This window comes from Metopolophium dirhodum, chromosome 9, assembly GCF_019925205.1.
Source record: "Metopolophium dirhodum isolate CAU chromosome 9, ASM1992520v1, whole genome shotgun sequence".
Classification (NCBI taxonomy): Eukaryota; Metazoa; Arthropoda; class Insecta; order Hemiptera; family Aphididae; genus Metopolophium; species Metopolophium dirhodum.
In genome coordinates, this window is record NC_083568.1 from 24,857,647 (window position 1) to 24,929,735 (window position 72,089).

Below are 72,089 nucleotides of genomic sequence, written 5' to 3' on the forward strand. Positions count from 1 at the left end.
ATATTTTTCAGCACTATAAAATATAGAATATACAAATATGAAATAATAAATCAACAAAAATTATATGTTTTTCTTTAATTCTAAGTGTGTTCTCAATTTATTGTTTCTAATCATCTATAACCGAACACGTTTAAAAGAAGAAAAAATATTTTTCATAATTTCATTGAAATATTTCAAGAACAGTAAAATTTTCAATTTTGAAATATTTCAATTGAAAAATTTCAAGTGAAATATTTCAAATTTAGAACCCTACCTATTACAATACAGTAATTTTTCATCAAAATATACGAAAAAAACCGTATTTTGGGTCGTGTTTCAAATTTAAGCTCTCGTCTCTCCAGAACCTAGTGTCTTAAAACAATTCAGCCAACCTAAGTCAGCGCGGAAACGTGTCCACTAATGGATAAACCAGTTCACTTAATCAAGTGTCATTTGATATCATGTCGTTAAACCATATAATGTGGAAAAAGTACCTCTAATACCACCTCCAACCCTAGTGTAATAATCGCTCACCGCCATTTAATACAAAGCACATAAATACATAATACAATATAATGTAAATAAATTGAGAAATTTATTATTCAACTTCTAAAGCATTTAAATAAATTACTGCTAAAAATCCCCTACTGTTATTTGTAATAATAGTTTTTTTATCCACCCGATAGTCTTCAATCCAAAATAACGTACTTATTATAATAATATCTGAAAAAATATAATTTTTAATTAAAATATAGGTATGTATTGAATATTTGTCATGAAAACGATAGTATAGAATTTACAGATTTCACAAGAAAATAATTGCATATAGAATGCAAAACTACAGAACCAGAGACTTGAGATAATATATTTGTTTTATACAATGTATAAATTATTACTTATATAATTTATTCTAATTGAGTTATTATTCAGCTGTCTAGTTGTACGCCGAACAATTAAAATAAACGTATATTATAATTATACAGTGCTCGACTTAATAAATAGTATGGTGTATTCCAATGGCATATGAAACATTTTTGTTCCTTAGCACATTACTAGAATAACCTAACTGTGTGTATACTGTATACACGCATACAAATGATGTTTTAAAATTCTATTACTACAGTAAACAATTATAGCAGTTACCTAATTAAAATATATAATATTACGTGCAATTGCATATAGTAATGCGTAACATGACTACTGGCAGACTATCGTGAATATTGTTGGTAAAAAAAATGTTATTGAACGAGACGCGAAAACACTCTGTATACGCGATATGATATTATCACAGGTGTGCCTAAATGTATTTGTGAACACGTAATCTTATACAAATTATTTTATAGTACCTATGGGTAATAAATAATAATTATTGTGGTTATGAACTTTCGCAGCGAGGGCTGTCGGGGGTACTCGGGTGGTACGTACGTCGGAAAAGTGTCGTCGGCCTCCCGTCGGGTGCATTGACTGTAATACCGTATTATGCACGGAATAACTGTTGTGACAACAATGACATAACGTACCCATATAACTTACGCTCGTATTGTAATAGGTATCATAACCGCGGTAACGGTCGCGGCGGCCGTACAAGCCCGTGCCCAGCGTCGGCTAATAGCGTTAAAAGGTTTTTAATAATTTTTCGCCGTGTGAAATAAGAAATGACAACAACAACAATAATAACAATATAATATGGGTAATGTAAACGACGTGACGTGACACTTGCACCACTTGTACAGGACCGACCGTGCTTTTACCTTGACACGCGCACAGCACGCGCCGCTTCTCTTTCTCGCATTTATAATATTATACCTAATACGCCATCGCGATCGTGTCATGTAGCTCGGCTAATGGACGGTACCGGCGCCTATAACCTATATTAATATAGGTACCGCACCTCCCGAAACTATTACGATACACACGGTTTTCCACGCACTAGACCAGAATATAATAAGTAAGCTATGCCATTAAGTCTCTTATATAAGCAATATTATATTAATAATTAATGTATAGGTACTATACACGCGTAATGTTTTTTTTTTCATTGACTTTTTATGGAACCCAAAAACGTCACCGCTGCAAGCCTATCATGTACGACGTGTGCGACTGAATATAGCTGCAATAGCAATTGCAAAGTATTTGAAGGGGAATCGGTTTTGTTGGTGTGCTCGACGATTACCCCTTAAACGAATGCCCGTCGCCGCTCGGAGGTCTCTTGCGACACAAGTGACGAGAAATATACGCACAATGAATGAATAAATCGCTGATGATGATAAAAAGTTACAATACGATATTATATTAATCGAGTCAATTATCGGTAACGAGATATAAAGATTTTGTATTCTAAGTACCATATAATATAATAGTATGATGTTGATCTGGATAGTAATATTATAATACGCCATCGCGATCGTGTCATGCAGCTCGGCTAATGGATGGTGCCGGCGCCTATAACCTATATTAATATAGGTACCGCACCTCCCGAAACTATTACGATACACACGGTTTTCCACGCACTAGACCAGAATATAATAAGTAAGCTATGCCATTAAGTCTCTTATATAAGCAATATTATATTAATAATTAATGTATAGGTACTATACACGCGTAATGTTTTTTTTTTCATTGACTTTTTATGGAACCCAAAAACGTCACCGCTGCAAGCCTATCATGTACGACGTGTGCGACTGAATATAGCTGCAATAGCAATTGCAAAGTATTTGAAGGGGAATCGGTTTTGTTGGTGTGCTCGACGATTACCCCTTAAACGAATGCCCGTCGCCGCTCGGAGGTCTCTTGCGACACAAGTGACGAGAAATATACGCACAATGAATGAATAAATCGCTGATGATGATAAAAAGTTACAATACGATATTATATTAATCGAGTCAATTATCGGTAACGAGATATAAAGATTTTGTATTCTAAGTACCATATAATATAATAGTATGATGTTGATCTGGATAGTAATATTATAATACGCCATCGCGATCGTGTCATGCAGCTCGGCTAATGGATGGTGCCGGCGCCTATAACCTATATTAATATAGGTACCGCACCTCCCGAAACTATTACGATACACACGGTTTTCCACGCACTAGACCAGAATATAATAAGTAAGCTATGCCATTAAGTCTCTTATATAAGCAATATTATATTAATAATTAATGTATAGGTACTATACACGCGTAATGTTTTTTTTTTCATTGACTTTTTATGGAACCCAAAAACGTCACCGCTGCAAGCCTATCATGTACGACGTGTGCGACTGAATATAGCTGCAATAGCAATTGCAAAGTATTTGAAGGGGAATCGGTTTTGTTGGTGTGCTCGACGATTACCCCTTAAACGAATGCCCGTCGCCGCTCGGAGGTCTCTTGCGACACAAGTGACGAGAAATATACGCACAATGAATGAATAAATCGCTGATGATGATAAAAAGTTACAATACGATATTATATTAATCGAGTCATTTATCGGCAACGAGATATAAAGATTTTGTATTCTAAGTACCATATAATATTATAGTATGATGTTGATCTGGAGCATTTTTTAATAGGTTTTTTCAAATGATCGATTTTTTCAAATCATTTAGATATACGTCCAATAATAATACACCTATAAAGTTTTGATTTATTTCGTGTTAATACTGCAGTTCGAAGCGGAAGTCGCAGCACCATGTTATAGTAGTTATATTGGTGTGGATGAACAATTATTAGTTGAAGCTATAAGAATTACTATAGAAAAAAAATCATAAATTATTATATAATCAACACGAAACGCGCGATTATTTATCAACGATTATTTATCGGCGCAGAGGTCACTTATTCCTGCAGCTCCCTCGCGTTTATAGTCTCCCGTATTATATACTTATATTCTTTCTAATTGATTCGAGCTGTCACGGAGGACGGTAATCAGATATATATATATATACACACACACACCTATATATTATACAATGCGTGTATATAATACTTTAGCGGTGGCAAGGAGTTGGCTAGGCTGGAGGGTGCGGGGTGTCGGAAGAGCACTCACCGCGAGGCTCCTGTTAATGCATCGCACTTGACTTCCAAACAAAACGAACGTATATATAATATATATATATATTATCTTTGATGGTCTGGTTCGTATATATAATAATAGTAATAATAATAATAATACGTGATCCGTTTGTTTGTTCGTCTTGTGGACGGGCTCTGCCGCAGCCGCCACCGTTTGTTTACCTATACGGGACATAAAATAATAATATATTATATTATCAATCGACCCCGCGCCCCGCCGTCACCACCACCACCACCACCACCACCACCACCACCAACGTATTATACAGCCTCCGCGGGACCCACTGCGACCGTGTTATCCTTCGAGGGGTGCACAGCTCGCGCGCGTTCAAGTGGATAATCACGGGCGCGAGCTATCGCGGTGCAGACGGACAGATTCGATCGGAAGAGTTTCCACGGACCGGGACGAACGAGAAGGAAATATGACGACGCGGGAGAGAGCACGAGATTTTTGACCGTGGGAGAGAGTGTGGACGAGAGAGAGAGAGAAAACTATTATTATCATTGCCTACCTATCCATTATATAATGCGTATATACACTGCACGCACCCCGCGCGACACACAGTCATCCGGTCGGAAGTATATTGTACTGCAGCAGACCGCGGTGTATACGCATATATTTTATTACAAATAGTATCATGCTATTTATTTATTTATTTATTTTTGTTCTTAATCGACACCGGTGACAATATCATGGCCATTATAAGTTACAATTTAAAATTTAAAATTTTTTTTTTTTTAATTTTATTGTAAAGTTTATAGTTTCGTTTAAGAGTTTAAGCATTTTTGTGATGTTGTCTGCGTCTGGTCCGAGTGCTGCGTCCGAGGTGTTGGGTACGTTGAAGTTTCCGTGTTCATCTGCAAACTGCATTGGAGACGTTCAGTGATTAAGTGGTTGACTGAGAGTTCATTCCACAAGAAATGCACCGTGGTTTTTCTCCTTTTTCCATGAGGTATCCACGTGTAAGGCGGGGGTGGCCGATGCGGAGTCTGTTTATCATACTATTATTACGTGTTTTAAATAGTCATAGTAAGTGGCGCTCCAACCCCCCGCTGAGCGGAAACAGCGATAGTGATTCCCCCGTGGGTATTCTCACGATTAATTATAATTTTCGTTTCTTGAATGTTCAATAGGTATAATATAATATTAATAATATGTCCGTGTACAACAGTAAAACATTGTTATACCGTCCGCTGTTGCTGCTACTGCTATATTAGAGCGTTTCTGTATTATATTTTATGTTGCCATCATTTTGAAATGTGTATACTTCAAAACCCTTCTAGTCCATTATGATAGTTTTTTACCGTCCCGCGTAACGTAGGAAAATGCTTAAAAGCAATAATGTGATTAAAATAAAACGATATACATATATCTTGAGTAAACAAACATATTGTATATTATATTATATTGAATTAGATACATTATCATTTTCAAAAAATTTTTTAAAAATTTGAATAAATTCATAGGTTATTAAATAAAAAAAAAACGGGAGTGAGCATGCTTGGTAAATCGCCCTGTATTTATTATAATTCATGAGTGCTGCATAATATAGGTAAGTAGCTTTTTATGTTGGCAAATGGCAATATAGCATACTCATTTTCGGTAATTTTACCTACCCATATTACACGAGTAATAATGTTATACAACTATAAGAATTTAAAAGATAACTGTACAATTCTACATTCACGTTGATAATGTAAAAGTCTTCTAAGTAAGTACAAATATCTTTGTAAAAATTGTTCTTAACATTTTGAAGTGTCTTATGTTAAGTGTGGCCAAAAGAACTTTCGTTTTAAAGTGTTGATTTATTATGAAAATAAACTATTTATATACTTATGTCTTATACCAAACGCATTATTAGTGGTGCACGTTTATCTATATGTTTATGAATACCATTAAATGAACAAACGTTTTAATTCTGTTTATTTATTCTTACATTAAGAATTATGTTTACATTAAAACACGAACGTTTTAATTTTCAATCTTCTTCAGTAAAACGTTAAACTTCTACAGTCAGAATGCACAATAATCTGATAAATAAATTAGTTATATTATACATTGTCTAACATATACATTAAATAAAATGAATCAATCAACAATGATATGGGTTACTATTGGTTAAATGGCGAATGAGTATATTAAAATCAAATCATGTGGTAAACATTAAATGAGGCCGGGGAGAATAACAACAAGCAAATTTTTAATTAATGGTTTTCTGTAAATTGGAGTGACCCATTAACCGTTACATGCTAAACCTTTCCCCCCTACGTAATTTTTTGTAACGAGGGATGGATTTCTAATTGTAAAACGGTATGCTAATCACCAGCATATAATAATAATATATTATAATTTACGCATTTTAAATAAACAGTCAATTTCTAAAGTTATAAAATAATAGTCCAACTAATAACATGTTTGTGAATTGCATCGTTCTAAGCACAATATTTCCTGAAAAAAGCTTTTCCGGTTTTCAAAAATTTAAAAATAAAATTGACCAAAGTCTAGAAAAAATCGTATCCTGAGAGTATTTTTGTCATAGTTGTTGACTTTCCTGATTTGTATAGCCATCCTCGTTCACGTCGACGATACGACAATCTCGACGAAACTGACAAGTATTCGATATCGTAATCAATAGAACAAACACAATTGATATCTTATAATAACGCTGCAGCTTATTATGACATTTTACGAAGAAAGCAAAAATAATTTGTATTCACCATTATAGTAAGTATATTATTGGCGATTATATTGAAATATAAACGACACCATACTACATTTTTTAACAATGAAGAAATAATTATTTGAATGCAATTCGTGTAGGCATTGGACCAGACACCCAACTTTATAAATAAATTAAACTTGATAGCTATATATATATTTAAAATATATCAGTATAAACAGTTAATACTAAGTATACAATGATGAGCCACAGTAATTATACTGTATTTAAACTTTAATTTATGGAAAACGGTAACCCGTCTTCTAAAGAGTGAATCATCAGCTTGCCTCCATTATTCCTTCAATAAATACAATTATTCAAATTATGATTTTTCGAATTTTGAAGTAGGTACTTATACTTAAATGAAATATTTTCAATAGAGAACCACCCTTTTTGCTGTAAATATTTTATCAGATTTTGAATCTAGATAGTATAAGTACATCTAAATTTAAATTTTCTGAGTAATTAAACTTTATTACTTTACTGCTATAGGTATACTAATAGTCTTACGTTGAATATAAAAATACGTATTTAATATTTAGTATAGAACCAACTTTGTAGCATAGGTACAAAAATAGTATTCTTTATAATTTTTTTAATGCGTGATTTTTTTTTAGATTACTTAAAAACATAAACAAAAATTATTTTTCGTGAATGTGTCTTGTCTATGTTTGCGTGGCCTCGTGGGTAAGAGAGAGAAAACAAATGGTTTACTAATATCTTCTCATTATTAATAAGTATAATGTTTTTAATTCATTGTTGACCCCCTCCCCCCTCACATATTAAACGTATTTTCATGGACTATGAAGTTTAATAATTCAATTCTACGTACTCGTTCAAATTGCATTATAAATTTATCAACATTTTAAAAAAATGAATCTGCAGCTTTACAATTTACAGAAAAAAGGGTGTTATACTCAATTGAAAAAAAGCAATGTTTATATCGATATAGGATACTCAGTAAATCGTATGAAAATTATTAGGATTGAAAATATTGTCTTAAATATTATTAAAAAATTAGAATTTGAAAAAATTCTTTGTTAATGGAAAAAATGGGAGTAAGCTTGTGAATTTATGAATCACTCTGAATGATAGTTAGCGTAAGTTAAGTATATTTTATATAAATGATTTGCAAACATTTACCCAGCTCAGCAGACACCAACTAGCCGATATGTACACGCATAATAAACATATAATGTAGGTGGATTTAGATGAACATAAAAAATCAATAATTTTAAACTGTGATTGTCCTGAAAAATTTAAACATATATTGTTCAATGTTTGAGTACCGAAATAGTTTAATAGGCATAAATTTATATACATATAAATATAGATAGTAGTAGATAATTATTAATTAAAATATAATATTGTAAAATGTTATGATTGTGGAAAACGTAGCACAACAGGTATGGATTGACACCATCAATGAATATAATATTGAAAATTATTTATACATAATTATCACATATAAATATATAAAAAAAACTTCTAATAAAAATTAATCATATCATATTATTTTGTTTTCAAATGTTCTTTAGGTGTGGATTTTAAGTTAAAAATCGTAATAATATGAAATAATCCAGAGCATGTTATTATAGTATTACACCTACTGTTTTATGTCCATGATAGACAGCGCGAGATAAGTTAAACATTTTAGACGCACTTCCTGCGTAATTAAAAAAAATAAGTTAATTTGATTTGATTGTAAAAATATTATTATACTAAAATATATAATATAGGTATCTTTACTTTTTCATAAAATCTCAACTATAATAATTAAAAAGATACATATAATATATAATATATATCACATCACAACTTTTTCAGTTGGGCCCATTATTTTTTTGAAGAATAAGTGATAACTGATCAAACAAATAATTACATACATATAATAATACGAATAAAATAGTATATAAAAAGAGTCGGGAGTGATATACATATTATATTTTGTTAACAGATAACTCCTCGCGTGTCTCGTAAACTCTGATCACAACGAGCTTATAATATTTGCAACCATATAAAACAACAGCTTATAATATTACAAGCTGTCGTTAATTATTATAATATGTAAGCCTTTTATTATAGTTTATAGTACCTATTCTTGATTGCATTTCTTTCCACGTACCTCAATATAACACTAGCTCATGTCCTTAATGTCACGTAAGAACCCATCGCAAAAACTATGGACAAAATAGTCCACTTGACAGACTCCCAGCACCAGGAAATCTATCTAACTTTGATTTATTCTTTGATTTTCCACCATACCTAAAAAGACATTTTATCCTGTTCTGTAGTCTTCTCTCATATTGTATTAATATTTTCCTATATTATCTTACATTATTATACTCTTGAGCTTATTATTAATATTGTAATATTATGTTAATCGTAAATGTACTATAAGGCGTCAACTCAATAAATAAATATTAAATAGAGGTAGCTCTAACCGACAGTTTAAAACGATAGTCATATACTGTGCGGACTTGCCTTTTTTGTCGGCGCATTTGTTGTTGGTCATGTCCAGCGCTCCGTCGGCGCAGTTCTTGGCGCGACGTGCAGCAGGTGCCGCCGCGGCGACTCCATCGCGGGCCACTCGGTCGTCGCTTTTGAGTATGTCCGCTATGGAGAACGGGGTGAGATTCTTGTCCTCGGTCATCCGTGCGGCGTGGACGCGTGTCGCGGGTGCGGTGCAGACTGTGTGCAATAGTCCACCGATTTCGTCAATACTATAATAATATAGGTACCGCGGCACGGGGCGATGTTATGACCGTGCGCCTACACTGTCCGTCGTCAAAGTTTCTCGGTTTCGACGTGTGACGCAAATTATGTCATAACGATATTATCATGTAGGCGCCTGTCGTATATACAGCCCGAAAAGTCGCGCCGTAGCCCGCGGGTCCAACGGATTGCGAGGAGTGTTGCGCGTAACAACGGTTCGAGGTTACGTCGTACGCGCGACAACAACTATGTTATAATGGCGGCGGTCGTCTCCGGGTCGTGCTCGTGCAGAGGGAAGACTCTTCGCTGTTCACGTGCACCGTGCGATGGATATTCGCCCTGAACACTGCGGTTCGCGTATGTGCAATGCCTACTTACTGGGTAGTTGTGGTTGTGCGGACGACCGCGCTCGATCGTTGTGCCGTGCGGACGGAGTGTTGCGGACGGACGACTACGATCCGGCACGATATCGCGCCGTACAATAATATAATGTCATGATATATTATGTGCGCGCGGGTATACTTAGGCGCGCGACGCGAGTGTGCCGGCGAAGGGTCTGTCGCGGCGGGGTCGACAAAGGGACCGGCCGCCCGGCGACGGACCAATGGCGTGCGCGCTCTGGACGCCCTCCGACCGCGGGACCGCCCGCCCAAAGTTTCGACTTACGCGGTACGTAATATTGCAATGATATGCTTAATAGTTTTGGAGACGCCGATCGGCATCGGTATCGAAATCGCGTGAGCCGATAATGTACGAGAGTCGCGATACAATAATGTGTATATATAGGTAGGTATATATCGGCGCATACTAGTTGGGTCCCTGATTGCAATTGTGTACCGATCAGAGGTCCCTGTAAAAAAGCCCGCTGTCGTACTAGTTAGGTCCCGCGCTCAAAAGCCTACTGCACCGGTTGGCTCTAGGAGTATTTTTTTTCCCTAATGCTTACTATTTTATTTTCGTGATTTGCAATCGTCGTCTGTATATTTCGTTAATGGTTAATTGGGCTGAAATTCATAAGGCACGCAGAGTTCAACGCATTTTATTGCTACCACAAGATATCACTATTATTATACCTAACCGGTGTATTTCGATTTTCAACGCAAAGCACGTGATCCATATTGTATAATTATATTCGTTCATTACATTATTACTAAGATTCGATAAATAATTATAAACGGACCCATTTCGAACTCATAACATTGTACATGCCCGGACCCGATTCGTACAAAATTTAAAACTCATATTATTTTCGGACTGGGATATAGGTATTATATATTATATAAAGTCGCTTTGTACGAAATATAGCGAGCACTAATCGTACCCACATAGACAAAACAATATATTTTATGTAGCCTTTTCAACTCTAAAAATATATATATACCCACAGCCTAATATCGTATTGTTTTCATGTACCTATATGTGAACTGATAGCTGCGGGGTCTTTAACGTTGTGAAATGACGCTAATAAAGCCACGACTGTGTTGTAATAACACGTAGAACAATTTATTTATTAATTATCCATCGATCCGTTGAAAGTACCTATATTATAATTAGTAGGTACCTGCTATATGTTATTTATAATATTATACGTGTAATAAATGATTATAGAAATTAAAAAAAACTGTAAACACGATTTTAGATTTAACGGCACGTGATGACGACGAGATCTTGCGACACATCTTAATCTTATTACTCTCTACTAGGTGTTTTTATTGAAAAAATATTAATTTGTTTTGTATAAAAAAATTATGCACATTAGATTATATTAAATATTTTGATCTAAAGTGGAAATATCTTTGATAACTTTTATATAAAAAAAAGTAATTATAATATAATATGTAATTATAGGTACTTATATTATATTATATTGTTGTAAGTGGTGGTGCATGTAGTGATTTGAAACTTCAATTATTACAATTGAATTAATATATAGGTGCAGGGAAATTATTTAAAATTTTAATAAACGAACTTATCGGATTGTAGGTAAAATTTACTTTTGAACGGAAGTCCCCGGGAAATTACGAGATTTAGAATAATTATAACAAAGATTATTTAGATTAAAGGCATTACTGCGGTTTAATTATTCTGTTGTTATATGGTTATTTTTATAAGACAGAAAATTGCTAGATATAGAGTATTGGTGCATTTTGAATTCGTCCAAACTCGTGCACCGTTCAGTTTCAGTATATATATTATCGTCGGTTATTATCCAATGTTCGGTCACATTTTTGGTTTATCAATTTTTCTTAAATATCATAAAATATGCTCATCTGCAACTGGTGCGTGACAAACAAAACGATAATATAATTTGAAATGAGACGGACGTTTCTGTACATTATCTACACTCGGGTGAGAAATCCCATATACACACAAGGAGTACAACACAACCCTAAATAAACAAATTCGTATATATATATAATATGCCGTTTATGTTCCGAGTGAAGTATGTACTATGTGTATTATATATATATATAATAATATGATCGTTTATATTATAATGTATAATATATTTTTACGGAAGAGTGCTACGTGTGGGTTTCATTCATAATTTTATTAAAAATCGTACGAACCGTCACGGTGCCACAATAATAATATAATATTATAATATGCAGCAACTATAACAATATATTATGATATCGTCAGCTTTATATTATAATGTTATTTCGAAATAGTCGAATTATTATAAGATTGAGTGTCCACGGTTTTTTCCACATACATATCTATTATCTATATAATATACTGATAATATTATATAATTAGTTACACACTTAAGTATACAAAATATATTAATATTGTTGTATTGTATCAATGAAACAAAACTAGTAAGGAAATCATTACAATGTTATCAAGACTCGAAAACTAAGCCGGTTTTTAAATATTCATTAATTATTATTGTTATTAGTTTATTAATATATACAATAATATAATATGAAGGATATACAAGGGAAAAACGGAAGTGGTCCATTATTATCGATTTTGATTTAATGATTTGATCTGGTAGCACATTATGAGTAATGTTTAGTGTTGAAATCGATTCAGTGAAAAAATCTTTCTGTCCGCTATTATTGAAGGGAAAAGTCGGAAATAGTGGTGAAGAATGATTGCAGCCCATGCAATTGTGAGGAAAACAGGTTGGAGTCCAATTCCGAAATATCTATTTATTTTTTTAAAAAAGAGAAAAAAGATTGAATATGTCATAAGTTTTGTTTTGATGTATTTTTTTTCCCATAGTAATCATTACAATTTTTAATTTATGTCCATTAGTTTTCAAAGTTATTTTACTAAAATAATAGCTCATAAAGTTTCTTTTTTTGTTTAATTTATTATTAGATGGGTAGAAGTCTAAAGATATTAGTTTTTGATTTCCTGAAAAATTAACAGATATGGACTACTATCTTTTTTTCCTGTACCCTTCATATATTATACATTTTCGTATTTTCGTATTTTCGTATTTTTTAATTATGCTATTCTAAGTTGCAAAACATGTTAGGAATTAACTATACACATAAATACTTAGTAAAATAATTTAATCATAATTTATCGAATTATATTCAATTTTTTTTTTTGTAATTATAAATATAATATTGAATTTTATTCAGATTTTGGATTTGGTTCTTAATTGATTTCCGATGTATGGATATAATTAGATACGTATTCAAGGTTTTTACTCTCTTAGTATTCTGTAGACTACAGGACGTGCGAAATCAACATCTTTTAAAAAACGAGAAAAATTAATAACATACAAAAGATGAATCATTTTACAAGTGTCCGTAAAAGTAAATTATTGTTATCGTTATGAATTTTATACATTGGTAATAACTAATAATTATTTACATTGTCGTAATAGTATAGCGTTTTAATTGTAAAATACATGTAGGTATCTAACATATTTTGTGTCCTTCAATAAATTGTTTAATAACTTATGATTATGATAAATAAATAAACACACTAGGACTAGGTAGATGAAGTTGAACATTTTTACAATAAATAATAGTTATTTTCTCTGACGATTGTAAAACTGTAAACACACGTCACGCACTGAAGTTGTATACTACCTATAAGGCTATAAATATTAGGTTAGTATAATAATTACCTAGGTATATCGTGATTAAACATTAATTACATGATGCATTTAAAACCTAATCTCACACTCTATATTAATAAATAATAATAGTTATAGTGTTATACTTTATACGTTCTCAGATGCATAAAATAAAATACATTTTGTATATTTATAGTATAAAAATCATTTGCTTGACTACCGTGTGTTTATAGTTTTATATAAAGGAGAACGATTTAGTCGAAGGGTACTTTCTATGTTATACGGTTTCGATGAATATATGTTTACGTAAACAGTATACTGTTTCCCGCATAACCATAACATAATATAGATGCACCGAAGTTACACAAACCATGTACTTTTTACTATAACATTTTTTTTGTCTAAAAAAGTACCCACATACCTACTTAAGTTTTCAATATTTTCTTTTGAAATTCGTTAAAATTTAGAACTACCTATATTTTAAATTAACGATAAAGTGCGTCAACTTACGTATTTTTCTTATCTCACACTGTATAATAATTATATGTATAAGTATAATACTTAAGTACAACTTATGAGGATAAGCAGTTGTAAACGTTCCGGCGATCATTGATTTTAGGCCTATATATTATAGTATCCAACATTTAGAGCATACTACGGTTTATTAATTATATTATTAGTGTATACGGTTAACTAATTATATTATTAGTGTTTGGTAATGGAACAAGTATGGTTAAAAACTTAAAAATGATGAGATAAATTATTGCCATGTTCCATATGTGATCAATATCTATATGTTTCTTTAAAAGTACTTGAGAATTTTACAGGATTCTTAGACATTTGTTCAAGAGAATAAATTGATGTATAATATTATACATCTCTTATGACGGTGCCTAATTGCAGTGGTTAAGAAGAAAAAACAACAATGATCAACAGTCAAAGTGTTCTGAACACACTAAAAAATCGCCAGCTGTACATTTTTAACCGGACGCACTTGTGGGGGGTTAGGACGTTTCGTCTCAAACAAAAATAAACACTCGAGTATCGATATATATATATATATATATAGTACAATATGATATATTATCCGTGGACCATGCGATGTATTTAACAAGAAGCTGTAGTAGGCGTAATTGGTAAATTGGCATTATGTATATTTATTTCTTTTGGAATCCTCTCGTGAACATTGTAATAACATTATGTAGTTCGAGTCATCGATAAAACCGAATGAGGGGGGGGGGAAAGTATAGTGCGTATAATATACATAATATTTTTATGTACGTTGCAGGCGTACCGCGGGCGAGCGGCGCGTGATTACAAGGTGACGTGCAATTATGCGGAAAATTTATTGGCCGAATTTGGCGGGACGAGAAAAGAAACGGCAACTTTTCGATTTTCGTTTAATTAAAGTCCTTTTGATCGAAGAAAGTTTAGCGGGACGAACGAGAAAGTAGAAAAAAAAAATGAAAAGCAAAAAAAAATATGTAGGTGCACGCGGGGCAAAAGAGGGCAAAAACATTTTTCTCGATCGTCGAGTTTCTTTCGGGCCCGAACCCTCCGCCACCACGCGTTACGACCATCTTCGACTGGAAATCGTCCTCGCCCCGACATATATATATATATACATGATAATATAAATCCGAGAAATCGTATTCCCTTTGAACGCCCGCGCACGGAAACGTGACAATCATGTCTAATGACGTAATTAATTCGACGACCTGAAGAATCGGTTTTGCCCTCTCCACGTCGTCGCCGTTCTCGTCCGCCGACGTTCGATGATTCGACAAACTTTTCAACGGCTAATTTTTCATTTATTTCCGTCTCAACCGCCTCTTCGGGCCCGGCCCTCCGACGTCGAGGCGAACACGTTCGTCACCCCCGCCACTCTTTTTCCCCTCACTATATAATAATATTATATATCTTTATTTCTCTATCTCTCTTCTTTTTTTTTTTTTTTGCAACTTCCCTTCCATTTTGACGACGAGACGATTTAGTCGATCGTCACTAATTGGTCGAGGTTGAAGTAAAAAAAAATAATAATAATAATAATAAACCACGCAGCGTTTCACAGTTAATTTGCCATCGAACCGTATTATATATATATATATATACGCACCGAGAGTTCGACTGATTGTTATACGGCCGTGCGCGCGAGATGACTTCCGACCGCACATATAGGTACCCATTATGTATTTATATGTACACACATCGCCGCCTCAGTATAATATAACATAAATACGAACTCTGTTGTACGGAAAACTTCACCGTGTACATGGAGAGCAGCGCGTGTGACGTTTCCACGTTTATCATCGTTAAAAATGTTATTGTACGCGGAGGACGCGCCCTGTACACGCAATGCTAAAGGATTTTTGTATATATATACGCTGCCGGGAGGTGCAAGTTGAGAAATAGGGTGTATAAAATATGATTTTAACGTACGTGCACTGATTTATGTGTATTTTATTAAGCGTCGAACGATCTACAATATTATAATACTTGACGCGTACAATACAATATGTTTCCCGTACACACTCCCACCCGCCCCCACCCTAGAATGAACACCGCGACGTACTTATAACAATATATTTTTGTAATACTATTAGACCACATATACGCAAATGTCATGTGACGCGTGTGGATGACAACGTTAAATCCGTGGTCGACGGATCGATATTTTTCAATTTTTCTACACCATCGGTTTTTTAATATGCGTAGGTATAATATAGTCTGATGAGTGATATGACTATAATATTATATTTTTTGAACGAAATTATTCGTGTATCACATCGTGACGACGTGAGTACGTGACCATTAAGCTATACGGTTTCATGTTAAATGCAATATTATATTATAGGTAAGGTTTGCGTTTGCCTGTATATTTTATTCATTGGTAATATTATGGTGGCTAAAAGTCGTATACCTACAACCTACATAATATGTTTTAGAATCGAATATAAATCAAAATTCACGTCGATTTTTTCGTGTGAAGATAAACAACGGTCAACGATCAATGTACATATACAGGACGACATAGTATATTTTTTTTTTTTAGTTCTTACTATATTATTTTGATAGCCTGCAAAATCCCCCCCCCCCCCACCCGGTCAGAAGAAACCAAATCATGACGTGATTAATTCATAATGTTTTAATGTTCTAACGACGCAATGATTACATTTAAAGGTATGGACTATAGGTACACATTTTGTTGGACGAATAGATCACAGGAAATCACTCCGTCTGGAAGTACGCATTATTATATAACAACCCTAATAGATAGGTATTTATAATTGAACGAACGAATAAAACGATATAAATTGGCGAAAATCTCGCGTGAAAAAAAGGGGAATTTTTCGTAATGATAGACCAGTTTTAGATAATATACATACACGTCTTTATGAAAAGCGTAACTGGTAAGACCGAAATAATCGATCCGGGTAATATAAAATAATTTAAATTCCGATTATCAGCTGTACACGTGGTACTCGTGTACGTATGGTACGTATAATGTATATATATATTATAATAATAATAATATAAATACCTACCTAGGTGGCTAGGTATATAAAATATAACTTTAATAATATAATATAATATAATATTCGGAACGTCGATTTAAACCGGAAAAATGGTGTTTCTCGGATTAACAATGGGTAACAATTTTGACGACAAGCAATTTTCGGCATCCCCCTTTTTTGTCGCCTGTGCCAAAACATGACTTATTTCCGGAAACGTTTACTACGACGACGTGGAATTGAGATTTTTTTGAGGGCGAATCACTGGAGGTAATATTTTTATTACCCTCTTTCAAGACCGCAGTGTGGGTACGTACATTTTTCATTTTTTTTTTTTTTGAAATTGCACCTGATTGAATGGGTCCCGTGACGAGCGCCACACGACATATTATATAATCCATTATCATGTCTGTCACATATTTTTTTCACTCGCCTCGGCCATGTCCTCCTTGAACGACGTGCGCCGTCGTATACGAACGCGGAGTTCGCGGTCTGTCATCCGAGAGCGAACATTCTATATAATAAAATATATTATACATAATATAAATGAAGTGCTTTTTCCAAATTTAATATGGGGCGGGGGAGAGTGGAATGAAACAAAAATTAATTTTTTTATGATTTATATAATGCATATAATATAGATAATATTATGTATACACAATAATATATATATAAATGTATTAATATTTATCACACCGTGCATGACTTTTTGCCTGACCGAAAGATACCCGGAGTCGTATGAAAATTGCGCGACCAGTGTGAAAACTCAATGACAAATAATAATGATAAGAAAAAAAAAAAAATGTTCAATGTCCACATTAATTGAACGCCTGCAGCCTCGCAACAATAATATTGTAAAGGGACCTACTTAAGGGAAAAACCGCGTTATTGGTCTAGTTTTACCCCCCCCCCCCCCCCCCGGGCCGGTGGTTAAGTGCTCGCGAATCACACCGGTACCTATGTATATACACTCGTACGAAAATGTGTAGTTTTTCGTCGTATTAGGCCCATTGTGTGGCCGATGAATAGGGCTCAGATTGGAGGACGGAAAATATTATGATAATATTATAACGCGCGCGGGCGACTAGCGTGCATGCGAGCGACCGGCCGTACTCGGCGCGCGGGCCGCGTGCGCTCGAGGCGCGGCCGCGCGCGTTTAGCTCAGTCCACGGAGCACGGACAATGCTTCGCTAAAGAGACGACGGAGAGAGAGAGAGAGACGAGTGCCCTTTGCAAGCCAACATAATACATAATATTATATATATATATATATATATGGTGTATAAGTCTATGTATGTATATAAAGTAAGTACGACGACGACACGAATTCGCCACATCCGCATGCACCCCCTACCGCCATCCGCGCAGTAATCTAACGCCCTCGTGGGGGGGGGGAGGTCGACCGTGTATTGTTTTTTCGGTCATCGGACACGATAATGATTCCCGCGCAAATGGGACGGCGAAAAGGGGTTGAACGTGTAGTGTGCGTACGTGGCACAAACGTATACATACTATATAAATATATTATATATATATATATATACATATATTTATATACGTTGTAATATGTATATATTTATATACTATGTAATATGTATATATTTATATACTATGTAATATGCATATATTTATATAATATGTAATATGTATATAATATACCTACCGCTTGTGTCGATCGTATAATATAACACAATGGCCATACGGCCGAACAAACGTTTGTACCGCGTCGTTATTATGATAGGCTTTTAACGCGTTTTATTACCGTATGGCATTTCGTGCTGTGATATTGTTGTGCGGTGGTACCTAATAGAATTAATTCATTTCGACATCACTAAATAGGTATCTTAGCTAAACACGTACCTACGTCGCTACTGCCTATTCTGCAGCGAGTTATACATATTATAATAAATAATAAGGTATAATAATCAACGAGATAGGAAATGAGAGCTCAATCTGCGAGCGTGCTAAATTCCCGTTTTTCCAAACGTAATTTATTACAACGCATTCAATTTTAATACCATATCATACAATTTATGTACAGTATAACTAAGAACAGTAAATAAATAAAAATCAACAATCGTAACCATGTACTGGTATAACTACTATCACGATTAACGGACGGAACGGACACGACGGGGGATAAGGTTATACAATAATGTATAAAAACCTGTAATGATAACGTTCAATACTACAAAAAAAAAGTACTCTTCAAAATAATAGGGAAACACTGAAAACCTACCAGTTTTTGACAAAATCGATTTCGTTGATGTGTTGTCATTCAAATATTTTAATAAACGAAAAACTATAATTTTCTTGTAAAATTTTAACATGATATTATTTTTACTATGACTTTTTACACATAATATATAATTTTCAAAGTATTTTAGTCATTTTTAAAGTATAGAAGATAATAATATGTAGAGTGTAGACATTTGACATTTTCCGACTTTTATTTTCGAGTTTAAACGATTGAAAATGTAATATTATAAGGTTCCTCGTATGTTGCAGTTATTACACAAATTATTAAAAAATATCAAAAAAACATTGGCACAATGTTTTTAATTGCTTTAATTTTGATGAAATATGATAATCTCCTATTTTACCTAACCTAACTGACTTATGTAGTTGTGTTTTGTGTATATCCTTAAAACTGTTGATTTAAAATACAATACCTATTATTCTTAATAATAATTGCGATAAAAATATTAATTTTCAATTGCTACCTTTATTATTGAAGTTTAATTTTGTAATTTTGTTCTGCATCCAAAACTACGATGATCACTGAATAAGTAAGTATAACTTAAAAATTTCATAGCATATAATAAAATACAGCTCGTTATTAAGTAAGAAGTTAGAACATAAATTATAGTTTTATAAGAATCATTTTAATTTTTAGATATGAGTTTCGAATTATAATATGGTTATCAATTATCATAACATATCAATGGTTTACTTTGTAATCAATTTTTAGAGAATTCAAATTTCCAGATTTTCAAAATTTCCAAATTATCGTAGATTGTAAATTTTGTGAATTTAGTTTATTTACATATTGTATCATAATAAAATCAATACATGCTTAGGTACATTCGTATCGCTTCAAATATAAAATGCCGTGGTTTAATAATGTTAATAAAACAATATATATTTCAAAATGTCAGAGTCGTTAGATATTAATTGTGGGTTGCAGCAGACATTTAGGTGTATAAATACATAATTTAGTATTAGACGTCAGTTACGAAACTATATAGAGGAGTATTAAAATTATTACACCCTATCATTATTACGCAGGTAGGTTCCAAGCAAGCATCGTTGAGGATAATGATTTATCGTTGTAAATAGTTTCAAATTGTTTTCTAATTTTGTTCGTTTAACATCGTGAAGTGATTTTTGAATAAGACGTTCTGTTATCTGGTTTATGGTTAGGTTAGGTTCTGTTTATTATATAAGATTTATTACATAAGACTAAAACACGATTAAATAATAAAATATCAACTTGTGTTCATTTTTCAGACGAACTCCACACAAAACAAACACGGGTTGTGTGCGTCGACAAACCGCGTTTTAAAAATCGTTTTCTCCAACGTGGTAGTGAACGGTACAGAGTATACAGACTGATATTTTATTATCCTCCGTAATATATTATTTATATTATTATTATTATTATATTATAATATATTGTATATAATTAAGTCACGCGGCTGTTGGTGCTGGTGGTGTGTGTCGTAAAAAAACATACCTTCTGCGAGCACATTTCTGGTGTAATAATAATAATAATAAATATATATTATGGTAGTATATATTATTATTATAACGAGGTGTTGAAACCGTTTTTCGTGATAAATGTCAGACGGCGGCCAAACGACGGACGACGAGGACCGCCACCATATACCACGTATGGTTTAGGCTCGTCTCATCGGCAAATATCTCGCGGCTATTCCACCTACCACCCACCCCGAAAATTACAGCTATTTTATGTAATATATTATCATACGACAGCAGCAGAAGCAGCAGCTGTTGACTGTCACCGCATTATATATAAAAACCGTCATTATTAAGTGTTTTAAGGGACCCGAGTTTAATTGTTTGCTGAAGGATCCGTACAATATTGTGTTGAACTTGTGTATCTGTTTCCATTGACAGTTATTATCCGTATTAGACCTGTTAATATATACAAAGTCAAAAATAAATAATAATACGCGCTATAATAGCGGTATTTCGAGGGCAGCCCCTATTTGCTTTTATACACTTTTATACATATAATAATATAACATTGCGTTCATACATATTATATATAAAGTTGGGTATAGGTAATATTATGTACAACTGCACAGTGATCCATTAAACAGGTTACCTACATGATAATATTATGTTATTCATTTTCCTAATGGATTTTTGTGATTTTAAAAACAATAACTATTTTTTACTTATAAGTTATATATTATTAACTACGTTCTCATGTGTTCTTATAACACTTTTAAACTTTGTTAAAATAGTGGTTCTCTATTAATTAACGAACAGTGTCTTGAAATTGATAATCGGAATCGAAATAGTGTAGTAGGTACAAGCACACAAATATAATAAAATCTAAACATGAAAAAAAAATTGTACCATAAATAACTTAAGTGCCTATATTTATATTTTTCTTGAAATCGCATAAATTTACTCGGAAAATTAGCGTAGCCAGTTAATTATATTACATTTAAACAGGTAAGTATTTAATATTATAATATAAATATTATATACAGAATAAACACACTGCATGACACGATATGTCGATATACATATATATACTATACATAATATATATGTGTTATATCTTATACAATATTATTATATTTTAAATAGTAGCATGGGACTTAAAAAATATTATATACTATATTATAATATTACTACTACTACTTCTACTAAAAATAATAATAGGTAATAGGTGTTTCAACGCGTATATCTATACATATCCTAAAATAAATAAATATATTTTGGATTTTATTTCTGTTGTCGGAACTATCACGTGAAGCGAAACGTACCTATGTAACAAATAATGTGATATATAAATAATATATTTGGGGTTGATTTTTGGAGTGTTTTGTCCATCCGTATAGTCCCATATATTATATACAATTCCTACCTATACTACTATAAACGCAAAATCTAACGAGGTGGTATCTAATATCCCGGAAATAATTATATACTATTTTTAATTTTTCCTTTTTTTGATTATTCGGACTGTTCATAATTTATTTTGCTCGTGAATCGTGATCGAATTAATTCATATTTTTTACTTTCAACAAGTTGACAAACGATAAATAAATAATAGTTGCAGGATAAGATATCAATTTAACATTTATCATTAGCTGGTATTGCCTGTATCAAGAACATAAATATAATTATATTTAATAAATTGATTTGAATAGCTATAGATACTATAGCGTGCCGATCTACATTGTTTGAACTAATTAGTACCTACCAATAATTTATGCCTATACCAATAAATGTCTTACCAAAATTTCTAGAAATTTTAATGTTCCTCTTACAGTTAAATAATGTAATTATACATTTATACATAATATACTAGTTGATCCCGCGCACTTCGTTTCCCGTAAAAAAAATAACAGTTTAAAAAAAAATTGTAATTGTTCAACTCCGTTTGGGTGTAACTCGATGCAGTAAGTGCAACTCAGCCATCTTGGTAGGTAATTTGTTAAAATTCAATTTGATGTATACTTGTACCCTATCTGCCTGAATAACCAATGGCAACCAATAATACATAAATACTAATTTCTATTAATTATTTCTCCTTTAACCAATAACAATTATTTATAAGCAAAAATTTCTATCGTAAATCTCAAAATTCTGTTTGAACACCTTCTCGGGAAGGGCCTATATTATTGTGCATTTAAACCATTAAAGGACCCACTCTAGCGCACACAAAAAAATGTCATCAAAATCGGTGCAGCCGTTTAAGAGTTTGAATACTTATACACACGGACAGAAGAAATATATATATATTAAATTATATACGATAATATGTTCTGTATTATTCAAATAATAATCAATAACTTTTATTGACTTAGCGGGTAGGCAGTAGCTATCTAATAAAGTGGGTATCAATTAATATTTAAACTATTTTAAGCAAGCAAAGTTCTTATGGTGAAAAAATAAATTACGATTATACAATAATTACTTCTTATAATATTATGTAAAAATAATTAAGTGTTTTTGTCAATGGTTTTTTATAGGCATTCATCTCAAAAATAAATTACATTTTTTTGTGTGTGATTCCTTATATTTCAAATTTCCAGGTTTATGAAATGGTATGAAATTCTAAACATTTGTAAAAAATGCATTATTAATTAGCTCTAATCAATTAAATATATTCCAATTATTCAAATTATAATATTAATCATAATAATAAAAAATGTATTTAATTTTTATTTCACAAATATACATAAATTAAATATAACAATACCTATGATAAAAAGAAATTATGATTTCATTGAATAGTTTAATCAAAACTAATAATGAATTTACAAAAGTTAAGAGGGCCGTAATTAGGAAAGTAGTGAGTAGTGAGTAGTGATATAATTCATAAAAAAGACATGCCCTTTTTATTTTGACATTTAAAATTATCAATCCATTATCATAAAAAAAACTACGTTTACAATGGTACAATGGCATAAGATTTCCTCTGTATAAGCATCAATAATAGTTCAAACAAAAATATTATCGTTTTATCTGATAAATTATTTAATGTTTTGTAATATTTTCGTAGTTGTCAGTCACTAGATAAGTCGAGACTCTATTGGTAGAAACTAACTATTATAGAAATATTAAATGTTAAATAGTATACAAATGTATGTTAAATAATATTTTGTGAATGTGGAAACATTGTTATGTGCTACACTCTATAGTTGATTTCTTAAGACTACAGTTCAGGGACAAACACATAGATAGCGTTCTCTATTACCAATTGCTAAGAAATCTTAAATGCTCATTACAATAAAATTTATAGTTAGTCGATTATACTGTATTTACTATTAATTAGTACAATTATTTAATACGTAAACCATAGCCTGGTTTAGGATTTGTAATTTAATATTATTTATAAAAGGTAAAATTATAGAATAATAAATTGTAAATGTACAAAAGCTGTGGAAATGTCGACGAAAAATCGATATGAAAATGACAAAATACAAATTTCTTAATAAGAAACACTCGTCATTTTATTGTTTAATATTTCACTAATAATTTATTATTATTGAAATTAGATTACGATTTTTTTCTTTTCAAATCAATTTTGTTGATTGGTCACCGAGTTAAAATCGAAATATTTCAAACTCAAATTTCTCTTATAGACTACCGCAATATCATAACACCTAGGTATACACAACAATATTATAATATTTAGCATACAAAATAGGTACCTATACAGTGATTTAAGTAGGTATATACCTGTCGGCTACACAACTAGATAAATTAGACAGATATTATACTAGAATAAAGTATTTAATATTTATGTCTATATAATGTCTATATGGTAAATTACTAACTATCAATTATAATAACGAGAATTAAAATAATTGCAGGTCACCACTCACCACACGGTTTCGAAATTAATTTCCTATCGACGGACGAGTGAACGACGATCTAATCAAAATACTGCCTCGTAGCACGCAGTGATTAAAGGTTTGAAATAGCGACGTACACACATACCTATACCTCTATAAGGCTATAACAGTATAATATAATGACTGCAGTCTAACCGACAGGTATGAAAAAAAAATTTAACGCAAAACCACTCGGTAGTAGTAGGTAGCCCATCCATACAAAATTATACATTTATACGTCTATACGTTTATACAAAATTATCATAATATTCGATATAACACAGTCAGCGATCGAAATTACATATCGTTGGCAGGAAAAAACGTCTCTATATAAGAACGTCAATCAGTATGATGTGTTCTAATATTATACATATTTTAATCATTGTCTCGATAATATTGTATACGAAAAATGTATACTGAGCAGCGGTTGGAACGGACAATTTGAAATTAGAACGCTCATCTGAAAAAAAAATGCCAATGTCTATAACCTAACCCATACGTTATTCTTGAATTGTTGTAGGAACCACTTATGCGGAATATTGAATAAATAGTTAGTTTCTTAACGAATAAACAATGTAAGTTGACATAAATCCAAAAGACTTTTGGAAAGCTTATAAATAGGTAGCCCAAATAGAGCCAAAATGTGTTTAAAATTATACTTTATCTAGAAAATTATATTTCTTATATATTTCCTATTCATCTAAACTTTTTAACCCACAAAATACAAACTAGTCATCGACCGCCCCAAACACACCGAAGCTCACAAGATCCTCAATAACCGTCTCACTCTTCAGTCTTCACCAAGCAACCAATAAAGAGAACACAGTCGCAATCGGCGCATTTTTCCGCATTACAAACCTTAGCCGTAAATTATTGTAAATAACGTGTCAATATTATTGTATTAAGTTTTAATGTACATTAATACCTCTTTGTTTTAATGTAGGCTAAATACCTGTGTAGTTGAATCCTTAAAAAATAAATAAATACAAACTCATTTAAATTGTTTACTAAAAACAACTGCTATACGCCTGTAAACAGTGTCTTAATTACACAAAAAAAACAACATACACCATACACATCATTGTAAAACCAATGACACTCATCGCCTAGCTCAGAATATAAAATATTATGAATACTGGCATTTACAATTTATATACGTATGTATGGCAATATGGCATGACTATATGCAATTGTACCACACTATTAGATCAATAATAGGTAGTTTTGAGCAATCGATTGGGCTTGGTAAATTATAATTGATACGTCATAGTCGCGTAGGTATAGGTCACAAAATATATTCAGCACGTATGCAGCTTTCGATGTATTATATGTATTATATGATGTAGCATATTTTTTTCATTATAATTATTATTCTAATAAGGTATAACTCGCATGAAATATTCATAGCAACATGGGCACCTAAAGTGTTACAAGCTGTTTTAAAATATTCTCCTCTATATTGTGTACCTATATTTCGGTGCCTATATATACCTACCTAAAGTTGAGGGACGGTTATAGCCAGCAAAACGGTTTTTTTCCGCGTGAAACTATTTTACTATATAGGTACCTACCTAAACGATTTGTATTTTGTAAGTATTACGAAACACAATAAATAATAACGCTATCTATTGACTGTATTTAAGATTTAATTTTTTGGTGTGACGTCATGTTGCGTGTAACACTGTAACCTACATGTATTAAGAATAAATTGATTATAATATATATGTCATAAGATAATTTGGGCAATTAAAAATAAAACTCTGACATCATCTGGGTTGGTTGATTATTGAATCAATTCAAAATCACTTAAACAGGTCGACATCATTATAAAATTAGTGTTCCACGATAGTGAAATATGTACCTACTGAGTATTGGGTGAGTCTGGGTGATAAATTTAATGTGATAAAATTTAAACCTCACTTCCTCCTTAAATTATGTTCAAACTATGGGTTAAATTTCAAATTGATTTTTGCAGTTTGGGATTTTACAAACAAACTATAATCTTAGGATAGGTATGCATCCAATGTCAGTAAAAGCTTGAAGAGTTCAAACATATTATCGAGTTATAATAACAGAAAAAGTTCGAACGATAGTTTATAGGTTAGGTTAGTTAGTTTAGTGATACAGTCCTAACCTACTCGTTTTATGGTTTAATTTGTTTTATTGTTAAGTAGTAACTTGCTTACTACATAAGGTATAATCTTATTTATATTATAAATGGCGTGTATATTACGGTTTTACGAGATTTTAAACAAAGTTATTAAAACCAAAAGAAAAAAAATATTAAAACTGTTCGTATATCTTAAAATTTGCCATATTATAGTGTTTGTAATATAGTTCGAACTACATACAATGACCATTCTGAGGCGGGCCGTGTGATTTTGTATATCCTACAATAGTAGAATTTTCCAAGATCTATCGGTAAACGTTTGGACATTTTCCTAGGGCAGAGGGTAAAGTCTGGATTAGTGAATTCTAGATTTTACCGGTATTCGTTCTTTTACCAATATACGTAGGTTCCTATATACAAGAAATCAATTTAACGAAAAAAAAAAAAAATTGTAACTATTGAATTTGTTTTTTTCGCTAAAATCACGTGGCGTGAAATGCAGATCACTCTGTACATAATTTAATACGCTATAGGTACGGAAAACGGAATAATCTACGCTTATAAATATAGGCAGGTATACTACGCGGCGTGTTTCGCGCGCGTAAAACGTATATACTAATTAAGTTATAATGATGTCGTTGTGTATGTAACATAAAATTATGTACATAATATACATTATATACGTAAGTACATGTGTAGCTGTATAGTGTTGTACCTATATTATAGGTACGACGGACATCGGGACGGTCCGAGTTGTGGGACGCGGAGGAGCGGAGAGAAAAACCGGCGCGCCACGGAATTATAATAATATACATATATATATATATACAGCCATATATTATAGGTAATAGTGTATAATATAACAGTATGAGGAGAGAATAATATTATTACGGGAGAAGCGAATAAAATAAATACCGACACCTCGGCGGCGGTGGTGGCGGCGGCGTAGACGCATATTAAAATCATATACATAATAATAATAATAATAATAATAATATTATTATTGCAGCCGGAGGCCGCGGTGCATAATAATAATTTGAATCGAACTCGCGACGGCGGACGCGAAGATAATATTATTATTATTATTATATTAATATCGAGACCGAGATCGACGAGAAGTCGAGAGAAACATGTAATATACGCGTATCGGAGCGAACAGAAAAACACGAAATCGTGTAAACGGGTGCTCGCCGAGCATAAACGGCTCCTCTTTGACGGGGAAGCACGCAGCGCGAGTCCCGTCTGTGAAATATTTTCGGTCGTTTCCGTCCAAACGATAACTTACTGTTCGCACGCTCGTCGATCGCCACTTCGTTGACGGCGGCACACATGACTTCTTTTCATACATTATTATAATATTACACCGTAATACACACGACCTGTAGCTGTACAGGGTGTCTGGCCGCGTGTCCGTCTCTCATCGCATCGTGAGCTGTTCAACACTCGGATGACGTATATTATTGTTATTATTGTTGTTATCAATCTAAAAATATAAACTTCGTCTGCACGATATCGGACGTAGGTCGTGTAAAAAATGTACTAATATTGAGTCCGCGCTCGCGTAAATTAATAAATATCAACCAGTTATATCAACAACGGAATTATACATAATATTATATTAGTAGAATTTTTCAAAACTAAAGTAAAAACATAGGTACCTGCAGTATAGAAGATTTTGTTACAGACAGCCCTAAGTCTGTAAAAATGGGTAAGGCGATGATTTTTTTTATACTTTATGGTACTCAGTTTGTATTGAAACATATAGATGAGAGACAGTGATATTATAATTTATTTATTTTTTCAATTATTCCACAAATCGACTTTGTTTAGGAGTAGACCGGCCAGAGTGTGCTATTACAGTATATTATGGTGCCGCGTACAGGTTTATGATGCTGCGGCTATGGGCTACTTAACATTAATTGACAATAAAACATTAGTTATTAATATACCGTTTTATACAATACTGGGCTGACTTCCAGTCCACCCCTGAGTTTATTGTCTCGGATTTCTGGAAAACAATAAAACAAAGTTTTCGTACTTTCAGTGTGGCCAAAGCTGAATATAGATTATTATAATGACCGAAAACATTGGATACAATAATCGTTGTCTTTTTCTACTCAGAAAAAAAGTGGTCGACAGAAACAAACACTGTCAGACACCCTGTACCTATACACGGGAATACAGACATTGCGTGCGTTCCCTGTCTGTACTAAAATATTATTAATTATTATTCTACGCGGACGAAGAGAGGCGTTCACACACTGCAATCAGACGTACGATAGCTAAAGATAATATAATACGTGTGAGCATTACATATCTATATGGTGGCATATTTGAACATTTGAGTACACATTCGTTGTCGTATACTACTGAAGTGTGGTAATAGCTGGTTACTGTAAAAACGAAATGGAATTCAAAAAACGTTGACCAAATTTATAAAAATCAAACAACATCGAAATTAGAAACATAAAATAAGTAGCCGACTCATGTGGGGGGTCCTGGAATTATTACCATAGGTACATATTATTTGTGAACCAGTATAATAGTATTATGCAGTATATATACATATATATATATATATATATATAAGTATACCTAATAATATATTATAATATATAGTTTAATAATAATAATTACAACTTGTTCAAAACAGAAAAAAAATTGTAATCGTATCGATCAGTTTTAAGTTGAGCCGTTCTACTTTGACTAAACGCTTTTATAATGGTCAATATATTATTATTAATTTTTTTTTTAACGCAGTAACAAAGTATATATTTTGGTTAATTGGTTCAAATTATGTTGTAACGCCTAGCGCGTTCCAATAGTTGTGTTTAAAGTAATTATGTTAGATATAATTGATCAAAAATAATTTATTAGAAACCGAGCATTTTCTCCACTACAGAAATACGTGATGTAGGTGGCCGAGAGAAAAAGTGGTTTTTCGGCTATACTAAATTTTTTTAAAAAAAACCTTTTTAATCACTTTATTAATCTGTATTTCAATTTAATAGAACCAAACCGCGTTGTTGGAAGGTGGTGGTATTAAATTATAACTATTAATGCGTAACAACCGTGTTCACGAATTTAAATAACTAAATAACTTTAAGAAGAATAAATATTAAATACATAATTAATTTATGAGTTATATAATACGGAACACTTGTTGTTAGCGTGACATTTTTATAATGTGCAACCAATTTTCAGGTTTTTAAAATAATTTTTCTAACTCAGAAAAGTAATTATTATATAACATTTTTCCGGTATTAAGATAAACTCAAAAGTTTTACAAGCCCATCTGTCCACACTTTTTTGTGCTCTCTCATTATATAGGCACACTTGTGAACAACTTATCTAAATCAATGATCAGGTGGTCACATGAAAATCTGCATTTGGAATTAATAATTTTAACAGTAGATGAAAAATTAAATCAAATTTTACTATTAGGTATATTTCTAATGTGACAATAAAATAATAAAATGCCTAAATACCTAGGTGTGCCTTAAGTTGTTATAAATGTTAATACCTTTACAGGCTGCAAGTATGTATCTTATATGGTGATAAATATTAAATATAACATATACTATACTATATTATTACTATACATAGATCATAGATAGTATATAGACGAATTAATATTATACAGCAATGGTGTTTGTACAATTTAATTAAATAAGTTTTTTGTTAAGCATCTGCTGTTGCGATATCCTACGGTTAATAAATTCGATATTGATATCAAAAATTATAGAATATGTTGTTGTATATAGATATTTTATTGATATATTACGTAGTATAGATTATACAACAGTAGTAAATATAATGTTATGAATTTATGACTAGCACCGATAGGATACAATACGTCATGTATTAGTATATTATAATATATGATTATTATGAAAATTCAATTGAGATTTTTTTATAGGTACATAATATATATATATTATGATAATAATTTAATAAACAATTTCTGAAACTTTAAATGGTTGTACAAAATATACATTTTAAATGTTTTGTTTTTAAATTTATGTTGCTTTATTATAGTTATAGTTCAACTTACATTACCTATAATCGTTGTGGATACACCACGATTGCGCGTTTTTCCTTTTTCGACTTTAAAAATCTAACTCGTTTACATACTAGTATGGTATAGTAAGTTAGTATGACAAGTCTTAAGCCCTGAGCCTAATAATATTAATTTAGTCGTTTTTTTATATTCATATATTTTATTAAAATTTAGTATTTTACACAATATTGAACTATTTAAGATTTAATGAAAATAGAAAATATAGAAAAAATCAACCAATCAATAACCATAATAATAGGTATAATATTATAATGGTAATATAATCTTAAAACAAATATAGCCACAACGCATGTTCCATTCATAAACGTTTTATTGGTTGAACTGCACTTGTACGATATAATATAAAATACTATATAATAGTGTTATATTTACAAATGTAATCCGTCTTAGTCACGAGATATTATGTACGGATTCGTTGATTGATGGCTTTATTTCGACCGAGAAAATTAGTCGTGGCCTTTCTAAGTAATTTAAAATCTTACGTCAAATGTCTCTTGATGTTCTTGAAATCCGTTGTACGCAGCGTGAAATTTATCTACCTACTAATGTATACAATATGAAGCGCTCTCGCCGGAACGTAGGTATAATGATTGCATTCGTTAATTCGATTACGGGACACCGACTAGGTGGTAACTGTCGTTTATTATCAGCTAATGAAACAATACGACTCTTTAAATTTAATGATGGCGACTTAAACACTCGTAATGTTAGTTCGGATCAAATTGTAATATAATATAGTGTAAGTGTTCGGCACAGGTTATACCATATAAAAGTGTTAACGTCGAAACAGTAGTGGAGATACGTCTCCAGTGATTATGAAAATTTAGCAAATATTTTATTGTTATTAATATGAATACAATATTAGGTATAGTCTTCTTTCACTATCAATTTGGTCTATCATAGAACATATTTTACTCAGGTACACACTACACGGTTATATTATTATAGGTACCTATGAATATTATGATATTGTATCATATTTTAAATTTTAATAAACTATTTTAAGACGATTGTGAATACAAAGTCCATAGACGTCATACATGGACGACGGAACAGTCGTCCTGGCTACTAGAAACCTGTGAATATATTATTTTGGGGTTTACTGAATGATGTGCGTTACTCTGATACACCAGCCACTCTTCACGTTATCCTAGGAACATGGGAGACGCGTTTCGACGGTCCGGAATTGATTACGAATCTACAACATAAATTAACGTACTGTGATTGACACGTTTTTTTAAGAACTTCGTCGCACTGTACACCATAACTATGATTAATGATTATATTACGCACTCACGGTGACACGAAAACCGATCATTTATATTTTCTAGACGACAAAAATTGTTTTGAAAAGCATCATATTATAATGAAATCTTAATCAAACCGAATTTGAGTCTGCATACTGGACCAAACGACCAATTTACCAACGGCGAGAAATATTTGTACTTATAATAGCTCTTTTAGGAGGCGAGGTATAATTTATAATAATATTGTTGTTGTGTAATTATAATGGTCGAAATCGGATTACACACACGTGACGCGGAGGAATACCTCACAACGAACACCGACGTAGGTCTGGCGCGGCGTTTCCTTTAACAGTGGTTGTAGGTACCGCGTTCACGGTAATTTCGGTTTATCCATGATTGCGTTCATTCATTCAAGAGAAACGTTTAAGTGACGACGAAGACGACGCGACTATAGTGTTTATTTCGTTCATTAGTTTCAAAGTCTCGAACACCGACCATATATCCATATTATGACCATATCGATTCGGTTTTTCGAGTCGTTACTCGTTAGTTCAAGTAAAAAATTCACTCGTCCAGCATAGTTTTCACTTTTGAACTACCTATAGATTGTGTAGATAAAATATGAAAAAGTTTAAGAAAAAAAAAATAAAGATTATTATACATTATACGAAAACCCTACCTGGTCAATTATTATACAAAACTAAACATAATATGTTTAAGTATATAGTATAATAAAAATATATGACAACTAAATAATATGTCAAATAGATTTAAGCAAAAAAAAAAATTATATTATAATAAATAATTATTTTAAATAATATGATTACAAAGTTGTTTTTTGTTGTTGTTATAATGATATTATATAAAAGCAATTAATCAAGATTATCGCGCAGAAATCTTCCCAAATTTGCATCCAAAAAATTATGTGACTATAATACCTTTGTAACATATTAATAATATGTCATACGCCTACGTGTAAACTTTAAATACAAACACACCAGTGGAGTGCATTTTATTATTATCCGTCAATCCTTAGCTATAAAAGTTGAACATTTTATACATTTTAACTACAAAATAATTATTAAATTATAAATTTGATAAATGTTATCAAAATTTGAACTTTAAATGCTTATGAAAAAAAAATTGTGCCTATGTATTATTAATATTTTTCAACTGCTATTAGAACAATATGTCAGGAGCCTTGTATTAAATTTTCACGCTTTTTTACACAACAATTAAAATTTTAATGATATTTCTAGAAAAAAAAAACTAAAAAATTGAAAACTGACAATGTTCCTAAACAGCTTAAAAAGATATTTTCAAAGTTTTATGGTGTATAGAAAATGAAAATATAAACTTTCAGTAAAATTTTCATGTATGTACACTCTAGGTTGATTTGCTTGTAGACATTTTTTTTTTGATAAAGGTAGACAAACTTATGAATAATCTTGTACTACATTTTCAAATCTTAGATTTAAAAAGAAAAAATTGTATGATTTCTTAACTCAAAATAATTTGCTAATTGTCGTGATTTTTCCGTATTTTGTCAAAATTTTAACTTTATATGCTTATAAAAAAAAACTGTGACTAAAGATTTTTAATATTAATTTTCAAATGTCATTGTAACAATATAGTAGGAGCATTTTTCAAATATTTTTACTCAACAAATAAAGTTTTATTGACATTCATAGAAATAAAAACTAATAAAATTGGAAAATGAAAATGTCCCTAAACAGTTAAAAAAAAATCAAAATATTTTGAAAATTGTATCGTGCATAGAAAGTGCGAATATAGACAAACAGTGAAAATGGCATGTATATTATACGTTCATTCGTTTTAAAGTTGCACCAAAAACCAATATCGATATTGTCAAACACCGTTTTTGCGTAAAAATTCCCGTTTTCCCTTAATTTTTATGTTGCTTTTCCCGGCGCTATTGAAAACTATTGAGAATTTTAAATTTTGACCTCCTGATCGTTCCACTCAGAATCTAAAATAGATTATTAAAATAGGTATCCTCTCAGAATAGTTATACTGTTAATTAATTATGTATGCCTTATAATCTGTCATTGATTCAATAATGAATTGAATTTATTTAATTTGCATTTATTTCTATTCTAAAAGCTATACACCGATGCATGGGCTACGACCTTATTGGAAAATTGTCATCGAACCGGGGAAAAAACTTTTGACACTAAAAAAAAATTAAGCCCTACGAGTTTCCGCGAGTTTTTGGTTCGGGGACCGGTTGTTCTTGGTTCGGTTCCAGTCCCTGTATGGTCGAACACTGCAGCGTCGCAGCTAAAAAAGTTATTACCTCTATATATAAGCACACGGCGAAACGGACGGACGGTGCTGCGATGCGTAATATACATATTCCTATACATATTACTATTATTATTGTATACAACACGGTTTGTTTACGCGGCCGAATCGACACAAATACATATAATATTATGTATAAATCGAGTCCGTTTATCATTTTTATTATCTAACGAGAGTAGTATCTGTTCTCTCGCGCGTGTGTGTGTGTATATATGTATATATATATGATTTACCAGCGCCTATACGTGCGTATAATAACAATATGATCAAAGCCGGCATATCGACGGTGTACATTGTATAGGTCGAGGCCGCGGGGGCGCCTTGGAAGCGAAGACCGGAGGAAAAAAATCGGGTTTTTATAGCGTTTTCGGCCGGGATAAGACCGCCTCGGTTAAATTAATTTAGAACTTTTTTTTCGCCGGTGTCTGGATGGAAAAAAAAAATCGACCAAGACCACCCCGGCATTGTATACGTTATAATAATAATAATAATAATAAAAACTTACAGTAAAAGGATCTGGTTTTTAGTGACATTATACAATGCCCGGCGGGCAATAAGCGCATCACTGACGGATTGTTTGTCGGACAAGCGGCCGTTTCCTGTCCTTGTGGCTATCATCAACCGCCGCGCGCGCCCGTCGAAGAGTGGTGAATCCATTACACGGAGATGTAATATACTTATATTGTACATATAATATTATATTGTATACGCATAGAAACCGACATTAACGACTATACTAAATCTACGAGCAGAACGCGATCGAACGCCTAGGGAGAAAAAAAAACGAAAACGGGCATATTCTAGTGGTAACGAAACGCGTGAGGCTGCGGGTATAATATAATATGTATATATTATAATAGTAATAATGCGTATAACATATTATTGTATAATACTATTATTATATTTATATTGATAAAACGCATAATGATATGTAGATAGATACCTACATGCTGTTCGTATAATAATCTGCACGATATATATTATATTTTAAAACGCGCGTGGATATTATATTATCATAGTATGTGTTATATTATATAGAGCGTGATTCGCCACCAAACATGCTCATCCAAATTATTTTCCCGTTAATATTGAATATATTCAAATTTGTATTTTTCGGAATGTTCAAATATGCAGGTATACTTAAAGGCCGCATATTTTCAAATATTTATTTTTTTTTTACATTATTTATACGGAGTTTCCTTAGGCGGTACAAACTTCTTTTTTTAAATTTTAACCAACCTTTATTTTACTGTAAATTGTTAAGCTGATGATTTTTTCGAAAATGTTGATGGATCTAAATAAAAAGTTGAACGATTTGTATCTGAGATATTAACACGCAGTATATACTAAGGATAATAGTTCTTAAAAATGGATATAAGTTGTAACACAAAACTTTAAAATAGATGTAATATATTTTAATCAAGTACTTATAATTAAGTTCAAACAATTTTTACAAAATATAAAATGTTGTTGATAGATTAATATTACTTTTCAAATTAACAAAACCCCCAATAACCTATCTTTCAAACCTATATTATAATATAGACATATTATCCTTTAGCATAGGGTGACCATACGTCCGGTATTTCAACTTTGTGTCCCATTTGTCCCAACAAAAGTTCTACGGGACGCATTTTAAGGATTAGCGCCTACACAAAATTAAAAACTCGAAAATTGGTTTCGGTATATTAACAATTTCAGAAAGAATCCATCTTCTTAACAATTTACATGAAAAATATGTTGATCCTAATTTTTAAAAATAAGCGGGTATCATCACTGGCCACTCCCAAAATGGTATAAGAAAAATAATGTTCAGTATTAATGTAGTAGGTATATCTAACAATTTAAAAATCAGAATTTGAATAAGTTCATTAACGAAGGAAATAATGGGGGTGAACATGCTTGGCGAATCACCCTGTATACAATGGTCTTTTATAGTTGATCTTCAGAGACCATAATATTATATTATGCGCGGGTCGACGAGTGACGGGGGAGGTTTGCCTCGGGCGTCGATCCCCGCCCCTTCAGCTCCTTATAGTCAGAGTTTATATTATTATATACCTTACGTTATAACATCTTAATGGTTTATGCACTCTATTGTAATTATTATAAAAATTCCATTTTTTTTTTCTTTACCTATAACGATTAAATAAAGTTTGAATCTCTTCCCAACCCAGTCATTGCTCTTGGAAAATCCCGAGCACGCAAATGCAGTTCAGAATATTAATAAAGTATGCAGTTGCTGCGTGTAGGTACTACAGCCTTTTAATTAGAACGCGGCAGACCAAACTGTGTATTCACTGCAGTGTAAGGCGCAGTGTAACCCACGATAAGGCGTCTTACGAGAACGTAAGCAATATTAATTAAATTTCTCATGTAACGTATAATATTATAAAATATTATATTGTGTCGATTGAAAGCCAAAGCGCATTTTTTGCACGAGCGATGTAAACCGATAAGCGAGAAAATTTGATTTTAATCTTGAAAAAATTATAATAATGATTAACCTCTTATGTCTTATTTATAAACTATACATGATAAACTGATGTTTTTTTGTGAACAACATTATTATATTTTATTTTATCTCAATAATAATAATTAGTTATGTAAATCTATTTTACCTACTTGGCAAAAATGTAACATAGGCACAACACACACATAGTACAATAATATTATAATAAGCTTTGTGAGGGCAGACATTCGCATGTGCTTGCACTATTGCCTACACTAAACTCCTTAAAACATATCTGTATTATTGTATAATATAATTTTGATAATGAACAGTCATCGGCGAAATACTATAAAATGCATTCATAGAAACGATTTTTTTTTTTGAGATTATAGCGAACTACACTTATACTACTATACCAACAATAATAGCGATTGTACACTTATAAGTGTTGAAATGTATAATATTTTTATAACAGTGTTGAAAATAAAACAAAAATAAATTGAAAATAAAAATAAAAATGTATTACTAAAAGCCGTCCTTAGTCTACTCGTTAGTAATGAACACCACAAACGTCATCAATACTTAATATTATTGTTCTACTACTCTGAAGGGTTTTCTATACACCTACCCCAAGTATAATGCGCCCATTCGATTCATTTCAACCGATCGCCACACCTTTAAAAATATTATGTCAAAGCGAGTGGGTGCCGGGTGCACACAATTAATACGAGTTCCTATTTATTATTAATCAACATAATATTATTATTAATGTGTCGATAACATTCAAGATTGCCAACGATTCACATTGCTGCACAATATAAATATAATACTTTCGCGATATTATCAGACATCGGCGCTGTTTACTAATTGTATTTTAATATTGGGTACCTCCTATAGTGTATACAACCACGTGGGCAGGCGTACGTAGTGCAGAGACCCGGACGAAAGAATCTGCACGTTAATTCATCAGTATTGCACGTCTTGGTGCCCCGCACGTACAATTATTACCGTCCAACCACTGTTACCAGCGTTACCGCATATTATTATAATATACAAACAGGCGTACGAAATAACCGCTAAACAATAAACGTTCCACACTTTTCACGTCGGCGGTTGGCCCGGACTCGGTGCTAATAATATTCGCGCGTGTGGTTCAATGAAACTTAAGTGTACACACGCGATTAATATACCACCTCGGGTAGATAAAGGTTCACGATGCGCGTCCAATAAACTGAATAGGTATATGTGTATTAAAAATGTGTACTATACCATATATAGGTATTGATGTTATATTGTACACGACATACCGCATACCTGTTATAGTAATATGTAGCTATAATAATAATAATAATATATAATATAGCGTAGGTACCTGTATAAAGAAACGCGGTTAACCGCAATCGAATACGTCGTCGGGCGGCATGCACGCGCGTTTACGCGATAGTATTATTATAATACAATATTATCGTTTTAATATTAATATAATATGTAGAGAGACGCGTGCGTTGAAAATTTAACACTTTGCTATATATCGACAATAATGACTACTACTGCGTTTTTCGACCACTGGATTCCGTATTCACACTGGATCTCACACTCTAACTCTCGCACGCACAATATCTCTCGCTGCAGTGGAGTCTCGATTAGTTTTTTCATAATTTTGTGTTGCGTGTAATGTGACTAAATATTACTAAAAATATTATCTTTTGTAATTAGAGATATAGGTACACGCAACAGAAATTTTTTTAGTCGACCCCTACACAAAGTGTGTATTCCGAAATTGGAAGTGTGGATTTGAGAAAGTGTATATACTAATAAATAAGACTACTGTCTACTGTTTAGGTACGCAGTATACCTACTTGCACTATGCATAACAATTGAAAATTTTTTAATTTTTATAAAAGAAAATTGTAAATGATACCAAAAATAAATTGTTTTCAGATACATTTGACCAAATAGATCTTTACCTCTCTATACTTTTAACATTGTGAATAGCGAACACACTGCATATATAAACTACTAGATATTTGCTATCGTGAAGGAGGAGATTTTTGTCATATTATTTTAGATTCTGAGTGGAACGATGAATGTATTGATTTTACAATGATGTGTGGTTTTTTTTTTATTTTTTTTTTTTTTTTGTGTCTGTCATCACCTTTTAGGACAGTAAAAGTGCTTGGATTTTTTTCAACAGTAACTTTTCTGGTAGGAAAGTGAATTTAGTTGGTACTTTGGGAGGTCAAAAGTAAAAATTTCCCAGTAGTTTTCAAAAGCGACGTGAAAAACAAAAGAAAAATTAAGGAAAACGGGAAAACGTTTTTGAGAAAATTGATTTTAGTTTTTGGTGTAACTCTAAAACAAATGACCGTAAGGACATGAAATTTTGACTGAATGTTTATAATTGCATTTCCTATACACCATAACATTTTCCAAATATTTTGACTTATTTTGAGCTGCTTACGGACATTGTCAATTTCCATTTTTTTTTAATCAATGCTAATTCCAACATAACGTACCTATGTTTTATATTTTTGTAAAACCATTTTTAAGGACTATTATCCTCGGTACAAACATTTTAATAATTAAAAAATTACTCATTTGCAATTTGAATTAGGTACATCAACATTTCCAAACAAAATATCCACTAAATAATTAACACTAAAAAAGGAGTGTTTGTTGGATTTATTTTAATAAAAATACAATCTGTTATTTTCTAGTTTAAACTTTTACGAAAATCATTTACTATACCAAAGGCTTGAACAATTAATACAAAATTCTACCTAAGTTTTCCTAATAGAAATTTAAAAATATCAAAAATACATAGGCAAAATTATTTTTTATTGGCATTTGGGAAAATGGTCACCGTCAGTTTTTCGTGTGTTTAAGGTAGGTATGTAATTTTGAATTGGTATTAGTGTATGAACTATACACATTTTAAGTCTATTATGTAATAATGTTTTCAAAACGACGTGTGAGTTGACGTGAAAATTGGGCGAGGCTATATAGAATGCTAGATGGAACAAATAACTTTCTTAGGTTATTATGCGAGCTGAACAAAACTATTTTTTGGAGTAGATTATTTGAAAAAGGTATAGGTATAGGTATGCATTATGATTATACCATTATACCATACTTATATTTTGATATTCTCCTTAACCAAGCACTATAATTACGCCACCACACTTTTGAATTTCCTCCCGAAAAGGATTTCTTACGGCGTGATCTTTTGACGTCATATACTACACTTATTTTCTTAGTTGATTTTTTCGATGTGTATACTCTTAGAATTTATAATACATAGTTAGTAATACTAACATAATAAAATATAATTTAAAAAAAATAAGCAACCTAAAAAAATTCTAAGTATTTAAGTATCTTCAATGAGAGGAGACGCCACATCTGCAGTACCTATGTATTGCATCCGTCCCCATAGACAATATTAACAATTACCATTCAAAAATCTTTTTAGATAATGAGTTTAGCTAGATTAATAGATCACCCTGTGTAAAATCAACATTAGGTACCTATAACTGATTGGAACCTACATATCGGATGATAATCGCTTTCGAATATTAAATTAATAATGTACGTTGTCATCCGAAAGAGTAAACATTTTAAAAAATGAAATAATATTAGTTTCAAAAATTGCATTTTGTAACTTCAGATTACGTTAAATGGATCACTCTGTATGTAAACACTATGATCGTACGCCGAGTACCCTTATATAATATTATAACTTATCACTAATAATATTTTTGTCGGCCAAACGGACCGTATAACAACTACACAGTACACACACACACACACTCTGTATTCTTACAATTCCCTTTACCGGGTCGGGTCGCCGCCACCGTCGCGTGGAAGCAAAACCAAATTCCCACACTATTCGGCTGCAGCGGCGGCGACGGCCTATCCATTAACCATACATATATATATATTATGTTTCTCTAATTACTTCGATACGTGGCTTATTATATTGTTACTTTATTAATGTATGTGTGTGTGTGTGTGTGTGTGTGTATGTTATATATGTATATAATAGCCAAGTACAGCCACCCTAAAACCCGCTGCAGACGATCAACCAGTCGGAATTGGAATATTTTCTATGCGTGCTCAGCACCGCACCCTCATGGCACTCGTTCGTCCCGAATTTGGTCGAGCTTTACTCACATGTAGACGTGAAGGTTATTTAAGTGGTGGAGTGATTTACTTTTTTTTATTATTTCATATTTGGATGTTAAAAATATAAATGAAAATATAAATTTAATAGGTAAGATATAATCATCATTTGACTATTGCCATGGTCCAAGATTATGTTCCAGACATCGTAGGTACCTATAGTTTGGACATTTAATTTATTTATATTTAATTATTGTATTTTTATATACTTTCCAAGTTATTTACAGGTTGATATTGCTTGATAAAATAATCAAATGTAGTAAATAACTGTTTATTTTTCTTTGTTTAATTTGCATTTTCCATATGAAATTATGTAACATGTGTATACAAAATGATTTATCACTTTTGAAAGTTGAAAATTCTAAGGGATGAGGAATAATTAGTTTTTGGGATGGGGAACTATTCCTACCTAAAACTAATTATATTATAATTTAAATTGTTTTTTTTTTTTGGAGGATTGTCAGTTTCTAGGCGAACATTTAACCAAGTTTAAGCACCTATACCTAAATAGTATATATATTCATCACTGCAGATATTTCCAGTAAGCCGTACACAATATGTATGAATATTTTTGATATATAATTTATATAAAATACAAGTAATATAGGTGTATTATTTTTTTTTTCATGTATAATTTTTATCTGTTTAACACTGGGCATTGCCCTCTCTCCCAGCCACTAAAAAGGGATGGCGTTTTATAGGTGCCTCGGGACACCAAAATTCCAAATAGATTAACCACAGCGGAACATCAATAAATTACACTCTCTCACTCTCTCTCTATCTTTCTCTCTGTTTCTTTCGTTTTAATACAAAAAGCGCGTTTGTCATTTCAAACCAATTCTATATAGGTAGTCTCTCGAAATCGGAATCATTATTAAACTGAAGTTTACAACGCGTTTATTACGTGCGAAACTCTAGCAAGTGCGATCGGCGTATCAAACGTACGTTGTCGGTAAAGACTGCAAGTATAGGCTGCAAGTCGTTTAAATAAAAATAAAATGATAAAACCCGTTAATGTTGCTGCTGCAATGTGTACATATTTATCACCGTCATACATAAACATATATTTATTTATATACATAATAATATATGTACGCCGCCGTCCAATAGTTGCATAATATTATCCACGTTGATACATAATACGTATCATAATAATATAACAATTTATTATTAACGCTATACAAAAAAAATAATATTTTCTAATCGACGTCTTGACCTAGTATTTTTCGTCGGCCTTCTCTTTCGTCTCTGCGCCGACCCATAGAACGAGACCCTCCCTCAAACACGCGTCGCAGGTTCTGAAGCCATTAGTCGCCGTGTTTTGTTAACGGATGATTCCCGATCGAACCGAATTATCTATTACAATGCCGAAATTATTATATTATAAAAAATATCGTAGACCGTACGCGTAATATTATAATTATTGTAATTTGTAGTACAGTAGGCTATCATAATATTATTAGATATGTGTAGTTGTAGGGAAGCTTATAATAACTATATTATTGCGATATAGTATGTTTATGGTGTAACTGTTTAATAAGAGTTACGATAGCACCGAATTCCAATTAACACGAAACTCGTTGAGCGGTCGGTCAAGTTTACTCTATATTATACGATTGTACATCATTATAATATTATCGTCTACAAATAAGCCCAACGAAATGCGCGTAAAATGTACATCGACCGTCTGGCAACTTGCCTGGCCTAAAGATTCTGTTCGGTATATTACAAGAACGTTTCATAATTAAATCCAAAATAATAATATTAATATATGTGTGTATGTATGGCACTGCGGCAGGCAGTTCGCCAGCGCTCGTTTCAAAATTACAAACGTACATAATAATATATTACAATTTCTCGCGCATAATAATATATTACGATATTATAATATAGTCCGAGCAAAGTTTGCAACTGTTTTTTTTTTTTTTTTTTTGTTCTTTTTGTCCTAGTCATAATAATTATCACTTTTTGTAAACGGTTTAATTTTATTTTATTTACGATACAACTTCACGCTTATAATATTATTATATTAATACACTATATATACGTATACATAGTATGATGATATCTAGATCGAGACTTGGTTAACTATTTTGTAAGCGTCTGTATCGACATAAAAACGTCACCCGTGGTCGTACGGCTAAAGATTTTAATTAAATTTCCGTTTAAAATACATCAAAATATACTACGGGTATATTTCTTTCGTCGACGCAACACAACACGTTACATGTTTCTAAATTTTCTCGACGTGTTTAAAAAAAAAAAAAACCATAATAAATTAAATGACAAATTTTCATCTTGTTATTATTTTGATTATGTCAAAATAAAAAATAAAAAAAAAACGAAAAATATTCAATTATAATAATATAAATTGAATATGATTTAAATTTGATTTAATTCCAAGGGGAAATGAAACTATAATAGGTAAATTATACAAAAAGAAATCTTCTACTGCGGCTGAACAGGCGTCTATAATGTATCTATGGTTATATTATTATGTTACTACAGCTAAATGTTCATTTAGAGTTGTGTTTTTCAAAAAGAAAACGTTACGTAAAAATATTTTCGTATAAATCAGTCACGTTTTCAGTCAATAATAAAATATTATACCGATGTATTACAATGATCGAAGAAATTGTTTCGAGTTCATAAGGGAAACTATCTCTATGGTATAATAATAGATGGCATGTAACAATGTATAGGCATACTATTAGTAACGAGTAACGACAAACGAACAGTATGGACTGAGGGTATTACTTGCACGCGTTTATTCTATATAAAGCGATTTATTATGAAATATAATATTATACGGACGATTTTCGAATGGCTGATAAAACTTGCAACGACTTATACAACTCGCACTTCAGTCACGAAATGACCCGTCGGTGTACGGTAGTTATACGCCCCTTTACACGACATACTATAAATGATATTCGAGGAAGAGTTTTTTAAATGATTCGATTTCCTGAAACTCTGATCTCCGGAAATGTTATGTCTTAAAATCGACACATTATACGCTTTTATAATATAGTGGTACCTATAATATAATATATAGATTTACTTTAAAAACGTAAACGAAATCAATGCTTCGAAATACTTAACGGATTTATACTTATCATATTATATATTTTATTAAAATTAACTCTATAAGTACCTGCTACTTAGATCATAGTATTTTATACAACAAAAAAAAAAATATAGACACAAATCTTGTAATCCAAAACGAGAATTGTCACTATTTATAAGTGACATTTCACATACTTCACATATTATCGCGTTATAATTTATTATTTTTAGCCTTTAGGTATACCTATTCAAAATTGAAATAACGAAAACCCGAAATTGTGCAGGCCACTGAAAATTGTATCAATGTTTTTATCATTTTGTCGTATACAGTGTTGAGCTTTAAAATCGAATAAAAGAAGGTAAAACCAAATGTATTAAATTTGGAAATAGTACACCTGTCTGTAATGTCTCTTCCAAATGAAAAAAAATTAACAATAACTTATTGCAATAGAGAAATGTGTGGCGCATTTCTTTTTTTATATACCTACACGCAGTCGATGATTATATAAAACAAATATTATATCTTATACTATCGTGACGCGTATAGTCCGCGACACGAAAAGTGGCCGATTTGTACCGCGACCCGTTGCGGCTTCCCTACCTGTTAGCCATTGGTTCTCAACCTATACCACCTCCTGCCCGGCGCACGGCGGTCGCAGTGCCATGCATCTGCGCGCAATGTGTATTCCATACATTATAGTAGACTGGTTTTTTTTGTGCACCCTTAGCTGATCTTCTGGAATGCCTGGAGGGCAGCTGCAGAATGTGCTGTAGTAGGGGATACAGTAATGCACATAATACAAACACGTTTTATGGCACTCGTGTTTTATCTTTTTGTATGTTGTGTACTGTGCGCTCGTAAACAACTATTTTTTTACACTGTTTTTTCTCCTGCGTTACCGTGTTAATCCATTTAAAAATGTCGTTTTCCGATTCAGATACTCACAGTCAGAGTAAAAAAATTATTCATAGTGTGTATTTATTTTTAAAACAATTATCAAAGAAGTCAGATTTAACTGCTGATTTTTTTAAAAATGCGCAAGTTGTTACTGCCGAAGCTTGTGGTGTGGGTTATCGTACTGTAAGACGGATTTGTGCTGAAGGAAAAAATAATATTAATCCAGAAACACCAGGTGCGGAACCTACATTTGTTTCTCCACGTAAAGGGTATAAACGAGCAAAAACTGTTTCGGAGCTGGATGATTTCGATTCCGATGTTGTGAGGAGAACTGTCCACGAGTTTTACGACCGGGGTGAGTACCCAACGGCTCAATTAATATTAAATGTCGTAAAAAAAAAAACAAATTACAATGGGTGCGTTCGATCAATGCAAAGGCTCCTAAAAAATTTAAAATTTACTTACAAAAGATGTAACGATGGTCGTATGTTTTTAATGGAGAGGAATGATATCGTCGCACTTCGGTGTAAATTTTTACGACAAATGTGTACGCTGCGAAAAAATAAAGACGATCGTCCAGTGGTTTATCTCGATGAAACGTGGGTAAACCAAAACCATTCACGCACCCTTATTTGGCAAAATGAAAATAATTCTGGTGGTCTGAAGGTGCCGACGGGTAAAGGAGGCCGACTTATTGTATGCCATGCAGGATGTAGTCGCTACGGGTTTATAGAAGGGTCAAAATTGGTATTTCGAAGCAATACCGGAAATACCACGGATTATCATAATCAGATGAATGGTGAAGTATTCAAAGAGTGGTTTATTCAACTGCTTAAAAATCTAGAAGAGCCATCAGTTATAGTCATGGACAATGCGCCTTACCATTCAATCCTCAGAGACAAATATCCGAAAAGTAATTGGAGAAAAACCGAAGTACAACAATGGTTAAATGAAAAAAATATTGAGTTCCATCCATTGGAAACATTACCTGAACTTCGGCAAAAAGTTAAAAACCTATTGCCACGTGAAAAAAAATATGAGCTGGATGACATTGCAATTGAAATGGGTCATGAGGTAATCCGTCTTCCACCATACCACTGTAAGTATAACCCAATTGAGTTAATTTGGGCTCAAGTTAAGGGCCAAGTAGCGAAATTTAACAATACTTTTAAAATGGTTGATATTGAGCGGTTAACACACGAGGCATTAGATGCAGTAACAATAGACGACTGGACGAAATGCGTTCGTCATGCAGAAGAAATTCAGGACGAGGACAACAAAAATGAAATAATGAGGGACACCATGATAGAACCAATAATTATGACAATATTACCAGATGACAGTGACTGGAGTGATGATGAAGAAGATATTGACGAAGAAAACCACGGATAACATATGTCTTAAATAATATTAAATTAAAAATTTTTTGTATTTGTATTTTTTTTTAAATTTTTTTTGTTGTTTGGTTTGAATAAAAAAATTAATTATAGTAATTTTAGTAAATTATGTTTAACTCTTTCGGTCCTGATTTCTATCTAAAAATTCATAATGGTGTAAAAAAAGTAATTATAAATAGATAATATAATGATAAAATAATAATAAATAATGGTTATGGTGTATAACGTCTTTGTTAACACTATTAAAATTGAAATATAAAATCATTTGTATAGGAGTTTTGGAGTTTAGGAGTTACCGTGTTGATTACGCGTTGAAATGGTTAATTTAAAAAAACGCGGCAATTTATTTAATTAGATTATGAACCACTTAGGCGAAACGGCCGCTAGGTTCGCGACGGTCATCGGCCACATTTCATGTCGCGGACTATAGTTGCCAAGAGTATATTTCCGTCTTGGTTCATAAAAAAATAAATGAATGTTAGTTGTTTTTAAACAGTAATTAAACGACAGATGTGTGAGTGTGTGTGTTTAAATGTCTCGCGTTATTATATAGTGTGTTGTAGTGTTTATTATAAAGTAATCGTGTAACGGAAATGACGATGGAAAAATAAGAAATCTAATTGACGCGTAAAAAAACACAATATAAAATAAACACAACAATTAAAATCTTAAGACACCACAGGGATTTATTATATAACGTGTATAGGAATAGGTATAATATAGGCAAGCCTACTATGATAAAATATACTCTTCACCTGTACAATTTTTTACTTAGGTGGGTATAGGTATTAAAGTTGTGTACCAATATGGTACATAATATTATATACTATAGTTATAGCAGAGACGGATTTACACAAGACAAGTCTTAAAATATTACCAGCAGTAAAGGCAACTTGTTTTTTGCAATCTATCAGTACCTACCTATAATTATTTTTCCTTAGGTACCTACTTTCGTTATTTTCTAAAAAAAATTAATATTTTATTAAACAAAAATAAAAACTGACTGATACCTGGATCTGAGGTGCGTCGACTTGGCACCAATAAATCGTCAACCCCCCCCCCCCTTACATACCGAATTGTTTTGTACCCGATTTGCATCCATTTGTACCCTCCATAAAAAAAATTGTACCCCTCTCCCTTTTACGCAAAACCAAATCCCCCCTTTCAGGTGCTGTAACGATGTGGTACTGGCACACAGCGTCTTTATTGGATACGCAGTGCTTGGTGTTTTTCAAAATCTTTGTTTTTTGGTTTACCTAAATGTAATAACTCATCGACGGTAGTAATTACATTATATTACTATTGTATACCGCAAGTATATAAGTATATTGTTATTTGACAAAATTACTTTGTTATATTTTACTGAATAAAATGTTCAATTCTCAAGTTATAATACAAAATCACGTTTTTGATATAGCATCAATCTACTCCATAGAAGTATAGAACTACTTTATTTAAAACCCGGTAGTCGAGTTTTGGACAAATCACAAGTACCTACATAGTGGTAACTTATAAAAATTCATATTGTAATTTAATTAGGTACCAAAAAAATATAACTTCTCAAACACTGTGTCTAGAAAAACTGGCGGGATAATGCATTCGAATAATAGACTATCAATAAACTTGCCCACCAGTTTTACATAGTTAAATTTGGCATGCGAACTATAACTGAAATAGAAAACCAGAATAGGTACATTGCTGATCACAAATATTTCTGTAAAAGTGCATACGATTTATCAACAGACCGTATAGGTACTGAGTATAATATGTAAGTTCTACGGATTTATCATAGTCAATAATATATTTTATAATAATATCTGGCAATCGTCAATCGTCGACATTCGTCGGCGACGATTAATAATTCTAATAATTTCACTGAACAAAAAAATAATAAGCCATCAATATAGACGGACTGTTCGTTAAGCTTACTTTATTATAATGCAAGTTTTAATACAAACTCACACATTTCGTTATGATCAGGTTATTTTCATAAAATATTTCGATACTTTCAAGTTTCAGTTCGAAGCGAGATGAAGATGGATGAAGATAGCAGTTTATTCGGCGACGGCGGCACTCTAGCTAGGTTTCACCGGAAGATTCGATGTTTACGCGTAAGTTTGTTTTCATATTATTACTATTTTATATTTACTTTAAGACTTAAATTAAATATCTATTGCCATAGACAATGTGTAAACTTGGTGAAGTAAAAGCGTTTATAAGTTTAATCGTATTATAATACGCGAGACCGAACAGTCCAAAGGCCGTTTTCGTTTCACCACGCCAAGTTTAATGGAAGTTTGTAATTTGCACCAAATTAAAGATATGTAATTTGCACCAACTTCAGGTAGTCCAAAATAGGAATTGTAATTTGCACCAAAATTAAAATCGATTAATTTTTCGATAGTATCTCAATAGTACCAACAAGTTTCTATATCTTAATATAAATTTGGCTGGAACTTAACTTTTATAAAAAAAAAAATATGGAACTTAACTTTAATAAAATAAAACATATATGGAACTTAACTTTAATTTGACTGGAACTTTAATAAAATAAAACTTATTTGGAACTTAACTTTAATTTGACTGGAACTTAACTTTAATATAACTTATTTGGAACCTAACTTTAATAAAATAAAACATATTTGGAACTTAACTTTAATATAACTTATTTGAAACTTAACTTTTATTTTCACTTTTATTCCAGTCAAATTAAAGTTAAGTTCCCAAAAAGTTTTTATTAAAGTTAAGTTCTAGTCAAATTAAAGTTAAGTTCTAAAAAAAGTTTTTATTAAAGTTAAGTTCTAGTCAAATTAAAGTTAAGTTCTAAAAAAAGTTTTTATTAAAGTTAAGTTCCAGTCAAATTAAAGTTAAGTTCAAAATAAGTTATATTTTATTAAAGTTAAGTTCCAAAAAAGTTTTTAATAAAGTTAAGTTCCAGTCAACTTAAAGTTAAGTTCCAAATAAGTTTTTATTAAAGTTAAGTTCCAGTCAAATTAAAGTTATGTTCCTAATAATTTTTTCCTTCGCTGGAACTTAACTTTGATATTTCTTATATGGAACTTGACTTTCATAAAAACTTGTATGGAGCTTTAATTTTACTGGAACTTACCTTTGATAATACTTATTTGGAACTTTAATTTGTCTGGAACTTCCCTTAAATAATACTTATATCGAACTTAAATTTAACTTCGCTGGAACTTGACTTTGATTCCACTTCAGTGAAAAAAATGAACCAAAATTATAAATAAAAAAAAAACTAATTTAGTATTTTAATAACATTATCAATTAAATGGCTTTTCATATTATTATGAAATGGAGACATTGGTATTTTTAAGTGTATATTAACATGATGTATTCGATTCCAATTAGCTCCATATAAATTTGAAGACGTTATGTTAATTTTGTAAAACTATATCATTTCATTTTGCTCGAGCTCATGACAGACAAAAAATAATAAAATAACTTAAACTAATGTTCATATTTGATCAGCATTTTTAGTCAAAGTAGTTCTATACTTCAATGAAGTAGATTGATGCTACATCAAAAATGTAATTTTGTATTAAAACTTGAGAATTGAACATTTTATTCATTCAAATATAACAAAGTAATTTTGTCAAATAACAATATACTTATATACTCGTATACAATAGTAATATAATAAGTAATATTACCATCGATGAGTTATTACATTTAGGTAAACCAAAAAACAAAGATTTTGAAAAACACCAAGCACTGCGTATCCAATAAAGACGCTGTGTGCCAGTACGACGTCGTTACAGCACCCGGACGGGGGCTTTGGTTTTGCGTAAAAGGGAGAGGAGTACAAACAATTTTAGGGAGGGTTCAAATGGGTACAAATCGGGTACAAAAAGATGAGATAGGTCTGAAATCGATCGGTTGATTTCTGGTGGTTCCGGGTGCCAGGACGACGTCATTACAGTACCCGGACGGTGGATTTGATTTTGCGTAAAAGGGAGAGGGGTACAAATTTTTTTATGAAGGGTACAAATGGATGGAAATCGGGTACAAAACAATGAGATATGTTAGAGGGGCGGGGCTGTCGATTTATACGCACCTCTGGATCTGTTTGTAATTTGTCAAATCGTCCTTATAATCATGAAGATGGCAAATATAAGATATTTATAATTCAGTAAAAGTTAATCTCCAAACTATTATGTTCTCAAATCGTTTTTGCAACCGAATTAAAAAAAAAAAAATGATTTTTTTGAATATCGATACCGACTAAACACTGTGATTTAAATTTCTACTAACGCGTATTATTGTCGTATTAAAGTGTACCTGACGAATAACAATTATTATTCATCCGTAAATCGTCATAAATCGGCCACAACCATCACGAATCATAATATTCTAATTGGCTTTATTACAAAAATGTGACGTCCTAAGCCGGGGTTGTCTATAGCCATTTCGCCTGACGTACACGGCGGCGGCGTATGTGTAAAAGGTTATAACTTATATTATACACAGCACGGACACCATAATTATTGTACGTCACTACAATATAATACAGTATTATAATATTATAAATGCCTAATGCTCTGCAGACTTGTTCGGAGCTCCAATCCGGGGTTTGAGGGCGCATCACGACAGCCACAGCCGCCGCCACCGCCGCCACCGCCGCCACCACTACCATCACTAACGAGCGATCGTTACGGGTTTTGACGAGTGTGATTTTCATTTTGTTTTTGTTTTTAATTAAACTAAAACCCTTTGTAAACACCGTGTATCTATATATACACACACACACACACACACACACAACCGCATACAAGCATCATCATTCAAACCCGTCACGTGCACCAACGTATATTATACTATTATGTACGTATACGGTCGTCGTATAATAGTCTTCGTCTCCGATTATCGTTATTAAGTAAATAATAATACGTCGCCGGTGTTGGAGAGACTCGAAAGAGCAAACAACCGTTAAAACGGGCATATTTATTAAAATGTTGATGCAAAGTCTTGTTACAATGTTTTTATAACATATTTTAGTTTATTTTATTAAGAACACGGGCCCAAAGTTATAACAATACAATGAAAGAAACTTTTTAGTACATTTATACAATAATTAAAATAAACTAGGTTACACAATTATACTATTAGATATCAATAACAAGTAAAATAAGTATAATAATAGTCAGTGGCGTAACTATGGGGTAGCGAGGGGTAGCGGTCGCGACCCCCAAAATTATTATGGGGTCGCAAGAGTATCATTTTGCTACCCCAAAAATATTTATATAATTTGATAAAAAAAAATCGTCGTATTATAGATCGTTTAGATATGTAAATCCTTCATACTTAAATATGTTTATAGAGTACATGGGGAAAGATGTTTTACAATATAATAGTTGAGAACTTAATAACAATAGCATATATCTGGACTAATTTATCTAAAATTATGGGTCCTCATTGGCAATCCTAACAAGTGATTGGTTCATGGTATAGTTAGTGGTACATATAGGAATAAGAAAAGGAGAGTTGGCTCTAGAGAAAAATTATGGGATTTCAAAGTTGAGGTAATTTAAGAGGGAAGGGAAGTCAATATCACCATTTAGTAGCTTACGAAGAAATTTTATATTACCTTCAATCTTTCTGACAGCTAGAGAGGACAGGCCAAGAGACTGGAGTATAGTCCACACGTACATGTTCAATTTTTAGTACAAAATCAGAAAAATTTAGGAATTTTCACTAAACACGCTATCTATTTTCTTGGACAAACTCAAATTGTAAGGATCCCATAAAATCGCGTCATACTCTAGTGAAGATCGTACACGGGCACAGTAAAGAGCCTTGATTGGAGCTACTATAGTTTATAATAACTACAAGCATCATTTCGGGAAAGAATAAACGATATTATTATTAACTGTTTTTCTCGCTGTTTGAGGCGCAAATAGAGTGTCACGCAGGTTAGTTATACTAAGTATTTGTATTTAGTACCTATTATTATTATTGGTTTTTGTTTATAATAACTATTTAGACATCAGCTACTGCATGGTCGACAACAATTTTAAATTTTCATTGGGCTATAGACATTTCAGATAGTTCGTAACTATAGTAAGTATATGAATACGGAATAATTGAATCTGGTTATCCATCTAATATGACGAGGTATATATAGATAGGTAACTGTTAATACCTTTATTTTTTAACATAGACATGTTTTTGGGCCGGGTACAACTATTTTCCTAACCAATTTTCACGAGGCCGATTTTCGTAATGCTTTGTTTATTGCTATGGAAAAGCAAATCAACAATAATAATAAAAAAAGAACCATAGCGCGTTACTAAATATTTTTCCTTTACAAGGAAAATCTATGAATCATAAATATGTTTTTGTCAATAAGTAACCGTGACAACGAAAACCTTACGATAAATCGGCCAGAAACATTAATAAAATGTTTATCGTGTATCCAGCGCAAAAACGTATTTATGCTAAAAAAATTTTGATTAAATGCCCAACAAAATTTAGCATGCAACTAGATATTTTTCACTGCACTATATACCCAAAAACATATCGATCATTCCTTAATTTTCCTTGCAGAGGAAAAATATTTACTATGCTATTTAGAATATAATAATATAAAAACGACAATAAATAATTTTGCTTTTTTATACTTAGCAGTTTGTCCATATTTAAGCCAGCACTATTTTGTAAAATTGTTAACATTGCCAGTTTAAAAATAAAATTTCGCGTTCACAGTGATTTTTAATTTCCATCCAATTGATCAACAAAAACTAAAAAAGGCAAAATTTCATTATTTATTATACATATATTTATATCATACGCGTTATACCAATACGATATAACGCAAACATAATATACAATTATTGTTAACGTATATATAAGTAATAATATATTAGTTTACCTTTAGGTACGCGTGTCGCGCGAATACGGGGTGGTTCTCTTATCACGGCGACACCTTGGAAAATACAATGAATTATTACATTTTAAGAACTCGTACATCTATACCCACACCTAAACGAATACCTACTGATGGTCATCATAAAAAAAAATGCGAATTTGCATGCGCTGATGACGATTTAAAAACCCACCGTGCATGATATATATTATGTTCCTGTATAAGACGTTGGCAGCAGGAGCAGGGTCGCGACGAAAGAATCACCCTGTACGGAAAAAAAAAAACTAAACAGAGATTTTTTGTGCTCTCCAGATTTTACACACACGCGCTCGCTCGCGCCCTTGTGGCTCGATCACGAGCGGTCTCCGGAACTAATTAACCGCGTGCGTGTGTTCCTATATTATATTATGTGATGTGCCGCGCACGACTGTAATAATAATAACCATAATATAATATAATAAAGTCGCTGAAGTCTGCGCCGCCGCCGCCGCCGCCGCCGCCATCGTCGAGACGTCGTCTCGTTTCGGTTAATCTTCCAAAACGTTTGACTGCGTACGCCGTGCTGCAGCAGCTCCAGCCCGGGACCGCATGTCGATTTTGTTCTGATTAACCCTTGTTTGTTTTCGTACGTATTATACATATATATATATTGTATAATGTGCGTTACGACGAGGGGCGGATGCAATAACAACAATATTTTTCCAGTCCGCCCGGCAGGGTCTTCCCGGCCATCCCGCGGGGTAGTCGAGATAAAGATGGATATATTATAATATATTATAGGTATATCTGTCGCGGAGGGAACTTAGCGGTAGCCGCCGCCTGCACGTCGTCACCGACGCGCGTCACGGTCCGAGTGCCTTCAAAGGGACGCCGCCGCCGCAGCCACCACCGCCGCCGCCACTGCCGCCACTGACTGTCCCTCGTTATCACGGTCTCCGTAATTGGCTATATATTTAGGTAGGTATAGTGTTATGTATATAATATACCGCATCCCGCACAATAATAATTTTATTTACTGTGATGTGCAGTTATCATAGCAGGACGCCCGTTCAGCAGTCACCAACAGTTCGGCGGCGTAAGAAAAAGCGCAGTCCTTTGGCAATAGCTACACACCACATCTGTTAACCCACCAAGAAAGCTTCGACAAAGATGGCGTAGAGGCCTAAATGGAAATAACCAACAATATAAAATAAATATATATATATGATAATTATTCACCAAATTTTAAATTATTTCTAAGGTACTACACTTAAAAAGAAAGAAAACGTATAAGTTGTCTAGTAGATTAGGTATGGAAAAAAATACACAACAATTATTTCAGTTCTCCTACATAGTATTTCCTATATAATAGATAATATGCTTTTATATACATCATCTTCATCGATATTTACATGAAGTTAGAGAACAACTTTCTGTGTCCGATAGTTTGAAGTATCGGGTGAATAAGGTATGTTGTAGACTTAAAGTACACGAATACGTGATCATATATTTATCGAAAATGATAACTAGAATTTCAATCAATCTAAATTTACGATCATAAATCACTTTTAAGCAGCATAATATTATATAGTTCTCTAAACTAAATTAATAGTTATCACATCGATTACAATAAAAAAATATTTTATGATGATAGTAAAACCAAACACGGTTCTATCCAGGATTTGAATCGTATGTTATATAATTAATTCCATGTAAATTTTTTACTATACACTTATCTTCATAAGTCATAACAATCAATTAAATAAAAAAATTGTATTGAAAATAATATATAGGTATGTGTGTTCATTTTAAATCAATTAGTTTCGCCTATTGACTATTATTGTGCATATAGCATACAAAGAATAATATAATTTAAAGATAATATATATGAATTATGAATACAATAACGTATTGTTGAAATGAACAATATAGAAATTACAGTTGGTGCCTTCACATTATTATAAACAACACAAAAGATATGGAAGTATAATTGCTCAGTTTTCATGTAATTTCTTGTTTTTTTTTCTTTTAATGCCTACGAGTAGTATCACGGGTTATATTATAATCTGCATATGATAAAGTAATATATGGTAATATTGACTAGAATTTATAACTATTTGAATTAAAAAATTGACTATAAACCTTTGGAATTGGTTCATATTAAAACGTCTTAAAGAGTTAAGTTGAAGCAGATTCGTTTTTGACAGTATCAGCTGCAACAACAAATAAAGTCAAATGATTGTAATATTATATAAGAATTTATAAAATACAGAAAATATACTGCAGGATCCGTAACGGAGACGCATATAAGATGCTAAAGGCTTATCGAAATGGGATTACTTATTATACCTCACAGTTGAACAGAACAACTAAATAAAATATATTCATCTGTGACTCGTCGGTACCTAAACTCAGCCATTTAGATTACAGATTACTCACATGACCGGATTAAACTTTTTTCCATGCATGATATTTTTGCAACCTTACAATTGTTCTGTCGCTCCTAAAAATTTGCCATCATATATTACATAATACTTAACTGCAGCCCTATATATTATATACGGGCTAAACTGCTTCACATGATAATATACTCTTAGGTATATAATAATATTATTATATAGTGTTACTAAACTAGCATTCGTTTTCAGCAGATTACCGATATTATAATGGCTTCATCGTTTTAAGAAAATTTAGAATGTATAATTTTTTTTCCTCGCGTAAACCGTGTGCGGTACACACGATGCGTCGTGTAGTAGTTGTACACCTATTATAGCCTATTTAACCTACGTATATAAACGTAAAACTGTAAATGTATGCGTGTCGACGGTGTCCGGATGAGGACAGTAACGATCAGCTCCGAAGCCTGGAGGTGTATAGTATTATTGTCTTCGCGGTGTGCCTGCAGCACAGCTATGAATTGTAATATCTATTATATACACACGTCGTACAGAGATGTGAGTTAGGTAACCATTTTGTGGAGTTCATCAGCCGTAGATATTATAGCGATGACACGGTGTCGGCATCGGCGGCAACTCGGATAATTTGATACCGCGGCTATCGGACGCACCGATGTAATTTCCCCGGAGACGAGACCTGTTGCACAGTGCAAGTGTTTATTAGGAGCAAAAGGATTGGAAATAGATCAATTGAACTGGTGAAATTACACGTTCTGTCCGGCGGTGTCGGCGCGCGTTGTCTTGTGCCCTAATAACCACATTTTCGTTTAAACTTAATGCGTATACATCGCGCGGTATAACATAATATAACATCGTATACAGCGTGTGTAAGTATCGAACATATATATATACAGTATATACCTATATATACGCGCGGATAAATGTGCGTCGGTATGTACCAGTTCTATGTAGGTATAATATACGGCCAGAGAAACGGCGTCGGTCGGTTTTAATGATAACGACGACGATACACACAGTAATAACAACAATCATAATAATATAATATACATAATTCTGTACACATGTATAATATACACACGTCATATATAATACGAGCGCGACCGACAGCACATAATATTATGCCCCGAAGGGTGTACGCGATATACTTTTTTCCTCCGCGCACCTACAATACGTGTAGAACTACTACACTCGCGTAGGTACATATAAACATTATAATACGGATAGTATACATAATAATAATAATAGCAGTGTAATATACGCGCGCGCGTGTGTGTGTGTGTGTGTGTAGGTATATAATATTATACGCTGTACCTATATTATCACTGCGATGAGGTGTCGGAGAGGTACAATTTAGACTCGGACTTCTATAATATTATAGCTGATGATTGATGAAAATATTGTATTAAAGCGCGCTACCGGATTGAAAACTAGTTCTCGCGCGGCCGTGCAGCACCGCGGTCATCGGCGGCGATTTCTTTTCGTACTTTGTGATAGGTAGAAAAAAAATATATAAATAAATAAATAAATGCACCGCGCATGTGATGGTAGGTACCTACCTGCCTGCGTACACCGGCTATATTATTATTATTATAATACGCGCGTATAGTAATTACCGTTGGCGTTATACCATTCATCACTGATTAATAAGAGACATTTTTCAGAAATATTTATCATCCAATCCATTATGGAACATGGTAATAATAATATGTATAGGTGCGTGATATGAAATTATATGCGTTGCCTCATATTACGTATAGGTGTATAATATTATATGCTGCGCCCGCGAGTGTATAATAATTATCTACTAATTATTTTTGAAAGCCAAACCTAATCACACCGTAATCACGCTGCAGTATCCGCCGTTTTTACACACGTTCAAATTGATCGTTCACTAATTTGTGTTTGTGTTTGCCATGTGTCTGTGTGTTACGCAATACAATATAATAACGTATACGCATAGGTAGTTACAAATAGCCATAGAGAAAAAATGAACGAGTTCCGACAAAATATCACTTACCTACCCATACTATATATTATTTTCCCATATTATTCGTTGGTTAAACCGTAGACAACAGCACGAGTACATCATCATAGTATTGATAATTTTTCAGGAGACCATTGAAACTATTTAAATTGTACATGGTACTAATCATTGACACGCGATATCACTCATTTTAGTTTTGGAAGGAAAGTAATGATTTTATGGTTACCTATCGTACGGGTATATCATATTATTATACACAAACACAGCACAATGAGCTATTCCATTAACTCGTTACTAAAACTCATTTTGGTCAAAATTTATTTCCCAAATTAAACTTAATTGTTATTTTCAATTTTGATTCCATATAATATCATAAATTATTATTCACTTACCTACCGGCTACCGTGTAGGCATAGGTACAGACATAATAATATTATTACTAGTTATCGCGTTTAACTGCACAATATTTAAATTGAAAATAATTAAAGTGCTCTGCAGAATTTATTTTATTTTAAAATCAACTGCTTAGTACATATTATATGCACGGCACTGCCAATAAACATGTACTTATTATAACTAAGTATAGGTAATGCAACATGGGCGTTTCGTACTTTCGTCATATACCTAGGTAGATAAATACGCACAATCGTCAATTATTGCCCGTGTCTTACGTAATAAGTCCATTACGTTATTTACGACAATAGCATATTATAATATATTATGTACCTACTCTAAACGGCGAACCCTTCAAAATTTAATTATACTCACATAATAAATATGAATAAGCATATATGCGTATACTTGCGATTATAAACAAAACCAGGCATGGAGTGACGATATTTTTTCGAAAGAAAAAAATAGAATTATGTTTTATAATATATTATAACAATTGTACAATGTACATAATTGTATACCTTAGACGTGCAGCATGCAAAAAAAAATATAATTTCATTATAAAATCATCACTGAAATGTTCAAGTGGATTTAATGAGCGGAATCGATACAAGCAGCTTTTTTTGATGATCTCCGCGTTGTCTTATCCTATTATATTTTTTTTTTTTTTTATTACTTTAAAGCCTCAACAACTTATTATATTTACTGTTATTACTGTTATTATTGTTTACTATTATTAAGCTTACATATTTTAAAATATTACTTATATATACAGGTACAATTTACAATACATTTTATAATATTACAATAAGATTATTCTTGGTATGTGCAATTAACGTAGGGGAAAACATCTAGGAAAACATATGAAATTATATGAGGTTATAAAGTTTGGTTATTTTTAGGAAAGTTAAAATATTAATAGAATTTTCATAATCCGGTCCGAGTGCTTCGTAGAGGTGTTCTGGAATGTTTAAGGAGGTTCTGGTATCTGTAAAATTTCAGCAGTGTAGAAGGACGTGTTTGATAGTTAGAGCTTCTCCGCAGGTTGTGCATTGGGCAGGATCGTCGTGTCTCATGAGAAAGCTGTGTGTAAGCCACGTATGCCCGATTCCTATTATATTATAATGTAGTGAATATTAGTGTTAGCGATTTGTCTAAATACCTACCTACGTGTAAGTCATTGTACAGCAAACGTAAAATATGTATTTTTATTTGCATTTCAAATTATATAATATATACCTACTTACATACTACTATTATAGAGACTTAGGTATCGATATAATATTATATGCTTAAAAAAACGTGGAAAAAAGTTCAAATGGCTAAAATATATGCATATAATCGGCTGTGCAGTGCCTGAATATAAGAAAGTTAAGGAATGATAAACATTTATGTGTAGCTTCTTTTGTACAACAAAAAACATATCTATCAAATTATTCGTAACTATGTAGATATATGTATGTATGGTTTTGTATTCATAGGACTCACCGACCGTGCAAAAGCGATACGTTTGCCCGATATGGCTATAATCTGTTTTTTAAAAACCAGCAATTTTCTATAAGTTATAACCTACAAATATATAATTAGTTGCTAATATGTAATTATTGCACAGTGTCTAAAACGCACAAGACTTAACTACACCAAGTGGTTTTACATATTATTACCTATCTGCCAGTGTTCAAATCACGGGCGTATAGCATAGTATTGTCGTATAGTTTTCCCGTTTGTATAATAATAATAATATATAAAATGTGATTACAACACAGTAGGTCATTGACTATGTACCTAATACGGCAGTGCAGCAGTTAATAAAGAAATACGATATAATTTACGTATACTGTTTTAAGTTATCGCTGTACACGAAACTATATACTAAATAAAACTTTTATTGCGTTATTACTTATAACTATGTGTGTGTGTGTGTGTGTGTGTTCAATACGGGCTTGTCATTAAAAAAATAATATTTTTAAGTTGATTATAACACATTGAAACATCACGAACGTTATGGGTACATTTATTACGCTTAAAATATAGCATGTGCGTTATCCCTCTGTAAAAAAAAAAAATGCATTTTATATCCTGGCAAGGTGCTTTGCCGTGTTCGATGTATACATGAGTAATAATATATTATATTATCACATGCGTTTTTTAATAGCTTGTCGTAGCTTGAAGACAGCAACGTTCATTTAATTAAATACCTGTACAATTAACATGTTTATTCCTTTGACGAAATTTTACTACCTAGTACCTACTTATATTTTCTCTAAAAAATATTACGACGTTCTGGTTTGACATGTTAGTGCCAACGTTGCCATTTATTGTTTAAAATCACAATTAGCCGAATTCGTTCATACCTATCGAAATATATTTTACAAAATTGGTATGTCTATAATATTGTGCTTATGAAGAACCTATATAAAAATTAGAGAAATTTATTTCAAAATGCACACTAATAGATCTTAATTTTTTAATCAAACTAATTTAATTCTATATACCTTTGTGAATTTATTTTTTTTTTGCATAGAGCCTCAGTTTATGGATGTTATTGGACTAAAGATTGTTTACTAAAGATGTTTTTAGATACACTGATACACACAAAACTGATTTTGTTTTAGATTCTGAGCGGAGCGATGAATGTATTGATTTTACAATGATGTGTTTTATTTTTGTTATTTGTGTACACGATAAGTTGTTGAAATAATGCTTAGATTTTCAATATAAGTATCTTGTTCGATGGGAAAGTGAATATATGGTTGGTGCATTCGAGAGGTCAACATTTAAAATTTCACGCAAATCGGTTTTCGACAAAATCGATTTTGGTTTTTGGTGTAATTTTAAAACAAACGACCGTAGAAAAATGAAATTTTCACTGGTTGTTTATATTAGCATTTTGTATACACGATAAAATTTTCAAAATATTTTGATTTGTTTTGAATTATTAATAGACATTTTCAGTTTCCAATTTTTTAGTTTTTTTTACTATGAATGTTAATAACATTTTCTTTAAAAAGCTTGAAAATTTTTACAAGGCTCCTGATATATTGTTACAATATCAGATGAAAAATATTAAAAATACTGTCATCATTTTTTTTTACAAACATTAAAGTTCGAATTTTGACAAAATACATTAAAACCACAAAAATGTGCAAGTTATTTTGTTTTATAGGTTCATAAAAATTTTTCTTTTTAAATCCAAGATTTTAAAATTGAATACAAGATTCCTCATAAATTCAACTTAAAAAAAATATACAAAGACATATAGCGGGCGGTAAAATGAAAATCCCCAAAAGTGTTGGGCGCGCATATCACGCGTATCCCCTACACAACCAGAGACTGAAATCTATACCACAGTCCTTACAAAAACCTTTTGGTTACATCTTATATTCATATTATGAACTCGTTGCGTGACGCGTAAACAATAAACATTTTCCTTTCGTAGAATAATCTGGTTGTTGCATAGATCCCGCCTGCATAGTGCATTACCTTTGCCGTGACCAATAGTAATCACTATATATTGATTATAGTGATTATATATTTTTATTCTTGTTTTAATATAGTATTTACTGGTCCGTAAGTTTATAGACATTCTAATACATTCTCCCGGCAGTGTCAATAGACACAGTGTTTGAGAAGTTATATTTTTTTGGTACCTAATTAATTTACAATATGAATTATTATAAGTTACCTATGTAGGTACTTGTCCAAGACTCTACTACCGGGAAGCCATTGGTATTTATGGTACAGCCTTACGAAGTTCACGATTTTCGGTGTTTTACGCACCCGTACAACGCTTAAAGTTTACCGAGCTTAAGTATAACAAATTAATTTTTTTTTTAATCTAGGTAAATCAACGTTTTAAAATTGATGATGCAAAAATAATTCTGACACCCACCCATGGTGGATTTACATAACAAGTCGAGGGATGTTTTTGATTTTAATTGTTCGAGCAAGCGCAGTGTGCGAGTGACTACACCTGATATATTATATGAAAATACCAAAAAGTTCAATTAGCTATAATATAACTTAAAAATAAGACTGACCGCCAAATTCAGACTTCTCTGTCGTTTTCAGTTAAAAACTAATGATTTTCGGCAATTAATTTTTGAAATATCGTTCATAATTCGTTGTAACTTGTAATTTATATACCTATTTTAAAAATATTATTCGTTGGTAATTGAAACGTCTAAAATGTATTATTATATACAAATATGATAATAAACAAATAATAATAACTCAACTTAACCGGTTACGGTATTAATAATATTTAATAATATCAATATAAGTATAGTATACAATATCCTAGGCTGTCAAATCGTCTCCACTTGGAATCGTTTTTCGTATACAATGATATTATATCATTGAATTCAAATGTAACACTATCCATAACAGTCACCCACTTGTACCCTACTGTTCAGCAGAGTCACTTCCAAATTTTATTTTTTTTTAATTGACCTCCCTTCTTATTTAAATTCTGACAAACGAGTTTTGGTTAAGTATATACGGCCCTGTCTACGGCCAGTAAAACAATTAGGATTCTTGGGGTCCCGGACAAAGTCAATGTATTGGACCCTGAGGTATATGTATACAATATTTGTTTATAGGTTACCTATACAAAAATAAATAATGATGGTGATTTTTTTTTAAAAACCTAAAAAATTTTTTGTGAAGGCCCACTGACCAGTGTATTGTTATTAAAATATAACTACACTTTTAGTGTTCTTTTTTTTATTATAAATATTAATTAAAGCTTTCCACACATAAAAGTAACTCAATAACAATAAAACAATAAAACACTATAAAAATATAATTTTAAAGATAAATATAGGTATTATTATGGATAAATAGGGGCCCCTTGTTCTTCGACAACAAATTAGATAGCATGATAAATTATAAAAATAGATATTTTTATTTAATATATTTTATTTGATTTAAACATTAGATTACAATGCAATTATTTAAAAATTTAAAGTAGATGCTGTGCGCCGTCGGGGCCCCTTGAGCCAACGATTAGCAACCCTCTACAGGGGCATTGCCCCGGCTGCCCCTGCGGTTGTTGCGGCACTGTTATAACTGGTAATTCAGTTATTGATATTATAATATATATTTATACTATTTGAAGAAAAAAAGCATATAACTAGAGCAGTAAAGTAATATATTATATATTACTATAGTTTAAGGATTATTAAGAGAATATTTTTGGATTTTTTAGAACATATTAGAATCATATTTTAAACCTAATAATCCATTATTTACTTATAATTAACTTATATTATTGTAATATAATATAAAAACATGAATAACATTTTGTTAGATAGTTTATTTAAATATTATAATTTTTCCACTTGAATTCGCCAACGACCATACCACGTTGAATACACCAGCTCACGTCCGATCACTGAAGTTGCACCAAGCTTGGGAAAACTACGTGCCGTTGGCATTTTTTGCTTTTTTTATAAACTTTACTTCTTTATTTATTAAAAGAAAAAAATTTAAGTAAAATTTGTCGATTTATGTTCATACAAATGATTTAAACTTACTAGTGCCATTCACTCCAAATTCCCTTAGTCCCTACACCCTTGTTTTGTCAATATAAATAATGTCCATCGCGTTTACAATTATTAACAATTCATAACTTTCTTAATTTAATTTTGTTTAGTTCGCCAAAGCATTCTAGCCAATTAATATACCTACTTGTCTTATTCTGTACTGAAACATAATCATATAGAATATAATATGCCTGTTATTATTGATTAATGTATTATGTATTAATTGTATACCTACGCACCTTTACAAGTCATTATATTATTTTTTTGTTATCGCTATAAACGTTTTGTATGTCAAAATAAATGCCATTCGATTTTATGTGTCAATACTCAATTTAGTCGTCGTTTGCCTTTGCTCTTTGCATATGCAGTGAAATCTCGATAACTCGAATCGATGACAGGCACAAAAACTTTTATGGCTAAGGATTGAAAATTTAAAACAAGGCTCCACGTAAATAGGTTATATATAAATTACTTTATTCACAATAATATCATCAAATATACTTGGTAAAATCATAGGCTGACTGACCGTTTTCGCTCAGAATCGTTTTTCTTATACAATGATATTATATCATTGAATTCAAATTTAACACCATCCATTACAGTGACCCACTTGTAACATACTGTACAGCAGAGCGACATCCACTTATCCACCTTTTTACAATTATTGTTCATATTTTTTTTAAATTAAGTTCATAATTCATATTCAATGGTATTATTTAATTAATTGGTCATTATAATAAAACAAACATTGACACTGACTATTACAAACACCATGTCATGTTTTGAATTTATTAAAGCTTTTATTATTGTAAAATAGAAAAATAAGAGAAAACAAACTGATAATTTAGTTTTTAGATTCTGAGTGGAACGATGAATGTATTGATTTTAAAATGATGTGTTTTTTTAAAATTTTTTTTTGTCTATGTACACAATAAGTAGTCGAAATAATGCTTCGATTTTCAACTTCAGTATCTTGTTCGATTAGAAAGTGAATATTGTTGGTGGTTAAGCATTTAAAGTTCAAAAATTGACAAAATAATGAAAAATCACGAAAATTAGCAAATTATTTTGAGTTAAGAAAAAACTTAGAATATTTTTTCGGTTATTTTATTGAGATTGTATAATATTATTCGTGGGTACTTGAAACTTCTAAAGTATACTAATATATTATATCTATGATAGTATCACGGTTTTTTGTTGATGTATAACGCGTTATAAGTACCTAATGGATATTGTGATATGATTAATTTGGAATTTATTATAGGTCAATTATTTTTTTTAATACTATAGATATGTACCTATATAATGTATTAAACCTAGACTGACATACCGTCTCCGCTCAGAATCGTTTTTCTTACACAATGATATTATATCATTGAATTCAAATTTAATCCCATCCATTATACAGTGATCCACTTGTAACCTACTGTACAGCAGAGCGACGTCCACTAGCCCACCTTTTTTATTATTAATACTTCAATGTTGTACTAAATGACAAAAAAAAATGTATAAATAATTTTTTTTGTTAGGTAATTTGTTCAAGGTTTATTCGGTAATTACTAATTACAAATGTAAAGATTATCTAAATGATCTTTAATCTTAATGATATCTTACAAAATAATAAATAACTACCTAAACATATTTGGCAGTATTTGTGTATTATTTATGTTTTTATATAAAAGGTTCATAATAATAATAATAATACTGCTGTATGCATAATACATAATAATAGTATTGGAAACATTCATAAACACAACATATTTGGAAAAATAATAATATTTTATTTGGTTAGATACTAAGTGTAAAATGTTTAAGTATATATTATACATTTATACGTTTGTCTATTAGATTTAATAAAGATTTATAAAAGTATAGAATAAATATATTGAGTATTAATGTACAAAACTACAAAAGTATATGAGAACATAAAAAATTAATTGACACTATTGGCTTCAGCCAAATTACTAAAACACCAACTTATACTTCATATTCGACTTCATATTATAAATTAACACAAAATTGTGTTTTTATAAAAAAAAATATCTATGCATAATTAATTTTAAGATAAAAAAAAATCCTTAAAATTACATAATATAAATAAAATCACAAAATTCGAACTAGGATCAGACATACTGTACTAAATAAAATCACATAACTAAAAAAAAAATTGAAGGAGGGTGTTGGCGCCCGCAGGCAAATGCAGTTTAGAAAACAAAAAAAAATTTAAAAAAATATATTATTGTAGGAATGCACATTTCAAAGTCTATACAAAAAATTCAACTAGTCACATAACAAAAAAAAAAATTGAAGGAGGGTGTTGGCGCCCGAAGGCAAAAGAATTTTAGAAAATAAAAAAAAAATTGAAATTAAAAACTTCAAACTAAAATGTCCAGAATCTTAAACAGAAAAAAAACTATTCAAAATATTTAGTTCATTGACGATGGATTATTCAAAGTGCACCAGGTTATCAATGTTCAAAAAGTATATACAAAAATTCAACTAGAGTTACATAACAAATATAAAAATTGAAAGAGGGTGTTGGCGCCCGCAAACAAATGCATTTTAGAAAACAAAAAAAAATTTAAAAAAAATATTATTGTAGGAATACACATTACAAAGTCTATACAAAAAATTCAACTAGTCACATAACTAAAAAAAAAATTGAAAGAGGGTGTTGGCGCCCGCAGGCAAATGCATTTTAGAAAACAAATAATATTGAAATTAAAAACTTCAAACTAAAATGTCCAGAATCTTAAACCGAAAAAAACTATTCAAAATATTCAAAAAAATTGAAGGAGCGTGTTGGCGCACGCAGGCAAATGCAGTTTAGAAAACAAAAAAAAATATTATTGTAGGAATGCACATTTCAAAGTCTATACAAAAAATTCAACTAGTCACATAACAAAAAAAAAATTGAAGGAGGGTGTTGGCGCCCGAAGGCAAAAGAATTTTAGAAAATAAAAAAAAATTGAAATTAAAAACTTCAAACTAAAATGTCCAGAATCTTAAACAGAAAAAAACTATTCAAAATATTTAGTTCATTAACGATGGATTATTCAAAGTGCACCAGATTATCAATGTTCAAAAAGTATATACAAAAAATTCAACTAGAGTTACATAACAAATATAAAAATTGAAAGAGGGTGTTGGCGCCCGCAGGCAAATGCATTTTAGAAAACAAATAATATTGAAATTAAAAACTTCAAACTAAAATGTCCAGAATCTTAAACCGAAAAAAACTATTCAAAATATTCAAAAAAATTGAAGGAGCGTGTTGGCGCACGCAGGCAAATGCAGTTTAGAAAACAAAAAAAAATATTATTGTAGGAATGCACATTTCAAAGTCTATACAAAAAATTCAACTAGTCACATAACAAAAAAAAAAATTGAAGGAGGGTGTTGGCGCCCGAAGGCAAAAGAATTTTAGAAAATAAAAAAAAATTGAAATTAAAAACTTCAAACTAAAATGTCCAGAATCTTAAACAGAAAAAAACTATTCAAAATATTTAGTTCATTAACGATGGATTATTCAAAGTGCACCAGATTATCAATGTTCAAAAAGTATATACAAAAAATTCAACTAGAGTTACATAACAAATATAAAAATTGAAAGAGGGTGTTGGCGCCCGCAAGCAAATGCATTTTAGAAAACAAAAATAAATTTAAAAAAAAATATTATTGTAGGAATACACATTACAAAGTCTATACAAAAAATTCAACTAGAGTTACATAACAAAAAAAAATTGAAAGAGGGTGTTGGCGCCCGCAGGCAAATGTATTTTAGAAAACAAAAAAAAATTGAAATTAAAAACTTCAAACTAAAATGTCCAGAATCTTAAACAGAAAAAAACTATTCAAAATATTTAGTTCATTAACGATGGATTATTCAAAGTGCACCAGATTATCAATGTTCAAAAAGTATATACAAAAAATTCAACTAGAGTTACATAACAAATATAAAAATTGAAAGAGGGTGTTGGCGCCCGCAAGCAAATGCATTTTAGAAAACAAAAATAAATTTAAAAAAAAATATTATTGTAGGAATACACATTACAGTCTATACAAAAAATTCAACTAGAGTTACATAACAAAAAAAAAATTGAAAGAGGGTGTTGGCGTCCGCAGGCAAATGTATTTTAGAAAACAAAAAAAAATTGAAATTAAAAACTTCAAACTAAAATGTCCAGAATCTTAAACAGAAAAAAACTATTCAAAATATTTAGTTCATTAATGATGGATTATTCAAAGTGCACCAGGTTATCAATGTTCAAAAAGTATATACAAAAAATTCAACTAGAGTTACATAACAAAAATAAAAATTGAAAGAGGGCGTTGGCGCCCGCAGGCAAAAGCATTTTAGAAAACAAAAAAAAATTAAAAAAAAAATATTGTAGGAATACACATTACAAAGTCTATACAAAAAATTCAACTAGTCACATAACTAAAAAAAAAAATTGAAAGAGGGTGTTGGCGCCCGCAGGCAAATGCATTTTAGAAAACAAATAATATTGAAATTAAAAACTTCAAACTAAAATGTCCAGAATCTTAAACCGAAAAAAAACTATTCAAAATATTCAAAAAAATTGAAGGAGCGTGTTGGCGCCCGCAGGCAAATGCAGTTTAGAAAACAAAAAAAAATATTATTGTAGGAATGCACATTTCAAAGTATATACAAAAAATTCAACTAGTCACATAACTAAAAAAAAATTGAAGGAGGGTGTTGGCGCCTGCAGGCAAAAGCATTTTAGAAAACAAAAAAAAAATTTGGAAAAAAATTTAGAAAAAACTATTCAAAATATTAAGTTCATTAAAGAATGATTATTCATGGGGCACCAAGTTATCAATTTTCAAGTCAATACAAAATATTCAACTAGAGTTACAGTACTGAAAAAAAAAAAATTGAAGGGAGGGGTTGGCGCCCGCAGGCAAATAGATTTTACTGTATGAATACTCATTACAAAGTACAAACTAAAATGCCCAGAATCTTAAACAGAAAAAACTATTCAAAATATTTAGTTCATTAAAGAATTACTCAAAGGGTACCAGGATTTTCAATGTTTAAAAAATTTGGCTAGAGTTAAAATCATAAAAAAAAATTGAAGGGAGGTGTTGGCACCCGCAGGCAAATCGATTTTAGAAAACAAAAAAAAAATTTGGAAAAAAATTTACATTAGAAACACACATTACGAAGTTCAAACTAAAATGTCCTAACCAAATCTTAAACAGAAAAAACTATTCAAAATATTTAGTTCATTGAAGAATGATTATTCATGGGGCACCAAGTTATCAATTTTCAAGTCAATACAAAATATTCAACTAGTTACAGTACTAAAAAAAAAAAATTGAAGGGAGGGGTTGGCGCCCACAGGCAAATCGATTTTAGAAAACAAAAAAAAAAATTGGAAAAAAATTTACAAAAAACTATTCAAAATATTTAGTTCATTAAAGAATGATTATTCATGGGGCACCAAGTTATCAATTTTCAAGTCAATACAAAATATTCCACTAGAGTTACAGTACTAAAAAAAAAATTGAAGGGAGGTGTTGGCGCCTGCAGGCAAATTGATTTTAGAAAACAAAAAAAAAATTTGGAAAAAATTTGACTATAGGAACACGCTTTATGAGTACACCGTAATATATGTATTAGAAAATGTATAAAAACGAATGTAATTTTTAAAGGATGCATAAAAATTAAATCAGAAAAAGGTCCTGCACGGACTCTATTATGTGATTGTAATTTATGAAGGACACAAAATAATGTTTAATTTTAAATAATATTGTGTTTGGCTGGGTCTACAGTCAATATTAAATAACAAACTATAAAGTCTAAATGCAAATAAAAACATAGTCAGATATCTGTTTTAGTCTTTGTAAATATGTGCGGAAAAAAATTAGATATAGTACAATGTAAAAAAATGTGGAAAGAAAACCCTGAGAATTCTTTGACAGTAGGATAAGAAAACACAAAACTATATATTAAATTAAAACTATTGATTTTATACATTTTCTATTTACAAAAGCTCATAAGTATTGAAAACCTTATAAAATCCTAAAAAAATTATATTTTGTTATATTTTAAAATACATTTTATAATTTGTTGTGTTAAAAAAATTATTATTTAATGTTGGCTGTATTTAAGTTTTTAATAACTATACTGGTACAACTCTAGCTGACATTCTTTAAGACCGTGTTAAAAACTATAATAATTAGTTAACGTCTAATTTACTGTCCTATCCTAACCTAACCTAACATAACCAAATTAATAATATTTAAATATTTTCTTTCATTGTTATGTTTACAATATCGAATACCTTGATAGTTAGTAGGAAAACATCATCGCAAAGCTCCCGACTAGTGATTGTAGTCGTCTATCATCACCATAGCTTCAACTAATCTTAGGTTTACCAAACTAGCTTCTTATGACTAATTACATTGGGACACTTTGAATAAAATGTTCCTGAGTTGCAGGTTGCCGAACTTATAAGTGATTGATTATCAAGTTGATCCTTAGATTGTTGAAGCCTTAGTTCCCCTCGAAGACCGCAGGTAAGACTATTATGTCCTATCCATTATGTTATATCTATATTATCTATGATGGAGCCATACCCAGCTCACTCGTGTAAACAATTTGAAGCACATAAAAGCGATTAACGAGTCTCTATTAATGATAATATGAAATCCCAGACCAGTCCCCCATACTCTGATATTAAGAGCCCAGCCCACCTTCATATTCTCTATGCAAAAAGTAAATTTAAGACAAATTTGTAAATCAATGCACAGTCTCTCTATTGTACTAATATTTGTGATTTCATTAATTTTCAGTATTTTGTATAATTAGATTGGGAAAACATAAGACAATATCATTTACAAGACTGTGACTAACACAATCATACTTATATGATATAAGTACCTTCTATATTTGAATTCTTCATTTTTTTCCCGGTACTTTATTGGTGGACGGCACTTTAACAACGGTCCCTCGATCTACTAAGGCAACCTTGAGGCATTTCCTTTTAGGAAATTAATTAAATTCTCAAACATAACTCTTAATTCAAGAGTTTGTAACTAATATAATATATGTTATGATATTTATGGACGACACTTGCACCATGGCCCCTCGATATAGTAATGTGGCGACCCGGCACATCTCTTTTAGATAAATGATTAAATACTTAATCAAGTCATCCAATTTACTAAACATTTATGTTTTGTAGATAATTTGAAGAAAAATTTAAAATTGAAGAGAGACTGTGTGAATTAACAAAATTTGTGGTATGAAATGTTTATTTGAACACCTGTTATAATGTATTATAATGAACTTAAGTTAATTTTTTATAATGTACTAAGTAAACATTTGAACGTTTATTACAATATATGTATATTATACATAGATTTCAAGTATGATTTTTTTTAGTTTTTTTTTTGATAGTTACCTACCTATTACAATACAAGACACTTTATTTTTATATTTTGAAGCAACATTATATGTTTTGGATTATTTAGATCTATATAAACTAAATTTCAGACCCATAGTTTAGTATTTAAAGTTTGTATGATCAAAGTCGTGGAACCAAATTTTATCAGACTCTACTAGAATGTTGTAGTTAAATTAAACTATAATATAGGTATGTGGAATAACAGTACCTAACCTTCTATTATAATTTGTTATGAATATAATATTTTAAGTAATAACTCAAATTTAGCACTTTTACGGTACTTAATACATTTTCCTAATATTTTAACAGAAATTATGGAGCTAAAAATATAGAAATACCTATATTATGTCACGGTCCATAGTTGATAGTTTTGTTTCATTTATAATAATAATGCTTTTTAATATACTTTTTCATAAATTAATATTTATTACAGTTGGCTTTTATGATTTGTTTGAACTATTAGTACGTATTTTTTGGGGGAGATCCCTATTATTACAACACCGTTACCAATATGCGTTTTTTTCTGGTTAGTTAATATAATTGTATGTTTTCATGATTTCTTCGTATTTATGCTTATTTTCTTAAAATGTTTTTATATTTTCGGTTCATCCGTTACCTACCTACCAAGTGTGTAAATAAAGAATTTTTTTTGTAAACCAATTTGATAATTATTTATTAATTTAAAAAATTTTTAATAAAAACGTTTTCATTCAGTATTTTTTTGAATATTTTATTATTTTTAATATTTTTGAATATTTCAGTGCATATATTTGCCTTGTTTTTAGTGCATACATGCAGGCAAATATTTAACACTTAAGAGGATGTCAGATTTTTAGCGCACCATTTATTTCTCTCTCCGACCCACGCACAATCATTTTAGTGTTTTCTTAATCGTATATTTGGTATGCTACGCGTGGGTCAAAGATGGAAAACAAATAGTGCGCTGACATCCCAACCAGCAACAAGTTTACACGAGTGAGCTTTGTATGACTCCATCATAGATAATAAAGATATGGATAGGACATAATGGTCTTATCAGCGGTCTTCGTCCTTCGAGGGGAACAATTGA

The 72,089-nt window shown here is 31.5% G+C and overlaps 2 protein-coding genes across 2 annotated transcripts in view; one reads left to right on the forward strand and one right to left on the reverse strand.

Annotated features, from left to right (window-relative positions):
- Window positions 1-9,969, reverse strand: part of LOC132952066 (homeobox protein zampogna-like) — a 15,160-nt gene extending 5,191 nt beyond the window's left edge. The window contains exon 1 of the mRNA XM_061024197.1: window positions 9,239-9,969. Within this exon, the coding sequence (XP_060880180.1) occupies window positions 9,239-9,407 (169 nt within the window). The 5' untranslated portion in view covers window positions 9,408-9,969. The remainder of the gene's footprint in view (window positions 1-9,238) is intronic.
- Window positions 9,970-45,480: 35,511 nt separating this feature from the next.
- On the forward strand, window positions 45,481-46,377 carry LOC132953038 (uncharacterized). Its single transcript, XM_061025587.1, has one exon. The coding sequence runs from the start codon at window positions 45,481-45,483 to the stop codon at window positions 46,375-46,377; it is 897 nt and encodes a 298-aa protein (XP_060881570.1).
- The last annotated feature ends 25,712 nt before the right edge of the window (window positions 46,378-72,089 follow it).

What these genes read in the sequence shown, in the direction of transcription:
- LOC132953038 (XM_061025587.1), top strand. Translation starts at nt 45,481, where the DNA reads ATGGAGAGGAATGATATCGTCGCACTTCGGTGTAAATTTTTACGACAA.